The sequence below is a fragment of the Lycium ferocissimum genome, chromosome 2 (assembly GCF_029784015.1).
Source record: "Lycium ferocissimum isolate CSIRO_LF1 chromosome 2, AGI_CSIRO_Lferr_CH_V1, whole genome shotgun sequence".
Lineage (NCBI taxonomy): Eukaryota > Viridiplantae > Streptophyta > Magnoliopsida > Solanales > Solanaceae > Lycium > Lycium ferocissimum.
The window spans coordinates 1,103,848-1,175,936 of NC_081343.1; the positions used below are offsets into that span (position 1 = coordinate 1,103,848).

The 72,089-nt window shown below is 37.0% G+C and overlaps 4 protein-coding genes and 1 pseudogene across 4 annotated transcripts in view; 1 reads left to right on the forward strand and 4 right to left on the reverse strand.

Moving 5' to 3' along the window:
• The first annotated feature begins 21,237 nt into the window (after positions 1-21,237).
• LOC132032321 (uncharacterized) lies at positions 21,238-22,714 on the forward strand. Its single transcript, XM_059421972.1, has 2 exons — positions 21,238-21,896; positions 22,042-22,714. The coding sequence occupies exons 1-2, from the start codon at positions 21,238-21,240 to the stop codon at positions 22,712-22,714; spliced, it is 1,332 nt and encodes a 443-aa protein (XP_059277955.1).
• A 7,265-nt stretch (positions 22,715-29,979) lies between these two features.
• Positions 29,980-33,730, reverse strand: LOC132032572 (putative receptor-like protein kinase At5g39000). The gene is given in 2 exon segments (XM_059422205.1): positions 29,980-32,624; positions 32,626-33,730. Coding segments are annotated over 2 exon segments (3,579 nt in total). The 5' UTR covers positions 33,696-33,730; the 3' UTR covers positions 29,980-30,115.
• Positions 33,731-45,512: 11,782 nt separating this feature from the next.
• Positions 45,513-48,387, reverse strand: LOC132032337 (probable serine/threonine-protein kinase PIX13; annotated as a pseudogene).
• A 21,475-nt stretch (positions 48,388-69,862) lies between these two features.
• Positions 69,863-71,101, reverse strand: LOC132032367 (putative receptor-like protein kinase At5g39000). Its single transcript, XM_059421979.1, has 2 exons — positions 69,999-71,101; positions 69,863-69,901 (listed from the first exon to the last, which is right to left on the reverse strand). The coding sequence occupies exons 1-2, from the start codon at positions 70,734-70,736 to the stop codon at positions 69,863-69,865; spliced, it is 777 nt and encodes a 258-aa protein (XP_059277962.1). The 5' UTR covers positions 70,737-71,101.
• Positions 70,738-72,089, reverse strand: part of LOC132032376 (receptor-like protein kinase FERONIA) — a 1,383-nt gene continuing 31 nt past the window's right edge. Inside the window, exon 1 of the mRNA XM_059421989.1 lies at positions 70,738-72,089. This exon is cut by the window's right edge and continues 31 nt beyond it. Within this exon, the coding sequence (XP_059277972.1) occupies positions 70,738-72,089 (1,352 nt within the window).

Consider the following 72,089-nt stretch of genomic DNA (forward strand, 5'->3'; position numbering starts at 1 on the left):
AGTGCAAGAAAGGGAATTAAGGCAATCAGAGGATCAAGCAAAGGAAAATGATAAGGAAATAGTAACTCAATTGGTTTCTCAAACAATGCAGTAACAAGGGCCGCTAGTTACTATTATATCCCATATTTTGTACGTCGGGATATTCCGAGCCAAGTGTGAAAAGTTAAGAATAAGACTATTTTCCGATTTTGTTTTAGGGCAAAGTCGCTTATGATTTCATTGGATGGAAATATTAAGGAAAATTTGGGGTTAAAAGTGGAATTATGGAAACTAATATTTCATGAAATATGGGACCAAAAATGAACTATGGAAAGTTGACCATTTCATGAAAATTTGGGGCTAAAATGTGAGTTTTGGAAACTAGAAATTTCATGAAAAATATGCCATGTGGCCGGCCACATGGGTGTGGGCCAAGGGCCACATGGATGGCTACCATATGTAATTAAAAAGATGACTAAGTTATTATATTAGTCATCTTCAACACTTAGAAGTTAGAAGAAAAATCAAGAAGCTTGGAGAAAAGGAGACCAAGGCATTCGGCCATGGTGGAGAGAAAATGAAGTCCAAAAATTTTCATGAAAAAAATAATTCCTCCAAGTAATTCAACCAAGTAGAAGGTCCTCTTTAACGTGGAGTAGTTGTTGGAAAAAGAAAACCGCTCGTTGTCGCAATTCACCAACCTTGGCCGTGTGAAGAACATGAATGGAGAAGGTAAGATTTAACCTTCCTTACATGTTTTATGGATGATTTGTGCATGTTGTGATATGTATAAATGAATGAGATGCATGGAAATGATGTTGAAGTTGTAGCCGTGTATGTGTTGTGGCCGTGTGTGTGTGTTGTTGTGTAGGAGTGATGAACTAATTGTGTTTAGCATGTTTGGGTGTTGTTGTAATGTGTAGAAATGAATGAAAATCATGGAATGTGGGTGTTGTGGTGTTGGCCGAAAAATGGGTTGTTTTGGATGTTAGGGAATGAACTAATTTTACGTGGTATTTTAGTTGTCGTCGATGTGAATTCTTTGATGTAAAACGAAGTGTTAATGATTCAAGTTAAGGTTATAATTGTGTGGGCTGAATTGGAAGATAATGTGATCTTGATATGGTTTCTTGAATTTATGAAAATGAAGTTGTAAACGCATGTATTGTTGACATAATTTATGAATGTGAAAGAAAGAAAGGTGTTGGTAATGTTCTTGTTGAATTGGAATAGGTTCGGGAGTAGTACATTGTTTGAAGTATTTTGAATATTTTGCGGATTGTTTAAAGCGCTCTTGAATCTTGTGTGAATGGTTTGGATTGGTATTTGAGCATGCGATCGTTGATATTAGTTTGAATATATGAAGTTGAATTGAATATAAATAAATGTCGCCGAATTATATAGAGAGGAGTTATTAATGTTAAGATGCATTTGGAATTGCTTATTGATGTTGCTAGTGTGTTGTTGGTATGGTTGTTGATGAATTTGGCCGAGTCGAATTCTCGGGGTTGATGAATTTATAGGGGAGATGCTGCCGAAATTTCTGTAGGAAAAGTAATGGATTGGAATTTTCTTCGATGTTTATGACTAATATTCGATATCTATTGACGTTGTGTAGACATTGGAGAGTCGGGACTTGAGTTGGATTAGCTTAGGAGGCGATCGAGGTATGTAAGCTTAACCCTTCTTTGTTTGGCATGTCTTAGTAAAAAGTAAGTTATGACACGTATCCCGAGGTAATTCTACTCTTGCGATCCGAGCATGTTTGTGATCCTTATTTGTTTCTTGATATTCATATTCCTAATGTAGTCAAATTATGGTCTTTATGTTTTTCACATGAATGGATTTCAAAGATTGCATAAAAGTTTGTTTTCAAAAGAGTTTGTTTCCTAAACGATTCCGAAACTACGAACGTCCGTAACTTTCGCAGAAAGGCTCGGATCGCTTCGATTTGTTCGTGGAATGTTCTAAAGTGAATAAAGTTTGTAACTTTCCGAGGCGAACTCGGATTGGTTTGACGTATGACTATGATCCCTATGGTTTGAATATGACTATGACCCTTATGGATTTGTAAATACGTATGATGTATATTATGTTTCCGAAAGGTATTTGATATAACTATTGTCCGATTTTCAAATGACATTCCGCTTAGACTACTTCATTGAGTCTACGATGATGTTTTATATGCATATGGTTTGTCACTACTCTGCTCGTGCCAGCCTCAATATGTCCTTCACTGCGTCCCGGGCCAGGGCATGTATTCGTGCAATTCCATTGCATTATTCACCGCGTCCCTCACTAGAGGGCCGGGGCACGTTATATATATATATATGATATGATGATGATATGATGATATGGAGATGGTGGCCAGGATGGCATACCGAGTCCCTTGCTAGCGGGGCCGGGACACGCTATTCACCGAGTCCCTCACTAGAGGGCTGGGTACGGTATGTATATATGTATATGCATGCATGATGATGACATGATTTTACTTACCGCGTCCCTCACTAGAGGGCCGGGGCACGTTATATGTATATGAGTATGATGATTTTACCTACCGAGTCCCTCATTAGAAGGCCGGGACACGCTATATGTTTACATGATGATTATATGATTTGCTATGCATGACAAACGTTTTCAAAGGCAAGTTTTATGATTTTCTGTACTCATTACTTCAGTATGATCCCGCTTATTGTATTTCATGGTTTACATACTCAGTACATATTTCATACTGACCCCTTTTCTTCGGAGGCTACGTTTCATGCCGCGCAGGTACACCCACGAGTTGAAGATATTAGCATGATGTTCCAGCGAGATTGGCGGTGCTCCATTTTCTCCGAGTGCTTTAGTCCGAGCACTATGATATGGATTCATGTTCCATGATAGAGACTTTGCGCAGACAAGGTCGCGTATGTAGTATGTCGGTTTGTAAGCGGCTCCATAAGCCGATGTATTGTGATGTATTATTTTACGGGTTTTATATGATTACGGGTGTTTTATTTGATTTGAAAAAGATGAAAAGCAAGTTTGTTTCTGAAAATCTTCCATTATGTATTTATGCTACGCTATGAGGGCCCAATATGATTATGAGTGTCACGAGAGTCAGCGGGTTCGCTCGGCCCTAGGTAAGGGTCGGGTGCCCATCACACCCTATTGGATTGAGGGTGTGACAAATTGGTATCAGAGCGGTTCATCCTAGGGGTTGTCTGCAAAGTCGTGTCCGGTAGAGTCCTGTTTATGGTGTGAAGCGCGCCACATTTATAAACAGGAGGCTACGGGGCATCTAGGATGGTTACTCTTCTTTGACATCTTAGATCGTGCCGTAGAGCCAAGTTATAAGAAATGAGATTCCTCGTACTAACTTTCGATTTCAGCAGGAGAAAGGCAACGATAGAAGAAAGCGAGTAGGCGGAAGGCAAGGGAATTAAAAATGTCGGGATAGAAGTACCGCTTAATTGAGATTGGAAATACGGATTTAGGGCAAAGTAGAATTGAGTGATAGTATAAGTACACCCCTAAAGGGGGGAAGCGAGGGAGAGAAATACAGGTATAAGACGAAGACAATCGACGCTACCATGTCCTGGGTACGAATGCTTGGGCCGCAGGTAAAGCTCTTTGCGGAGACAAGCTAGGGAGATCGAAAAGCCAGCAGTAAAGGGATAGAAGTCAGGGTAACAATAGGGATGGCGCTGAGAATTAATTGTAAGTATCTGGAATAACGTGATATTAAGAAATGGAGACTTAAAGAGAGGATACGACAAAGGAAAGTGACGAGTAGTTTACGGAGACATTGTGAAAGGTGGTATGGCTATACGGGATCAAAGAGTAAAATGTAGGCAATAAAGTGGTTGTTAGCAGTAGAAAATTTCCTATGGTAGAAAGTAAGAAAAGCGGGGAAAAGAAGTATGATAAGGTAGACTCCTAGCAAATGCGAGCACGGGAATAAGATGTGGAATAATACGAACCAGGAGAAGAAACGATCGTGACTAAGATTAAATATGCAGGTGGTGCAAGGGCGGTCATGTTACCTATGAAAATTTATACACTGGAGGTGAAACCAAGTAAATGCTTAACGAGAAAAGTTTAAGGTCGGTAGCAACAATACGGTAATAATACTTTAGGTGCATTAAGGAAAGATGAAAAGATGGTTAACCTAAGTTACCGAGAGGGAGTAATACTGAGGAAAAACAAAACATGGCTATGGTTAAGTCAAAGATCTACTCTGATGCCGGTTGTAAGATAAGAGAAGAGAGGTGAAGACAAAGTACAACGTAAGAATCTGGGAAGCCACACTAAGATATTTTTGGGACTAATTTGAGTACCTTCGCATGTTCTTGTAAAGGTTGTAACATAATGTGTGACCGAAAAGTTGACAACAAGATCTGAGCAAAGGGACGATAGAAGAGTTCGGATTAAAGATAAGGTAATGACATGAGACAATGTGCTGAAAATCTTACAAGACGGGTGAAGAAAGATTGTAAGACGATTTAATCAAAGTGATCAGAACTAGTTGGTCACTAAAAGGAGGGTAAGTTTACATGCCGAATTCTTTTAGACTTATACAAGCAGATGACAGTCGAAGCCGGGAGCGGCTAGGGAAGGTTATTATATGAGGGGACTTCATCACTACTTGACAACTGACTCCAAAGACGGAAACTAAGAGCAAAAGGTAAAGTGACAATTAAAGTCTTTCAAAGGAATCGAGAAAAAGTTGAACCCGAGATATATTAGACTTTGCTACATAGTACATAAGGCAAGGAGGTTGCGTGCTAAAGACGTAGCTTCCGGTAAGGCACCGTGGCGGAATGATAACAGAAAGGAAATGATTTGCGAACCTGAGAAGGGGATGAAAGGGAAATATGATTGGTAGATGAAATCGCATGCTATGGTAGTAAAGGAAAACCCCAAGATCCTTAAGACCCTATGCGGCTAGTTGAACATTCGAGGACGAATGTATTAAAGGGGGGAAGGATGTTATATCCCATATTTTGTACGTCGGGATATTCTGAGCCAAGTGTGAAAAGTTAAGAATAAGACTATTTTTCGATTTTGTTTTAGGGCAAAGTCGCTTATGATTTCATTGGATGGAAATATTAAGGAAAATTTGGGGTTAAAAAATGAATTATGGAAACTAATATTTCATGAAATATGGGACAAAAATGAACTATGGAAAGTTGACATTTCAAAAATTTGGGGGCTAAAATGAGTTTTGGAAACTAAAATTTCATGAAAAAAAAAAAAGGGGGCCATGTGGCCATGCACATGACTTGTGGGCCATGGGCCACATGGATTTATATATGTAATTAAAAAGATGACTAAGTTATTATATTCATCACAATTATCCCTTAAGAAAAATCAAGAAGCTTGAGAAAGAAATTCGAGGGGAAGAAATGAAGTCCAAAATTTTCAAAAAATGGCACCATGGAGTTGATCAAGGAAAATTATTTTTTAACGTTCTAGCTGTTGGAAAAAAAAGGTTGTCGCAATTCACCAACCTTGTTGGGAAGAACATGAATGGAGAAAACATTTAACCTTCCTTACATGTTTTATGGATGATTTGTGCATGTTGTGATGTAAAATGAATGAGATGCATGGAAGTATGAGTGAAAAGGTAAGGTTCAATGTGTTTATGTGTGTGTGTTGTTGTGTAGGAGTGATGAACTAATTGTGTTTAGATGTTTGGGTGTTGTTGTAATGTGTAGAAATGAATGAAAATCATGGAATGTGGGTGTTGTGGTGTTGGCCGAAAAATGGGTTGTTTTGGATGTTAGGGAATGAACTAATTTTACGTGGTATTTTAGTTGTCGTCGATGTGAATTCTTTGATGTAAAGCGAAGTGTTAATGGTTCAAGATTAAGGTTATAATTGTGTGGGCTGAATTGGAAGATAATGTGATCTTGATATGGTTTCTTGAATTTATGAAAATGAAGTTGTAAACGTGTATTGTTGACATAATTTATGAATGTGAAAGAAGAAAGGTGTTGGTAATGTTCTTGTTGAATTGGAATAGGTTCGAGGTGAGTAGTATATTTTTGAAGTATTTTGAATATTTTGCGGATTGTTTGGAATGCTCTTGAAATCTTGTGTGAATGGTTTGGATTGGTATTTGAGCATGCGATCGTTGATATTAGTTTGAATATATGAAGTTTAATTGAATATAAATAAATGTCGTCGAATTGTGTAGAGGAATTATTAATGTTAAGATGCATTTGGAATTGCCTATTGATGTTGCTAGTGTGTTGTTGGTATGGTTGTTGATGGATTTGGCCGAGTTGAATTTCTGGTTGATGAATTTATAGGGAGATGCTGCGAAATTTCTATAAAGAAAAGTAATGGATTGGAATTGGATTCTTCGATGTTTATGACTAATATTCGATATCTATTGACGTTGTGTAGACATTGGAAGAGTCGGGACTTGAGTTGGATTAGCTTAGAGGCGATCGAGGTATGTAAGCTTAACCCTTCTTTGTTTTGGCATGTCTTAGTAAAAATAAGTTATGACACGTACCCCGAGGTAATTCTACTCTTGCGATCCGAGCATGTTTATGATCCATATTTGTTTCTTGATATTCATATTCCTAATGTAGTCAAATTATGGTCTTTATGTTTTTCGCATGAATGGATTTCAAAGATTGCATAAAAGTTTATTTTCAAAAAGAGTTTGTTTCCTAAACGATTCCGAAACTACGAACGTCCGTAACTTTCGCAGAAAGGCTCGGATCGCTTCGATTTGTTCGTGGAATGTTCTAAGGTGAATAAAGTTTGTAACTTTCCGAGGCAACTCGGATTGGTTTGCGTATGACTATGATCCCTATGGTTTGAATATGACTATGACCCTTATGGATTTGTAAATACGTATGATGTATATTATGTTTCCGAAAGGTATTTGATATAACTATTGTCCGATTTTCAAATGACATTCCGCTTAGACTACTTCATCGAGTCCATGATTATGTTTTATATGCATATGGTTTGTCACTACTCTGCTCGTGCCAGCCTCAATATGTCCTTCACTGCGTCCCGTGCCAGTGGCATGTATTCGTGCAATTCCATTGCATTATTCACCGCATCCCTCACTGTAGGGCCGGGGCACGTATTTATATATATATATGATATGATGATGATATGATGATACGGAGATGGTGGCCGATGGCATACGTGTCCCTTGCTAGCGGGGAATACGTCCTTCACCGCGTCCCTCACTAGGGCCGGGCATGTATTCGTATATGCATGCATGATGATGACATGATTTACACCGCGTCCCTCACTAGTAGGGTCGGGGGCACGTTATATGTATATTAATATGATGATTTTACCTACCGAGTCCCTCATTGAGGGCCGGGACACGCTATATGTTTACATGATAATTATATGATTTGATATGCATGACAAACGTTTTCAAAGGCAAGTTTTATGATTTTTCTGTACTCATTACTTTAGTATGATCCCGCTTATTGTATTTCATGGTTTACATACTCAGTACATATTCCGTACTGACCCCCTTTCTTCGGGGGCTGCGTTTCATGCCGCTCAGGTACACCCAGACGAGTTGAAGATATTAGCAGATGATGTTCCAGCGGGATTGGCGAGCTCTATTTTCTCCGGAGTGCTGTCGAGTCTGAGCATTATGATATGGATTCATGTTCCATGTTAGAGACTTTGCAGACAGTGTCGCGTATGTAGTATGTCAGTTTTGTAAGCGGCTCCATAAGCCGATGTATTGTGATGTATTATTTTACGGGTTTTATATGATTACAGGTTTTATTTGATTTGAAAAAGATGAAAAGCAAGTTTATTTTCTGAAAATCTTCCATTATGTATTTATGTCCGCGCTTGGCGAGGGCCCAATATGATTATGAAAGTGTCACGAGAGTCAAGGGTTCGCTTGGCCCTAGGTGGTCGGTGCCCATCACACCCTATCGACAAGGGTGTGATGTAAAATGCTCCATAGTTGTAAATTGTATCGTGTTGTAATAATAGTTATTTGTTGGATCTTTATGACATTTTAATGTTATTCTTTCTTAGCATGGTAATTTATATTCTTGGTGATTGTGAACTTGGTTTATATGATATGTTGTTCGTGTTCAAATAACTAATGTGTGTATTCTTGTTAATAAATTGTTGTACAGTTTCCAACAAGTAATGAATTTGTTACAACAGCTCTGTAACATGTTGGGTTTTATCCAACAAGTAACAAGACTTATTGTAGCAACTAGAAACATGTTGCATTTTATCAACCAACTGACAGGGCTTGTTGCAGCAACTAGTAAGTCGTTGAACATATTACAAAAAATGGAGTTTTTAAGCAGTATCAAATCTGTTGCAGCAACTAAGTTATATGTTGGGTTTTTTCCAACAAGTGGAGTGACTCAAGTTTTAATTATTGAGTAGAGGGAATCAGCCATATTTAGTGATAAACAATGGAAATCAACCATATTTAGTGATAAACAATGGAAATCAAACAAGTGGAGTGACTTGTTACAGAAAATGGGTAACTTCTTGTGTTTTATCCAATAAGAGTAAGGACTTGTTCAACAACTTACTCACTTTTTACGCAATGTGATACTACACTTGCCGCAAATGTATACTACATTTAGCCTATTGCAACAGATACTACTTGGTTCACCCATATTTAGTGATCAATAAAGGGAATCAGCCATATTTAGTGATAAACAATGGAAGTCAGCCATATTTAGTGATAAACAATGAAAATCAACCATATTTAGTGATAAACAATGGAAATTAAACAAGTGGACTGACTTGTTACAGAAAATGGGTAACTTGTCATGCTTTATCCAACAAGAGTATATACTTGTTCAACAACTTACTCAACTTGTCGGGAATATGATCAATTACACTCACGCAACAAATACTACAATGGAGTGATATACTACTGTTCACCCATATTTAGTGATCAATTAAGGGAATCATCCATATTTAGTGATAAACAATGGAAATCAACCATATTTATTGATCAATATATATACTTAAGCAAGTTGATGGTATTTTGGGTATGGATAGATGATCAACTAAGTCCAATACGCACTAAATGGAGTGATCATTGGAGTGAATTGATGTGAACTTCTTGATTCACACATATTTAGTAATAAACAATGGAAATCAACCATATTTAGTGATCAATATATATACTTAAGCAATTTGATGGTGTTTTGGGTCAAGATAAATGATCAATTAAGTCCAATACGCACTAAATGGAGTGATCATTAGAGTGAATTGATGTGAACTTCTTGATTCACCCATATTTAGTGATAAACAATGGAAATCAACCATATTTAGTGATTAATATATATACTTAAGCAATTTGATGGTGTTTTGGGTCAGTATAGATGATCAACTAAGTCCAATACGCACTAAATGGAGTGATCATTAGAGTGAATTGGTGTGAACTACTTGATTCACCCATATTTACTGATAAACAATGGAAATCAACCACATATAGTGATCAATATATATATCTACTAAAATCATCCTTGTAATTTGTTGCAATTTCTTCCACAACCGTATGATCTGTTGAACAGATTAAATTTGTTGTAAAATGCATTAGTAACTTGTTTAAACAAATTAATTACTTTTTTGAACGGATTAGTAACTTGTTGAAGCATTAGTAATTTGTTGCAACTTCTTCCACAATCGTATGATCTGTTGCAACATTAGTAACTTATTTAAACAAATTAGTTATTAGTTACTTGTTGGAACGAATTAATAACTTGTTGAAACAGATTAGTAATTTGTTGCAACTTCTTCAACTGTATGATCTGTTGCAATCATTTAGGCAACTTGTCTAAACATAGTAGTAGATTAGTAATTTTTTGCAACTTTTTCAACAATCGTACTATAAATTGCATATAAAGGATTCATAAACAATAACAAGGACAAAAAAAAAATTGTTCAAGTAGTAATTTGTTAAACAAATGTTGTGGCTCCAAAACTTTATCTATCACACCCACTGCCCACCGCCACTGCATCCTCGCCACTGAGTTATCGCACAATAGAGTCTCGGGCTGTATCATATTAGTGTTGGTAAGCAAGTGCTCAATAAAATCAAGTGAATACGATCCACATGCCATTGCAGTTTCATTGCGGGGGAGATTCTCCTTCCGCACAAATTCCCAAGCTTCGTTGAGCAGCTTTTCAGGAAAGTGTTCAAACATGCCACTGTCTTCCGCAGCTTCGCCATAATTCAATGATCACGGACGTGGATGAAGAACTCATCATCTTGGATTTTTGGGAGGTTGCAGTCATAAACATTTATCACCCCCTCCTCAATTATGAATTCGAGGGTGACAAACTATCTGACATTATGTTTATGATAGTAAGCACCCTTTTGGCACCAACCCACTCGCGACCACCTCTAGCTGGTATAGTACCTTTACAATAAGCAATAACATCATCATCCCATATAAAATCATTAAGCATTTTCTTGAATGGAATAGCTTTTCCCAAGTATAAGCTTTCATTCGACAACTCTGTACCGCTTGAGTACGATATTGTAGAAGTTGAGATCCAAGATTATATACTGCATTAAAAGTAAGCATAGTGCTTAGTGAAAGTGTTTTGCCTCACACGCATTAGGAGCATAATTTCATCTACATACTGCATTAAAAGTATAAGAAAGGTCAGTCACCTGAAAAACTAAATGAGTTGTTGCAACAAGTGTTTATTTGTTGCAACAAGTGTTCCACTTATTGCAACTAATACAACCAAAATAAGACTCGTTTCAACCAAAATAAGTGTCGTTTTCAAACTTACACTGGCCAGTCACCAATCTTCCATGCTTGTCATTATCTTGAAGGCATCGGCCTTAAATTCATGCAATGAATACATCGTACCCTTGCTCTTCTTGGCATTGACGAATCTTTCAAGTTTTTTCAGTTTTTGAGCATCTGCATGCTTGTACACATTTACCTTTTTATGATCAACAACATCACTTAAATTTGTGGGTGTAGAAGATTTCCTTGACCTAACATTGGCAAGTGCCTTGGAAATTGCTTTTCCTTCTTACGAATGCGAATAGGAGTATAGGGTAGGTCGGCTTCTTGATGGATTGACACCCTCTTGGATAACAAACTCTGTAAAGCAGAATTTGTGTCGTTTTGTGCCTTCACGAACTCCTCAACATTTTTTATCAAATCATCCATTCGCCGCTTGCAAGAGGTGCATTCACAAGCACATTTCGATGTGCCGGCACTAACAAAGGAAAATCTACCACCAAATCCACCACAACTAACATCTCCACCAATTGGAGTTTGTCCACCAACATCACTACCAATTGGAGTTTGTCCACCAACAACACCACCAATTGGAGTTCGTCTACCAACATCAAAATCATCATCTATTATTTTTTCACCGGTAATTTCTGCCGCAACATCATCAACACCAGGTTGACCACCAGTAACAACACCACCACCACCATCACCAACATCGACCACAGTTGATTCCCTTTTGATGGCTATCACTCCAGCCAATTCTAATTTCAACCCCTCAATCATTTTATCAGGAATAGATTGTAAGGGCACAAAGGTAGCAAAGAATGGCATCTCCAACTCTCGTAGTGTCGGGACAAGCCACGGGTGCACAACCTACAACAAAAAAGTAGATATATTAAAATGGTCCTAAATCATGAAATGCAACAGGTGACTAGGTTGTTGCTTGTTGGTGTCATACTTGTTGGACATTGTCCAACAGATTAGTAACTTGTTGCAACAGATGTCATACTTGTTGGACATTATCCAACAGATGACTAAGTTTATTCTATATACATGTGTTAAGGCTTACCTCTTCCAAAGGGGGGTTAAAAAGATCAACACTCAATCTTGTGTTGCTCTTGGCAGTCAGCCATCTAAGCATTCTTGGAAAAGACACTTCTGAAGGGTAGTCCTTCACTTGTTACCGGATGTGAGGAATGGCTTCAAATGCCCAAGCCTAGAAAACAAGATACCAGCAAAATAAAAATGATGATAGAAATACAAAAAATACAAGAAATTGACATTGCAAATGCTTTACCATGAAAGCCCAAGGGAAGCCATATAGATTGATTGTCTTCACTGTTGGCTTAACCTCTCTCGATAAATAGTCAACTTAAAGCTTTCTCGGCCTCATCCATGGTTGTTGAATGCCTCATAGTCCTCCGCAAGTTTAAGCAAACCAAGTGGTATGTTGAGACTTGTATCTTTTGCCATAAGAACACAGTGCACAAACCAAACTAAACACAAGGACTGCTTATGCTTTTTTAACATGGTTTTGATCGCAAATCTACAAGCGACTTATCTCCTTTGTAGCTTTTTCCAACTAACTCCACCAAACCAAGCTTTCACTTTATCTTTTCTACCCTTTCCTACTTTCTTGGCTTCTTTGGTTGTCTTGCTTAGTCCAAATAAAACGGCTTATTCAATACAAAACGCAAGTTAGGAAGCTCACAAGGATGACATCTAAGGCCAGTAACTATGTCAAACTCTTTCAAGCCAAAACGAACCGGCATGCCACTACCATAATTAATCCAAAGCTTATCCTTTGCACCCGAAAGAATCCTACGCTTTATAAGCCCATATACCATTGTCATTTGAAACCGTACACCGGTCTCTTCAATACACCCCAAAATAGCTTTTCCTAAAGAAATCCTCCAACCCCTACTTTTTAAGAATTAACCTAAACTTATCAAAGTTCTTGCCTATGCCTGATTTGACCACAAGATCAACGGTCAAATCGTTATTTTCATTCAATGACATCCTCACGGCGTACTTGTCAATACTGAAAACCTTGACGACCTCATCAATGGAAGGTCTGTTACGATCTATGTCCAATCTACTAGAAGATTCTGCAATTAAATTGGCATTCACACTATTTCTCTTCTTTGTTCTTAATTCAGCTATGAACATCGACAAGTGAACTATATTTTCAAAAGCACTATCTGTCACACCCCGACTTTACTAGGGTGTGATGGGCACCCGACCCTACGCTTGGAGCCGAGCGAACCCGCTAACTCTTATTACATATCAAAACTCTTCAAAAATTTGTACGTCGACAAGTAATAGAAGTCGTAGTTAAAACTCCAGGTTTTTTTTTTTTTGAAACATAATACAACAAGACCCGTTGGCTGGTGAAGCCGCTATCGATCCGACATACTAAACTCATGACTCTATCTCGCAAAGTCTCTAACTTCGAACAAAACATCATGGCATAGCACGCCGACTCGGCCGACACTCGCAACAAGTGGAGATTGCCAACTTCGCCGGAACATCTTCTATCCCGGCTTCTATCCGTCCGGGTGTACCGCGCGCACGAAACGCACCCCCGGAGAAGAGGGGTCGAATACGAGCATTGACCGAGTGTGTAAGGCATGAACGAATCAACATAGTAAGAGCTTAGAGCATATCATGTAAAGAGAGTGTTAACGTACTATAGACATATCATGGGTAAACCGTAACTTTTGTATAGTAATAACCGTATGGAAACATAGACCGTACCATAGGATAGAGGAGTAACCCACGTATGTGTGTGCCACTCGGGCGGATGCCATGCATGCTAAGTTATAGTCTTTGATAAACATTTCGTTCTCATGTATATAGAAAATATATCATGTAACATCTTTTATTGCCGAGGCGTTTTTATACCGATCCATTTAACCATGAATACTGATGTATGTGTCCCGCGTTCGGGCATCCCGCGTCTGGGATGATATCATGATAGATACGGCTACATGTACCGTGTATAACCCAGCGTCTATAATTACCCGCTCGCTCCCATCTTCCCCATATACATATATATATACATATACCATAGCATGCAAGGGAATCCAAAGAAAAGCTATAACGCTATCGGAGTGACGTAAGGTCGGTAACCTCCGATTTTATTATGGAATAACCTCGGGCACTTTATCTCACCTTGAAAGAACTAATAATAAGGCGAGACTATCAATGGAGGATAACTTCATGAGAAATCATAGGACAGGATCATAAGGCATCATTTCGTTTACTTTAAAACCTTTGAAAATAGTCATTATTCAAAAATAGCTTAACAGTTCATATCGTCATATTCGTAGTAAGAACATATCCTTGGCATTCTCATCATAGACTTCTTCTCATATCTGACATCATTATTATCATCATATCATCATAGAACCATGGTCAACACATTTTAGTCATTAAGACTTTCAATATTATAAAACTTGATTTTTGGAGAAAAATGAATATTTTGAAAAACACTTGTAAACTTTTAGGAAGGAAAATCATACCTTGGGGTCAAGGGTTTAGTTAAAATAACTATTGTTTGGCACTTCGGGATGATAACCAAGAACTTTCATTGACTATAGTACCCAAACAAGCCTAATGGAACAATAAGAGGGAATTCGGGAATAAATGGGCCCACCTCGGATCAAATGAGGTGGTGTACATGCTTTACGTATAATACATTTCGTGACATTACTTATGAGGGTTTTAAGGTAGCCGGGTGTCATCCATGCAAGTTCTAGGTGTTTAGGTAACTTTTTCAACATTTCACACAATTTCTAGTTCAATTCTACTGAATGAATAGCAACTAATTTCAATTTCAGATTTCTAGGAAAGGAATTATCCCGGAGGCCCATGTCCAAACCTACTACGTCTAAGACATGCCAAGAAAGAAGGGTGAAACCTTACATACCTCTTTCCGCTCCTTCCGCTACTCCAAATCCAAGTTGCAAATCCGCCAAAATCTCTCTTTGGTCATGTTTTCACGAACATTGATTAGAAGCCTTTAAAGGTTGAATCTTAAAATAACACTTGGCTCACCGGAATTTCTAAGCAAGATTTCCCCCGTAAATATGCCATCCCACCAAGTTCAACTTGGCCAATTTCCATCAACAACAATCCCGGGAATGCAACCCGGCCACATTATCATCAACAACACCAACAATTATTCTAACAACACCACAATGTTCACAATGACCCAACCAATTGTACAATGCTACCCGAAATCTTCCAACTCCCATAAAAACATTAACAACACATTTCTCTTATTCTAGATTCATAAGCTAGATCGCGACCATACATTAGAAACACTATTCATGCAATGTAGGAATTCAAACCAATATTGCATCAACTTCTTCAACATTCCGATACGATTACAACTTCATTTTAAGTCATTACACCTTCATTTTCTTCATGGAATCCACAACAACAACAACTAAACTATCAAATAAATCAATTCATCATAACTTGCCAACCATCCTCACTTTCGGCCACCATAACTATAATGCATATTTTTATAAATTTTCCCCTATTCCTATACATTACAACAACAACTATGATGTTAAATAAAATTAGTTCATCATCTTTACATACAACAACACATACACCATGCACACGGCCAACACCCACAACTTCCATATTTTCATGAATTCCATTCATTTCCACATACTACAACATGTACCAAACATCCATAACACATAAAGGAAGATTGGTTCTTACCTTTTTCCACTTGCTTTCTTCAACTCGGCTAGGTTATGGATTTGTGCCAACGAATGATTTTCTTGTTCCAATGACTCTTCCACGTTGTAGAGGACCCTCCAATCACTTGGAATGCAAGAAGAAAATAATTCTTCATTGACCTCCCTTCCATACCCTATGGTGGCCGAACCACCTCCTATCTCCTTTTTTTCTTCTTTTCTTTTTTTCTCTTTCTTTCTTTCTTTCTCTCTTTCTCCCTTGAAATTTCATGATTTTTGTGTGGAGAAATATGACTAATAAGTCATATATATAGTTTCCTCAAGAATGTGAGGCACATGCCCTCCTTCTTTATTGTTTATTATTTATTTATTTTTCTAGAGCTTTCATCCTTTTTCTTGAATTTTCTTGAATAAAAGATGATTTGCTTGTTTCATTCTAGCCACAACTTCTTTATATTTATATCTAAGTCCCGCATTAACAACAAGTATGGACACATGACCCTCCTTTCTTTCTCTAGAATATTTCCTCCATTTTCTTGAAATTTTCTTAAATAAAAGATGACCACTTAGCTTATCTCATAAGCTTTGTCCATATATTCTTATTATTATATATAATTAGCTCCCTTCACCATTTTCTAGAATTTTCTTAAATAAGCAAGTATGACCATTTGTCTTATTATTATTTAAACTTTGGTCCATTCAAGAATTTTCTTGAACTTTTGTGAAATTACCATTTTGCCCCTTGACTTTCACATTATTTCAATGGGCCATTTTGCGAATTTTTTCTTTTTATCCTTAACCTTTCTCAACATTTCCATACTACCATTGTTCACCAATAATATTCCTAACAACCCGCACATTAAATTTTTTTTTGAACATAATCTTATCCTTAACTTCTCACAACGTCCGAATGTACGAAGTACGGGCTATAACACTATCCTTTTCATCATCTTCATCCACTCCATCTACTCCATCAAAGAGTTTCTTAGACTTCTAGTTCTTCTTCACTTTGTTCATTTGTATCTACTGCTTCTTGGCTCTGTACTTCCTCTCTTTCCGAGGATTGATTGTCGGTTTGGTTGCTCTTTCCACTATATTTGCTGATTCAACAATAGATTTTGCTAAATCAGCAAGGTTCTCTAATGATGATTGCACTCTAGCTTTTTTATTATCTCTATGACCCTCAGTTGATTTCTCAACTTTTCTTTTGGCTGGAGACATTTTATCTACACACAGGAGAAAAAAGAAGAAGCTTAAACTGATTAGTGCATCATTCAAAGTAAACAGACAATAAGAAGTGCAACATTTGATCAAACAAAATACAACAAGTAACAGAATTCCCCAACAACTGAAGAATTTGTTGCAACAAATGATGTAACTGTTGCAACAAGTGAATAGGTTGTTGCAACAGATTCTTCAGTTGTTGAATAAGTGATTAAGTTGTTGGATATCTTCTACAAACACAACCAAATAACTGAAGCAATGTCCAACAGATTTGTAGTTGTTGCAACATATTGTATACTTGTTGCAACAAGTGTATAACTTGTTGCAACAACTAAAAATCTGTTGGATATCTTCTACAAACAGAACCAAAAAATTGAAGCAATGTCCAACAGATTTGTAGTTGTTGCAATAGATTGTATACTTGTTGCAACAAGTGTATAACTTGTTATAACAATTACAAATCTGTTGGATATATTCTACAAACAGAACCAAATAACTGAAGCTATGTCCAATAGATTTGTAGTTGTTGCAACAGATTGTATACTTGTCGCAACAAGTGTAGAACTTGTTGCAACAACTACAAATCTGTTGGATATCTTCTACAAATAGAACCAAATAACTGAAGCTATGTCCAACAGATTTGTAGTTGTTGCAACATATTATCTACTTGTTGCCACAAGTGTAGAAATTGTTGCAACAACTAAAAATCTGTTGGACATAGCTTCTATAAACAGAACCAGATAAATACTAGGACAAGAACAAAAAAACCATCTGTTGGATATCTACTCCTAAACCCTGAACCATACCAGGACAACAACATAAAAAACCATCTATTTCACTACAAACACACAACAACAACAACAACAACAACAACAACAACAACAACAACAACAACAACAACAATAATAGCAACAAGCTGGCTTTTATCCAAGCTTTTCCTAAACACTGAACCAAACTAAAACAACAAGCATCTACTTCCAAGACAACAGCAATACCATCTACTACAAACACACAACAACAACAACAACCTGGATTTTATTCAAGCTTTTCCTAAACCCTGAACCAAACCAAAACAACAAGCATCTACTTCCATGACAACAACAAAACCATCTACTATAGACACACAACCATACAAGTTAAACAAAATACACCAAATGTATGTGCAATAATTGTTTATCCTTTCTTTTCCTAAACCATACCATACAGACAACACCAACATAACAGACAACACCAACACCAACAACAAAATTTCACTACAAAATACACCAAATAGAGGATTTAAAGCAAGCAACCACAAGAAATGTTTGCAATCACAAACAAGTCAAGTTGCAGCAAAGAACTTACTCAGCTATTGGAAAAAGTCAACAAGATTGCAAGCCATTTTTTCAAAATCCTAAGGAGAACAAGAACAAAAACATCACAAAAAACCATAATTTGAAAACAACGTACACTATTTACGAACGCAAAAACCCCAACAAGTCAAACAAATACCCCAAATAAGGGTTTCTCAAACATGGAACAACAAAATAAACAACATTGAAGACAAATCCATATTCTTCTTCTTCTTTTTCTACAACCAAAATCATCAATTTCTACCAAATAACTTTTGAAACAAGTGAAACAAAAACTTTACCTTGATATTGAAGAAGAAGAAGCAGCAGCGGCACCAACAAACGAGAGAGACGTCGAAGTGGAGAAGAAGATGACAAGAAAAGAGGAGAGATGAGAGATGTCGAAGTGAAGAAGAAGATGAACAGTTTGCTTGGGAGTTTTGATTTTAAAATATGGAAGAAGTGCGAGGGAGTTTTGGGGAGGGAAAGGTTTGGATGTTTTGAATAATGGGTGGGTGTTTTAGTATAATGGGTGGATGTTTTGGGTTTTTTGTATTTTGTAAAAGATTAAGAAGTTTGAAAAATTACATTTTGAACCCCAATCTTCTTAATCTCAAATTTAATAGGGTTTTGATGTGGGGTGAGCCCCACACGTCACCTTTGGTAATTTGAATACTTTTTCGTCACCATCAGTTAATTCTTCGCACTCTCTTGACCATTATATGTTGAAGAACTATAAAACAGAAAATAGCCAAATGAGAAGATTGAAAAAGAAAACACCATACTAGTTAATACTCCTAAAATTAGTCTACTAGGCGTACAAAACAAATACAAATGGAACAAACTTGAAAACATACCTTGCCAAGAAGAAGAAAAAAAGTATCAATTCTGTATTTGTAGCTCGGGCCTTTTAATTATAGGTGACAAATAGGTTTTAAAATTGAGTTAGGGTAACTCTAGTTTTTTTAATTGAGTAGGGGTGATAAACTTTGGATTAGTGATTAGGGAGTTTTGACTCACCCCAAAGTTATATTTTTAACACTTTGACCCCAAGCTTTGTTTTTTACACTTTGCCCCCAAGTTTTATTTTTAACCAACCCATATAAACCCTACAGAGCCAAAAAAAAAAAAAAAAAAAGGCCAAATTTTATGTTTGCTTGCGCCGTTTCCACCATTTTTGGCTCTTCTTTTTTGCTTCGTTTTTTTTCTTTCTTGCTTCTTCTTCTTATTTTGCTGCTCGTTTCTTCTTCTTCTTCTTCTTCTTCTTATTCTTCTTGACTGGATTTTGCTCAAGAAAGAAAAAAACAAGACCACCTGATTTTGCAATTTTTTGACTGGATTTCATTCGTGTAGCACTGGGAATTACTTCATAACTCATTCCATTGTTCTGCTTTCTTCTTCTTCTTCGTCCGCCATTGTTGTTCAAGAAAGAAAAAAACGTGACCACCTGATTTTATAATTTTTTGACTGGATTTTGTTGGTGTAGCACTGGCAATTACTTCATAAGTGTTTTTCGCTCATTTCGTAAGTGCAACAATGCTGTTTTATTTCAATTTTTCACCTGGGTATAAATCTATTGATTTTCCAACAACTTACGAGAGTTGTAGTTGTTGCAACATATAATGTGGTTGTTGCAACTTCTACAAATGATTATGAAGTTGTCAGTAATTGTTAAATAAATAACCCGCAAATAACGAGTGAGTTGTTGCAACAGTATTCCACTTGTTGCAACAACTCAATGATGCGTTAGAGTCGCCTTCGCTTTTATCGAAACGTAACCCAAAAAACTGAAGCTGCTTCCAACAGATTATAGACTTGCTGCAACAAGTTGTATAGTTGTTGCAACAGGTGTTCCACTTGTTGCAACAACTCAACTATCTCGTTGGAGTCGCCTTCAATTTTTATGCGAAACGTAACCCAAAAAATCGAAGTGCTTCTCCGATTATTGACTTGTACGCAACAAGTTGTATAGTTGTTGCAACAGTGTTCCACTTGTTGCAACAACTCAACTATCTGGTTGAATCAACTTCCCGCTTTTGTTTGAAATGTGAACCCAAAAATCGAAGTTCTTCCAATAGATTATTGACTTGCCGCAACAAGTAATACACTTGTCGCAACAACTCAATAATTGTTGACATCTTCAACGATCCGAAACATTACCCTAAAAAAGCGAAGTCAATCCAACAGATTAGTGACTTGTTGCAACAATTTTATTACCTGTTGCAACAAGTAGTCCACTTGTTCCAACAAGTCAATAATCTATTGGAACAACTGCTGCAGCTGTTTCATTTTGTTATAAATTGGCATGTACTTTCATGACCAATTTTTTGTTAAACAAAATATCTTCAAGTACTTCGAACACCATTAATGGGGACCAATAACAATGTGGGTTGATTGCCATGGTGAATGGATCGAGAAGAACAATCGATATATTTGGCGATGGAAGGGTAGTGACACGTTAGAGATGATAGCGATGACTGTCCAAAGAGATGTTATGTTCGATGATTTTGTGAACCTAATCATCACCTATTGTGAATTAACTTGTGAACCAAAAGATCTTGCCATCACTTACATGCATGCCTCTTTGAAAATCGTAGGTCTTGCCATTTAAGATAATTGATCAAGGTTCGTTTGCGTGCTTATTTGAATGATGTAGCTAGGCCCATTTTAAGGGTATACGTTGTTGGAAGCCCGGTAGAGAACCACAATTTATCTCAAGACCAACAAGATGTGTTAAATGATGAATTAGATGGGGTGGATGTGGATATTCCAGATAATGAAAGTGGGGCTGACCCGATTCCTATACCCAAAGTTGCGAGCAATACAGTGGGCACTACACAATCAATAAAGTCTAGCCATGTTCAAGATGATGAAACAGATTTTTATAAAGGAATGTCATTCAAGAACAAGGAAGAACTAGCCACTTGGTTGAAACTTGCTTGCTTGAAGAAAGATTTTAGAATCAAGAAGGTGATTAATTCGCATCGCGTATTGCTTCGTATGTGTACATCCGAGTGCAAGTGGTGGTTGAGGGTCGTGAAGCTTTTAAATTCGACGCATTTTGTATCGTAACCTACATAAAGCATCACACATGTGGTTCGAGTACATTACGAGCCATAATCCACACACTACTTTGCGAAAGTCATTGGTGAATACTAAAGATAAGTTTCTTACGGTAAAAGCCCATCTACAAAAGATATGAGTCAATCAATCCGTACAGATTTGGGTTGTAAGGTAAGTTATTGGAAGGTCTGGAAGGGCATGGAGATTGCAAAGACTTTGACAAGGGGGACACATGAGCACAGGTATGCGGTGCTTGATGCGAACCGTTATATGCTTCGTTCTGCAAATCCAGGAAGTAAGACGGCATTGAGGGTTGATGAAAATGGGAAGTTCAAGTACTTTTTTGTAGCCTATAAGGCTTGGATGCTTGGTTTTGCTCAAATGAAAAAAGTCATAGCTGTCGATGGGACATTCTTAAGGAGCAAGTACGAAGGAGTGTTGTTGTCAGCAATCGCACAAGATATGAAGAATCATATTTTTCCAGTGGCATTTTGTGTAGTGGACAAGGAGTGTGATGCTTCGTACAAATATTTTTTTGAACAAATGAGAAGCTATATAGAGGATACCCCTGAGTTGTGCATAATTTCTGATATACATCCAAGTATCAAAAAGGCGATTTCAATTGTCTTCCCTACATGTCATTATGGTTTTTGCATGAGGCACCTAGGGGAAAATCTGAGAACCACCTTTCATAATGGGGCAGTTGTATCTCAATTTTATAAAGCAGCAAAAGCGTACAATATTGATGTCTTCAATGACCATTTCAATCAAATCAGAGATTTGGTTCCTAGGGTCGCCGAACATCTTAAACGTGCTGGATTCCACAGATGGAGCAGGGCATTCTGCCTCGGAAATAGGTATTTGCACATTTCTGTTTCCAACAAGTAACGTATCTGCTGCAACTAATAGGTAACTTATTGCAAGTATATTGTACTTGTTGTGATTTTTGACACAGCTGAGCCTCAGCCACATGTTCCAACACTAATATGTTTATTTTGTCAGGTATAATTTTATGACGACAAACGCTGCTGAGTCGGTGAACTCAATGTTCAATGTTGAAAGAGAATTTCCCATTACTGCTCTATTTGATTCCATAAACAGGAGGTTTACTGAGAAATTTCATGAGAGGCGTATGGAGTTCATCGACTCACCAACCATCTTTGTTCCCTTAATGGAAAAAAAATATCAAAATTTGTCAACTTGGGTAATAAGTTATTGGCCCATCAAATTGCCAACTACAAGTTCGAAGCTCATCGGCCACGATTCGGGCTACGCAACCGCCGATTCGTTAAGAAGATCTTGTACTTGTAGAGTTTTTGACACGGACAAAATACCTTGCCCACATGCTATGGCGCGCTTTCGAGTCCAATATAGTGAAGACTTTGGAAGGCGAATTTATGACTACTCATCTCCATATTATAGGGTGGAGAATTATATAATTGCATACTGTGAGGAAATGAATCCCGTGCCTTCTGAAGAATCTTGGGAAGTTCCTATAGAGATTTTAAAGAGAGAAATACCTCCTTCACATGTTAATCCGAGCAAACCGGGAAGAAAACGGACAAAGAGGAGGCATGGAATCGGGGAATCACTTGCAACGAGGAAAAACAAATGCTCCATATGCAAAACAGCTGGCCATAAAAAAACTACATGCCCAAACCGAATTATTCTCTAGTTGTTAAATTTGCAATGTCTTGTAATAATTACTATTGTTTGTGTTCGTGAAATTGGATTTTATGACATTTTTATGTTGTTTCTGTTAGTAAAATTGGTTTAAATGATATGTTGATCTTAATCAAATCACTAATGTATGTTATGTGGTTTTGCAATTTCTGAACAGTTTCCACTAAGTAAAAATTATATTGCAACAACTGTGTAACTTGTTGGGATTTTGCCGACCAAAGAATCGAACTTGTCATAAAGACCTAACTTAACTTGGTTTTCCAACAAGTGACATGACTTGTTACAAAGAAGTTCCTATAGTGTTTTGAGTTTTTACAACAAATGGAATGAGTTGTTGCAGAAAAGTCCTTAACTTGTTTCATCCAACAAACGGAATGAGTTGTTTATCCAATAAGTGATATGACTTGTTCAACAAGCCTATGTTACTCACAGAGATATATGTACTTATTGCTGTGAAAGTTATGCAATCGTCGCAACAGATTATGCAATTCTTTGCCGCAATTATGTACTTGTTGCAACATGTTATCTAGAATCTGCGTAACAGATTATGCAATTGTTTAAAATAGATATGTAATTGTTGCAACGTATCATGAAATTGTTTTTAACAACTAGATATAAGTCACATATGTTTGGTTATTAACAGAGGGAACCAATGATATTTAGTGTTAAACAAAGGGAATCAATGATATTTAGTGATCAATATATTTATCTACTAACATCCTTAATGGATTAGATGGTAATTTCATTGATTTGATGGGAAATTCTACTCGTATACTTCCCAAATCGAGCGATCGTTAGTGTAATTTGATGAGAACTACTTGACTCACCCATATTTAGGTTTAAACAACGAAAACCAATGATATTTATTGTTTACTAATGTTCCTAACCAATTTGATGGTATTCTGAGTCAGGACATACTTCCCAAATCGAGCGATCGTTGGTGTAATTTGATGAGAACTACTTGATTCACCCATATTTAGGTGTAAACAATGAAAACCAATGATACTTATTGTTTACTAAATGTTCCTAACCAATTTGATGGTATTCTGAGTCAGGACATATGATCAACTACGCGTATACTTCCCAAATCGAACGATCGTTGGTGTAATTTGATGAGAACTACTTGATTCACCCATATTTAGGTGTAAACAACGAAAACCAATGATATTTATTGTTTACTAAATGTTCCTAACCAATTTGATGGTATTCTGAGTCAGGACATACGATCAACTAAGCGTATACATCCCAAATCGAGTGATCATTGGTGTAATTTGATGAGAACTACTTGATTCACTCATATTTAGGTGTAAACAACGAAAACCAATGATATTTATTGTTTACTAAATGTGAAGCTTTTAAACAGGTTACTCATCCGTTATAGCGTGATAATGCACTTGTTGCAACATATTATGAACTTGTTGCAACAACTCACTCATCTATTCTTCGGTACAGATTACAAACTTGTTGCAACGATGGGTTAGTTGTTGCAATTTCTTCAACAATTGAAAGATTTGTTGCAACAACCGACTCATCCGTCGCAAATGTATCACAAACTTGTTGCAACATTATCAACTTGTTGCAACTTCTAAAACAACGTTAGATTTATCACAACAACTAACCCATATGTTGCAACAACTGAACCATCTGTTACAACAAATTTACATCTTGTTGCAACAACTGATTCATCTGTTGCAACAGATGGGTTAGTCGTTGCAACTTCTTCAACAACAGTTAGATTTGTCGCAACAACTGACCCATATGTTGCAACAACTGAACCATCTGTTGCAACAGATTACCAACTTGTTGCAACAACTTACTCATCCGTTGCAACATATTAAAAACTTGTTGCAACAGATGGGTCAGTTGTTGCAACTTCTTCAACAGCTATTAGATTTTGTGACTTATTTAAAACTACTGAAACCACTGAACATAATGTATTGAACACAACTTAAATAATGAACACCTAATATATACTTAACAAAATGTCTTCGAAAAGTACTGAACACCTAATATATACTTAAATTACATAATGTCATAAAAAAAACTCCTAATATATACTTAAATTGTTCAATGTGCCACATTTTGGCTCCAAAAAACGCAAAATCAATGAACTGTTTATCAACCCATCTTAGGGCTCCAACACCTTTTCAATGACACCTAATGCCCATCTCCATTACATCCTCCCTACAAAGTTGTCGCTGATTAGACTTTCGGATTTTGTCACAGTTGTGCCGGTAAGCAAAGCCTCCATAAAAGCAATTGACCACGAACCACATGCCCTACTAGTGACATTGCGGGGGAGATTCTGTAGCCTATTGAATTCCCACGATTTGGAGTAACTTTGGCAGAAAGCGTGCGAACATTCCACTCAAGGTAATAATCACCACAATTCCATTACCGGCTCCGAAACAAAAGAAATCGATTCTTCGGGAGACAGAACGTTGCAAATATACACATTTACCACTCCCTCTTCAATCATGAACTCGAGAGTGACAAAATATGTGACATTAATATTCATCATCACACTAGCCCACCCCCTTGAACCCATCAATCAATCATGTCGGTACGCATTCTTTGGGCACAAAGGTGACAAGGCATGGCATCTCCAACTCTCTTATTGTTGGGACAAGCCATGGGTTCACAAACTACAATAAGAAAGTAGATATATCATAATGGTGCTAAATCATAAAAAACAAAACCAATTTAAATAAGTTATCAGGTTGTTGCAAAAGGTTACACATCTATTGGACAATGTCCAACAAATAGGTAACTTGTTGCAACAGGCATCTCATATGTTGGAAATTTTCCAACAGATGGGTAACTTGTTCCAAAGAGGGTTTGCTCATCTCAGATATTGTACAATGCATTAGTAATTTGTTGTAAATGTAGACATTGTACTTGTTGTAAAACTTTATCAGAATGAGTCAAGTTATCAAATTAGCAAATAAATTGATATGTTGCAATGTACTGTGTACTTGTTTGAAATCGTCCACTAGATTGTCAACTTGTTGCAAAGAAGGTTTATCATCTCATTGACATTTTCCAACGTATAGGTAACTTGTCAGTAAAGAAGTTACTCATCCGTTGTAAAAAACTAGTTGCATATTATAATGCATTCATCTGTTGGGTAACTTGTTGCAACAAAGTTAATTATCATTGACATTGTCCAACAAACATGCATAACTTGTTGCAAATGTTACGTGTTGTTGCGCATTATAAAAGTTGTTGCAACACCTAGTCATCTCATTGTGGTTCTAATGCTTACATGCTTCTTGTGGGTTGAAAAGGTCAACACTCAATTTTGTGTTGTTCCTGGCAAACGAGCCATCTAAGAATTCTTTGATAGGTAACTTCTTCGGAGTATTCCTTAACTTGATGTCTGAGGTGAGGAATGGCTTCAAATGCCCAAGCCTAGAAAAAAAAATGCCATCAAAAATCAAAATAGTGATTGAAATAATAATAATAAAAAAAAGGTAAAACGTTGAAGAAAATTTACCATGAAAGCCTAAGGAAGCCATATAGGTTTTGGTCTTCCCCCGTTGGCTTCAAATCCTTCATCAAATATTCAACAGTCAAGCTAAAGCTTTGAAAACCCCAGGCATAGTTGTTGAAAGCATCAAAGTCCTCAGCAAGTTTAATCAATCCAAGCGGTATATTGTAGTTTACCTCTCTTGCCCAAAGAACACTGTGCACAAACCAAACTAAGCACAAGGCTCTCCTTGTGCTTTTTTGATAAAGTTTTGGACTCCAAATCTTGCAACAATTTCTTTTGAGCGTAGCTCTTTCCCACTAAGTTTACCAAAGAGACATCATTCTTAGCTTGGAACCCTTTGCTTTCTGGTCGCTCGGGCATCCGGGCTGGATTGGTTAATACAACAGTAGGAAGAGGCTCACAAGGATAACATCTCAATTCGGTAACTATGGCAAACTCCTTCATGCCAAAGCAAACCGGTATGCCACAAAGAATTGATCCAAATCTCATCCTTTCTATCACAAATAATCTTACGCTTCAAAAGCTCTCAAACCATTGTCATTTGAAATCGGGCACCCGCATCTTCAGCAAATCTAACAGCCCAAAAGCAGCCTAGCCCTAAATAACTTCTCCAACCCCCGTCGGCCGAGAATGCCCCGGCGTGTCAAAGTTCCTTGCCCATGGTTGATCTAACCACAAAATCACCGGACAAATCCTTATTTCCATTCGGCATCGTCACGCCGTACTTTTCAATGCCTCGAAACTCGACGACCTCCTCAATCGAAGGTCTATCGGGATCCGTGGCAATACTAGAAGACTTAACAACATTGGTTATCCACATTATGTTTCCTTTTTCTTCTTAACTCGGCCAAGGTCTGATCTGTTGATTCTTCTTCTTCTTCATTACCATTTTCAGTTTCTGCATCTTCTTCACCTCCTTCATCCCCTTCATCTCCTTCTTCTTCATCTCCTTCAACATTTTCTTCATCTCCTTCAGCAGATTTTTCATTATCTTTTTCACTTTCTTCTCTAGTTTCTTTACTTTGTTCATTTTTATCACTTTCTTCTTCATGCCCACCGCAGGTTTCGTGGGTTTCCTCTCTTTCTCGAAGCCCCGCTTCACTAACTCTTTCCTCATTTGTTGATTGACAACAGCGCTCACAAGTTTATCTAATGGTGTTTGCACCTTAGCTCTTTTTTACTACTTTCTCCTCGCCTGGTTTCTCTTTTTAACCGGAGCCATTTTATCTACACACAGGAGATAGAAAAACAAGCTTTTTTAATTGGTTAGTGCAACATTCAAAGTAAAAGGAAAAGGAATACGTTGCAACAAAGAATCGCCAGCTTGTTGCATGCAACGCATTAAGAATATGTCGCAACAAAATATTTAAGCTATTGCACCAACTTATTACTTGTTGCGCCAATCTTAATTTGTCGGAAATAGAAAACAAGAAAGCAAAAACTTTTTAGCAACTATTTTGATTTTTTACAATGTTGTTAATATGCTACAACAATTGCTTCAAATACGCAAAACCTCAACAATTGTTTTGACTTTATCCAGCAGCTGTTGGATAAAATCAAAACTTTTCCTAAACCATAGCATGATAGCAACAAAAACATCTAAATTTAACTACAAAACATCTATATTTCACTACAAACACACAACCATCACAACTTAAACAAAATACACCAAATAGGATTTTTTTTTAACCATGCAACCTCAGCAGATGTTTGCAAATCACAAACAAGTATCGAATTTGTCAGAATAAAGAATAACAACAACAAAAACATTTAAATTTAACTACAAAACATCTATATTTCACTACAAACACACAAACATCACAAATCTCACTCACAACTTAAACAAAATACACCAAACCATGCAACCTCGCCACATGTTTGCAACTCACAAACAAGTGCCGAATTTGCCGCAACAGTAACCTCGCCTGTTGGAAAACATCAACAAAATTGCAAGCCTTTTTTTCGAAACAACAAGGAGAAAAAGAACAAACAAAGACAAAAAACCATAATTTCACAACCACAACCACTATTTACAAACTCACAAACCCCAACAAGTGCAACAAATACACGAAACTACAATAAAACAAACAACATTCAAGAAAAACCCATGCTCTTTTTCATCTTCTCTAACCAAAATCATCATTTTCACACTCCGATTTCAAAACCCTAACTTTTGAACCAAGTGAAAAAAAAAAAAAAAAAAAGGTTTACCTGAGAATGAATAGAGAAGCAACAGCAATGGAGAGAGAGAAATGAGCAAAGAATGTAAGAAAGAATGGAGAGAGGAACGAGCAAAGAACAATTATGGGTCGCTTTGGCGCTTTTTGGTGCAAAAGAAGAACGGAGAGAGACGAGACGAACCGCTTTTTTTTTTGAAATAAAATGAACAAGTAGTTGGGGTCACAAAGGGGGTTGGAAGTAGTTTTTGTATAACGCGCGTCGTACGTGCTTTGTAGATAATGCGTACGGGCTTTCATTTTGTAAAAGATTATGTTTTTAAAATTATAATTCAACCCCAATTTTAGTTAATCACATTTTTAAGCATAGTTAACACTATGGCCACAACTCATACCATTTCTAATTATAAGACTTTTTTGTGACCATAAGTTAAATCTTCCTTGTAGCTTCACGTCTTCCTTGTGTTGAGGGCTTTCTATGTTTTTTCTTTTGGTAAAAGGCCAAATATACCCCTGTATTTTGTATTATTAGCAACTTTATTCTGATTGTGAATTTGGATGGAAAACCCAAATCAAATTAAAAAAAATCACCCAATTGCTTCTCTGACCCACACCTGATTTCATATTCTTCTCCCACTTGGCTTAAACCCAAAGCCAATGGAGATCATGTTGGGGACTTTTTATTAGTAAGAGGGAAATCGGGGGAGATGAGTTTTTGTAGTACTGATCAGCTCGTTATTATGTGGGAAGAAAAGAAGGGTCCTTGGAATTGAAGGAAGCAATCCACTTGAAATTGAGCTATATTCCAAATCACACAATTTCACTTAGCCATTTCATCAAACACCTTCTTCACTTAATTAGCATACATGTTAAACCGAGGCAGTTTGCACATAAATGTGGGATCAAATCCAGCTTTGAAGCTCAAAGCAACAACAAAGGTATTTACAGAGAGTATAATCCTCTCACACATCCACGTGAATGCAAAGGTATTTACAGAGAGTATAATCCTCTCACACATCCACGTGAATGCAAAGACTATGTAATTGATATTGCTAATTAACTGTAAATCATAGCAATAACTAGTAATTGGTTTATTCACATGTTCATGCTCTACTTCATGCATAACAAAATCGAGTTAGACGTTCATTAGAAAATTCCAAGCTGGCACTTTTTAAGGTTGGCTCCGTATAACTGCTTCGAAAAAAATAATTTCGATAGCTTTACCTACCAATAAAGATCGTTTCTTTTGGATGTTGGAGGAACAAGGGGCTAGTCTCCTCTTCTCCTCTCTTTGTAGTAGTATTACCATTTAGGACTTGCATAGCGTCTTTTTACTTTGTTTTTTATTTGTTACATGTTGCTCTATTGGGTGTGTATCTTGCCACTCTATTGCCGATATATTTTCGTTTAACCTGTTTTTGGTACTGCATCGTTGATCCGAGGGTCACAAAGGTAGGGGTAACATTTGCGTACATCCTACCCTCCCCGGACCCCACTTGTGGCATTGTAACAACATGACGGATAAGCAAACATAATAGTGATTCTTCTGATCGGGCTTGTAAAGTTCAACAAGCAGTATGTGTTGGCTTTTGGAAAGATAAATATACATTATGCAACATTATTTCTCAATTGGTACAGATCCTTGCAGAACTTCACACAATTCTCCTTTCAGCTTGACTTGGTAGAAAAATCTGAAAAAACATTAGCGCTAAAACAACAGTTCCTAAGTAATCTTAGCCGCCTCTTGCAGCTTGAGTGCTTCCTTGAGACTTGTGATTATATCGCTCATTGATGGACGTTTGTTACCCTCGTCGTGCAGGCAGTTAATTGCAGTATTTACAAAAAGCTCAAAGCAGTCAGGTGATATTCTTCCAACCAAGCATGGGTGAATATAATTAGAAGTCAGAGTCATAGAACATGTTTTAATCCATTGGGCTAGACTGACCTGTCCCTGATCCTGCCATTGATCCAATGCTTCATTGGCACATAGCATTTCAAACAACACCAAGCCAAATGAGTATACGTATGATTTTTCTGTCAATCTTTCATCTCGTAAGTAGTCTGAATCCAAATATCCCATGCCATGAATTGCCCCCGCCTTATTGATCCCTTTTGTTTTTGACCAGCTAACTTCTGAAACTTTGGCTACCCAATTCTCGTCCAATAAAATATAGGAGGAGTCGAAAATGCAATGAAGAACTGTTATCTTCAGAATGGACCGAAGATAGTTCAAACCCTCTGCAGCGCCAATGCAGATCTCAAGCCTCTGCTTCCATGGGAGAGGATTCTTATCAAGGTCACGGAGATAATCATGTAGGGTCCCTCTAGCTGCATAATCATAGACAAGGATCATCTCCGCAGCATTTCTGCAAAACCCAATCACAGACACCATGTTGACATGGCTAGGCAAGGGACTCATTTCTGTTTTAGCTTGCAACTCACTAGCCATGTGAAGTCTTGACTCTGCAGTATGTGACCGTCTGATGGCAACACTTCGACCATTTATGAAGCCTACATATGCACTGTCAGCTCCTAGAAAACCTATTTTCAAACTCTCATGGAAATCTTTTGTAGCCTTTAGCATCTCATGGAGGGAGAAGCGGCGAAGTCCTTGTGGCTGTGTTGGTGAGGCTTTTGGCTTTGGTGGTGCTTTTGGAAAAAGGCCAAGAAAATCCCACCACCTTAGTGAAGCAATAGAAAGACTTTTCTCCTTAGATTTTACCTTTGTCCTTGAACTGGCACTCCTTTTTGCTATATCAACGCCATTACGACCCTCTTTGATGGATGCCCTATCTGCTTCAAGCTTTGACTGAGATGTTGATGTGTCATCAAATGAAATGATGCCATCAGCTGCACTCTGCTGAAAAACTAATGCTAATTCCAGGCTTTTCACCACTTTAGACATTGGAGGCCGTTCATGTGGATGATCATCCAAGCATTTCGCCGCAATTCCTACAAATGCCTTCAAACAAGTTGATGAGATAGGCCTTGCCAGATTCTGGTCAATAAGCTTATTAACTTCTCCTTCCTTGATGCATTGCTTGGCCCATCCTACAAGTCCGTGTTGTTCCTCAGGAAGTCTCATATCGACTGCCGGCCTTCCTGAGAGAACTTCAAAAAGTACTACTCCAAAAGCATACACATCAGTTTTCCATGTCAGTCTATTAGTCAGGTAGTACTCCGGATCGAGGTATCCAAATGTGCCTTTGACTTGTGTACTAACATGAGTAGCTGATTCATTTCCTCCCATTTTGGACAACCCAAAATCTGAAATCTTACTCCCCCAGTTTTCATCCAACAGAATGTTTGAGCTTTTGACATCGCGATGTATAACCCTATTTTGAGATGTATGAAGGAAATCCAATCCACGTGCAGCACCTATAGCAATTTTGAGCCGCTGTTCCCAAGACAGATAGGAGTCATCGTGACCCCTTCTGTCCATTTTGTATAGGTGGTCAGAAAGTGATCCTCGAGGCATGTAATCATAAACTAATGACATCTCATGACCTTCATTGCAGTAACCAATTAGGGATAGAAGGTGCTCATGGCGGAGCGTAGATAGCATTTTGATTTCGGTCCAAAACTCAATCTCCCCCTGGCTAGATCCTGATTTTAATCGCTTAACTGCTACAGTGGTATCTCCACCATCAATATTCCCTTTGTATACTGTGCCATATCCACCGCGTCCAATGACAAGCTGAGGATCAAAATTGTTGGTTGCTCTTACCATCTCATCCAGCGAGAACTGACGACACTGATGGTCTCTAGAAGATTGTCTATTGTTCATCTTTCCAGAGTTCATCTCTGAAAGACACCTAATGTAATAAACAGAGACATTGATCAAAGTGACTATCAATGTCAGTACAGTTGCAATTTTATTCTTTGTAGAAAACGGCACAGATTGCTCTGATTTCTCTGGTGTTGAACTGGTAACAGGATGCGCAGGGCTCACACTGCCAAGATTATTGTCAGGGTTGCTTATCTTGAATACTTCTAGCCCATTCAAGATGGCGCTACTATGGTTACTGATTGTAGCAAACTTTGGCTGCAAAACTATAGAAAGTTTATGCTTACCTTCCCTTCTATCACCCTCCATAATGGCAACATAGTCTCTGTATACAGAAATTCCATGTCCCCCACTCCATTTGATCACATCAGCTTCATCTTCAGCATTCTGATTGTTTATGACAATAGTGAAATTCCTTTCACCTTCATTTATCATCGCAGGTTCACTCACAAAAAGTGGAGCCAACAAGGTATCTGAATCCCAAATCAAGTGGAATGTTCCATGTGAGATTACAGACATTCGAATGGCAGTATGCACCCACTGACCTGGCCGTTTGGTAAACTTCTTTTGGTGCGATGTGAGTTGCTGAGGATGAATATCTGATTGCGATGGCTCTGTTGATCAAAAAGGCACCAACTTCTATCAGGTAAGTAGAGTCATCTTCCCAGTCCCGGAACATGGTTGCATCTTCCAAGGATGAAATAGAGTTTCCACCAACATTTACTCGCTGAATTGTCTCCAGTGCTGTGGTGTTGTCAATGTAGAATCTGTGCTTTTGTCCAACAACACGGACTCCCTGATCGCCATCTGGTGTGAAATACAGACCAGCAGGCATGGAAACAATCTCGATTGCATTGACAAAAGCATAAGTGTCTTCCAAAAAGCTTGGATTTCGAGATGGTACGAATGTTATGCTTAATGCTTCACTTTCATGTACATTGATGCAAAATTCCTTTTTGAAATAGTTTATGCCCAGAGCATCAGCAGCAAGTGTAGGGATGAAGTCACTGAGCAGGGTATGTTGATCGGTTTTTACTGTAAAAATGGCTTTGGACTTCTTGAAACCTTTGTATGAAGCTGGCTTGAAGTGCAGGCGTATGAACTTCTGCCCCGGTTTCACTGAAAACTGGTAGGTAAACTCATGGCGAGACGTTCGAGCTGACTTATAAGGAACTGGATCCATGCCAGCTGGGTGGGGGACTCTTGACTTTATAGATTTCCCCCTTAACTGTAGCAATGAAGAACTGAAACTTGCATCTCCAACCCATACTTGTCCATCAGGTGCAGGGGAATTGCCAGAAGCACCACATGAAATGGCAATGTTTTCATGAATGTTAGTGGCAGAGATGATCACTTGACGGATAAACATAAAGATTGAGAGAATGAATAGCTGAGAGAGCAACATGTTCAGTTGTGGCTGAAAGATGCACTGATTGTTCGAATGAGAAGTGGCACAATTAGACAACTTTGACATAGAATAGTTTCCGATCCAAGAAGTTGCCGCGTAGCTGGACATCAAAAGCCCATTATTACTCGGTCTAAAGTCAAAGCTCTTCACTTGAAGTCTTGGAGTAGGCCATGTGAAGTTATTTTTGTCACTTTGTTCTCTAAGAGAATAGTCAAAAAGCATCAGAAACTTCTTTAGTCCATCATTTCCTTTTCTAATTAATCATATCCTTCCGAGTAAAGGCTTACTGTTACAAGTGCTACCTAACTACCCTCCTATTCTAAAAGACCTCAGATGCAAATAATTTGAGCTAGTAATTTATATTAAACTCCATCAACGGGCCAGGAATATCCAAAGAAAAGTGGAGTCTGATGACCATTCAATCTTGCGCTCGTCGATGCTAATAGGAGCTTCACAACTGAGTTAACAATCAATCCTTTGCAAAAGTCTGCATGTAACTGCCATATATCATGTGACTTTCATTAGCCTAGTTGGCGATGTAACTATGGTGGCTTGAACTATATTGAATTCGACATTCCTGTTAGCATTTTTTGACATGTTCTGAAATTCACCTTTCCTAAGCTCTATTATAACTCCTTCATTGTTTCAACATATACAATGCAGATGCGGTTTAAGTCAGTTTTGTGTATGAACCAAATCAACTAAGTTGGTTTCCTTAGCGTATAAATATGAACATAAAACAAAAAAAAATGCTACAAGTTTTACCATATTGGATCCTTAAGCACGGAAGGGACTGAACTCTAACCTCTTGTAAGTTTACTAATAATTAGGTATGTTCATGGTTTGGTTAAAACCGAAACAAACTGTTTAAATAATTGACACTTTTTTGGGTTTGATTTTAAATTTTTAGATTGATAATATTTGGTTTGGTTTTATTAAAATAAAATAAAAAAGAAAACCGAATCAAAGCGACAAATTATATACATGATTTTATAATTATAAATACATAATATATTAAATTAGATCGAAATTACCATGAAATTCACGATGTTTAATCACATCTTTTTCTTCCATAAGGATTAGCCAATCTTTTTTATGTCATAGGAAGATAAAGGGGGAAATAACCTATATATACAGCCTATACATCTAGTTTGGAGCTGATGTAGCTCATTGTATCATTGGTGTATGATAATGTATATATTCTGTATAGCTATATATAAACATTAAATATACACTATTATACATTATATATACAGTGTATCATGATGTATATGTTCTGTATAACCAAGTATATAAATATGTATAAACAATGTATCCACACTGTTATACACAAAATCAAAGGTGAACTATGTTCTCTTCATCGATTTTTCAGTTGCTCTAATCGTGTTTGAACCAGTTCCAATTGCCACCAATTTATTTCGCTAATAGCTTTTCAGATGTGGAATAGCCCAAAGCTTCGAGACCCCCAACAATGGTGGCTTTAGATTTCTGAATTTTCATCCTCAATACTTGACCAAACCCAGCTCGATCGAGTTGCAATCGAACCCACACTTTATAATCGGCTTTGTTGAGCTATTTCCAACGAAATAAGAGAAAACTCATTCGATATTTGTTTTGGATCTGAGCAAACTCAAATTTTTCGAGGGATGCAAAAATGAGCTACACTTAAAAAGAAAAAGAAAGATAACCTCAAATTAGAGTTACTTTGAGTACCCATTGATATAACGGAAAAGGCTCAAATATGTCATCGAATTATCAAAAAAGGCTCATTACGCCGGATACGTGAATAGTTGATTAAAAAATCGCCACCATATCGCTACTATTTTGGTGATATATGACATTACTCACTAATAGAACTCTTCTACTACCTGATTTTGCCATGTGACATTATCTGAACCCTTCATTGTACGAGTAGCATATATGAGTCATTTCGTAGTTCAGTGGCATATTTGAGCATTTTCCCAATTCCTATATAAACCTCAATCTTTTCTAATTTTACGTAACAAGCTTATAAGGACAAGTTTGTCCTTTATATTAATAACGTTATTATTTTACACGGAAAAATTATGTTCTCTTATTTAATTAGATTATGAATCTAATCTTATTCTACATCCTTCACAATTTTTACGTACTTTATGGCTCTTTAAAAAAATTAAAGAACACATAAAATTTATTTAAGAAAAAAAGAGACAGATTTGAAAGAGAGTACACTAATGATGTGTATGGAAAGTTACATATGTAAAATTTGGAGTGTTAATAGTGATCGGGAGAATGCTCAAATATATCACACTCATATGTACTTTTCTTACTTATCTACACCTCATTAAGATATATTTTTAATTGCTTTTTTTTTTCTTAAACAAATTTTATGTATTTTTTAAATCTTTTTAAAGAGTCATAAAGTATGTAAAAATTGTGAAGAATGTAGAATAAGATTAGATTCATAATTCAATTAAATAAGAGAGTATAGTTTTTCCATGAAAAGTAATAATGTTATTAATATAAGGGACAAACTTCTCCTTATAAGCTTGTTACATAAAACTAGAAAAGATTGGGGTTTATATAGGAATTGGGAAAAGACTCAAATATGCCACTGAACTACGAAATGACTCATATATACCACTCGTAAAATGAAGGGTTTATATAACGTCAAGTGGCAAAATCTGATAGTAGTAGAGTGTTAATGAAGAATTATTATATGGTACGACCAAATAACGTACGACAATTTTTTGAGCTCAATTATTAACAAGTGGCGTAATGAAATTTTCTTTCGATGGCGATATTTGAAAGATTTTCTCAATTCCAATATAAACCTCAATCTTTTCTAATTTTTTGTAACAAGCTTATAATCAAATGAGTTTCAATCAAACCCACACTTTATAATCGACTTTGTTGAGCTATTTCCAACGAAATAAGAGAAAACTCATTCGATAGTTGTTTTGGATCTGAGCAAACTCAAATTTTTGGAGGGATGCAAAAATGAGCTACACTTAAAAAGACAAGGAAAGATAACCCCAAATTAGAATTACTTTGACTACCCATTGATATAATATAGCTGCCAGAAAGTCCGTTTTGAACTAAGAATCATCAGTAAACTGTAGCCAATGAATAATATATTACTAGGGATTGTATGTTTTACTTGGCTGTATTGATTGCCATGGGAACAAGCCCCTGAAGGGTGTAAGAAGAGTAACTCCACTGGCTCCTCCTCTAAGCGGTGGAAGTTACGTGACTTTCTTCACCGGAGTAACAACGAAGGTAAAGAGACTTTCGTGTTTTAATTTTGACGACTCCGTTCAAAAAGAGATAAGAGAAAGCAGAGAAGAGAGGACTGACTCTGTTATGATCGTCCGGAAAGTTACTGGAGTTCCCGTCGGTGAAGATTTTTCGGCAGTGCGTTGTTCGAAGAACGAGGCTACACTGGTAATAAACTAATAATTGGGCTAAAAATGGTGAACAAGATACCTGAATAGTATTTGTGAGTAAGTATCTCAAGGTAAAGTTTCAAGAATCTTACTCTGTTTGGAAGGTTGTTTCCCGTGTTCATTAAAGTATTTTATGGTATGATCTGTGATGATGTTGTATTTATTGTATTCAGATTGTATTAATGGTAACACAATGCTTGAATAAACTGATCGTTTGTTGTAGTTAATAACATTATTGTTTGATTGGATCGACAGATGGCAAAGATCATAACTTGTATGTTTACTAAAATACCCTTAACTCTTAATTAGAAATAGTTTATATATGTTAATAAAACTCAAGTAAAGAATAAAATAGGAACTTTAAAAAATTAGTAGGTGGTGGGTGGGGGTGGTCATTGGGTGGGTGGTGAAGGGGTGGGTGGTGTGAGGTGGGTGGTTGTGGGATGAGGGTGGGTAGTGGGAGTGGAGAGAGCGATGGTCAGGAATGAGGGAGGGGGTGGTGGGTGGTGGTTGGGGTAGGTGGCAGAGAGTGGGGTAGTTGGGAGTGGGGGTAGGCTGGGTATGAGTGGTAGAGTGGGTGGGGTGGGTGGTAGGTGGGGGTAAGGTGGGGTGGGTGGTGGAGGGTGGGGGTATAATGAAGAAATGAAATACATAATCACGCAAAACCATCAAATTTGTGGTTATAAAAATTGAACTTTTTCATGGTTAGAATAATCCCGGAATTACAACGGGTTTACAACACCATACAACATAATTTTAAAACAATAGATACAAATATGGTTTCGTAGAAAATCATACATTAATGAACCACGGGAAACAACCATCCGAATAAGCTTTTGAGTATCCTAGCTTACATTGAATATATCACAAGACATTGTACAGTTAAATATATTTCACTTGTTCTGAGTATATTTTAACGAAATGATGTTACTTTTTCGTACAAAAATTTTGTCACTTTATTTGTTTGTTTAATGTGAAGAAATAATAGTATGAAAAGAAGGAAAGAGTATATATTTGTGTATGGTTAAAAACCAAACAACCGATAACAACCAAACCGATAAATGTATATTATATCTTATTTTGTTTGATTTTAATATTTAAAAAACTGACTAAATTGATGTGGTTTTGATTTTAACCAAAAACTGATACAAATCAAACTGTGAACACCCTAGTTACTAAACCACTAAGTCAAGAGTTCTATTGGTGCCCAATACAAACAAAAAGTTAAATATAAAACACATTTGTTTCGCCCGTTATACATACATTTCAAAAAGTGAAAAATTCACTAAGGCAAGTTGCGATAATGTATTTGAATTAAGTTTTGTTAATATAATCTGAATTTTACTATAAATATGATGTCATTACAATAATTTAATTTGTTCATTTGTTCACCTTTTTAAATGTTAGCAACATTTTCAAAAAAAATTACATACACTATTGTTTTCTGCTTGTGTTTGGTACGAGACAAGTGATTTTCACGGATTTTTTAAAAATATTTTTCAGTGTTTGATTGGTGAGTGAAACATATTATTTGAAAAAATATATCATAAATTTTAATAGTAGTATTAGCAAATTGAAGAGGGTGTTTTGATAAAAGAAATAATAAGTGCTAAAAATTAAATAGTGTCTAGTGCCAGTTAGATCAAGTAATAGGAGTTAAAAATTAAGATTATTGTAAGGAAATTGATTTATGTCCAGGAGAAAAGTCGCTCTGGAAAATATTTTCCGGCAATCAAATACTAAAACGATTTATTTAAAGAATTTCTTTCTAAAAATAACTTTCAAAAGCATTAAATCGGAAAAAAGCCAAATACGCCATCGAATCTGATTTAAACCACTCATTTATGTCACTTGTCAATATTTATCATTTACGCCATCGAACCATAGTGAAATGACGTTTATCTTGCATCACGAATTGACCTATTTACGCCATTCTTTACATAAAATGATTATCCATGCCATTTTTCATTAACGCATTTTCTAATACAAGATATGACACGTAATTCCAATTAGAGGTTTATCGTTTAATTAAACCAAATTGTCCAATTTAAATATCAAATTAAAAAATTCGACCCATACACCCCCGACCATCCACAACCATAATCTAATGGAGTACGTGTCATATATGGTATTGTAAAATCACTTTAATGAAATATGGCATGGATGAGTATTTTTAAGAACGATGATGGCGTAAATGAGTCAAATTATCGATGAAATAAGATAAACGAGCCCATTTCTATAAGCTCGATGGCATAAATGAGCCATTTCTATAAATTTTTTCAAGATAAATAGTAAACTATCGACAGTGACTATAATAAATATTTTCGATAGTTAATTAAGATATTCAGCCTTTTTTCCGTACTAAATATACGAATTGCTTGGGAAGCAACATGTCAGTTGATGAAACTTGGCAAGGAGGAATTTTTGACCTAAATATTCCAGTATTTTAGCCAATCAACCAAAGTAATAAAAGTTTTTGAAAAATTTTCGAAGTAGAATAAACGTATTTGTCAGTAACGTTTTAGCTATTATTTAATTTTAAAATTTAACGGATAAGAAGTAACGGAATGGAATAAATAAAGTTTAACATGTTATTCAAAGTATTGTTTTATATGTAAAACGATACTGTGGATACCGACACTTCGTGGCCTGTGCTTTGTTCAGCTAATGTGTTACAGTGTCGATAATGAAAAGTACCGTTTTTGATGTTACTGTCAGTAACTATTGTTAGAGGTCCCCTTGACTTGGTTCATTTATCCACGCGTCATTTTAAGCTCAAGATGTGATTTCTAATACACTATAGGATACGGGATTTGCAGAATAGATGTTTTCTTTTGGCAAACCATGTCGGTAAAAGGTTTCTGACGATCTTCCATCCCTTGTTTTCTCAAATTCCAACAAAGATACTTTGAAAAAGTTTGGTTTGGGTGAGGGATTGCTGTCAATAGAGTGAAAAACTTGGAGATTCAAACACGACTTGTTGCTATTTTGGTTTTTTTTTTTTTTTAAAAAAAAAAAAGTCAAAATCATCTTCTTTCCGTGTATTAATCATACATATATACATACTACTCCTATTAGTTAGTGCTTTTGGTAGATTTTTGTTCAATATTTTGGGGGTTATCAAACTGTTGTTGCCGTTGCTGCGAACTTCTATTTAAACTAGCCATATATGCAGGTGACGCATCGCGAATCGAATACGTTTATTCACTTTAATTAATTGCCTTTTAAAGGTTTGATTTTGAATAATTTTTAAAAAAATTTCATAGTCATGACAATGAAAGTTGTTCATCAATGTGAAAAAAAATTAGTAAGAAGTAGGGAAAATTAATATTTTGATTTTAAATTTTTTTCTTTTAAATTGTTTAATATCTTATATGTATACAATTGCAAAATCGATATCCATCTCAATCAATTAACTGTTCAAATCCAAACATAAGAACCATTGTTGTATGTATTGATTTTTTAAAAAGCAAAACTAATAAAATATTTTTATTAAATTAATTAAAAATATGAGGAATTAAATGTGTCGGATAATTAAAATTGAAGTGCATACGTCTATGGAATAAATATTAAATATTATGACATATTAGAAATGTGATATGTTATATCGTAAATCACCCAATTTTAATTCCCAAATGAAAATATAAAGTAATACATTTTATAAATATAAAGAAATAATAATCAGAGAATGCAAAGAAGAGTAAGATAAGAAATGTATTGACAAAGAAGGAAAACGGGTCTTCCTTTTTTCTTAATACTTTAAATGTGAAAAGAGGACGAACAATAGCAAAGCAAATTTGTACCAAATGTTATATAAATTACACGCTTTAACCAACTACCTTTTTATCCCACTTAGAATATTTATTAGAAAGGGTTAATTTTATTTTGGTTAAAGGGTTAATTTTATTTTGGTTTTATAAATGAACAAGTAATTTGGACACACACATTTTATATTTTTCAAGAACGCGAAAAGTCAAGAGTGAACAAGTAAAAGTGCACGGAGGAAATAAATGTGTCGGAGAATTAAAATAGAAGTGCACACGTATATACATGAGAAGAGAATAAATATTCAGTACTATGGCATATATCCACGTGGGATTTATTAATTCTTAAAGAATGTGAAAAGTCAAAAGTGAACATATTAAAGTGCACGGACGAAATAAATTTGTATAGGAGAATTAAAATTTGAAGTGCATACATCTATATATGAGAAGGGAATAAATATTAAGTACTATGACATATGTCTACGTATGATATAAAAATAGTTGGATAAAGTATACAAGTTATATAGCCCATGGTACAAACATTCATTGCGTGTACAATTTGTGAAGCTCATTATACAAGGGGGCCAGCTGTGTTCGTACCCCCACCGCACTTATATATAATGAAAATATCGATATATGATTGAAAGATTATGCTTTTTCTGTTTTTTTTTTTTTTTTGTTCGGGGGGCGGGGGTGGATTTTAGTTTTGATGCTCAGAGATTCTTGAGCTTCATTTTCTGCGCTTGCGGGATTCATATTCCGTTGGTCTTTGAAGTTTTTGTGTTAAGGAATCAGCTATTGTTAAGAGATAGATTAGTACTCTCTCTGTTTCAAAATGTTTGTCTGGTTTTGACTTGATACGAAGTTTACAAAATAAAAAAGACTTTTTAAATCTTTTCTTTATTAAATTAAAGATATGTAGAGTGTACTAACAGTGGCGGAATCAGGATTATTAATAAGGAGATTCAAAAATATAAAGAAGTAAACACACGAAGAACCTGAGGGATTTCAATATCTATTATATGTACATAAAATTTAATTTTAATCTAGTATATACAGTGTAATTTTTCGTCGTCCGAACCCCCTGGCTCCGCCCTTGTGTACTAAATGTCCTTTAATCTCATGGTCTCAAACATACCATGTGAAAAGTTAAAATTAATAAGTTACCAAAAAGAAAAAATATTTTTTTAACAGACTAAAAAAGAAATTAAGACAAATATTTTAAAACAGAAAATGTATTACGTAATCAAATAGGCCACCTCAGGAAAATTGAAGAAAGAGATGGAACGAATGAGGGGCATATCCTTCACTCAAGTTGGACAAATAGAAAACTTTGACTGAAATAGCCTACCGTCCCGGTTGACTGACTGTCAGCTCATTTTTCTTTGCATTATTTTGGAGTCATGCAACAGCAGCCAAGTTAGAAAGAAAGGTGGGAAGATGTCGCAGTGCTAGTTTTTACTAACACTTCTTTATTTAACTTTTATTTTTAAATGATTTCTTTATTCTCTTATTTAGATTGGAAGAAAGAAAAAAATTTCCCTTTTTCTCTCTTCTTTATTTTTATTTTATCCCCCTTTTTTCCTTCGGTAGACTCGTCAATCATTCCATGACATCACATGCATAACTGAGGACTACCTAAAATCCTCCAGGCCTGTCGAAAAGTTGTGCTAGTTGATTCCATTTCAATAAAGGTTGACTTTTCTATTTCGGTCAATGTTCGATTCGCTTTACTCGACTTGATTGAAGATTAAAATTCGATTCGGTCAAACTCAAACTTGATTGAACAAGCTCGGTTCGCTCCGATTAAGTCATCTAATAATTACTTTAAAATTTATTCAAGCTTAACTAAAAGTAAATAGTAAATCAATTTAATAGTTTATAATTATAGAACATTTGTAGTTTTCTGCTTCTTTATTTGATGCAATTACATTTTTATTCACAATGTACCTAAATCTTGTTTCAGGGATCATGTAAAATGTTAGTAAAACTCTTAATTCAAGAATTTAAAACAAATGATTTAATTGCTTTGATTATTATTTGGAAAGTGAACAAATAACAACAATCACAAACCCAGTGTAATCCAAATGGGACCTTTGAGCATTTTTCTTAATTGCTTTTATTCCAATTATCTGACACCTTATTAGTCCATTCCAATTTATTACACTTTTCTTTCTTTGAAAACAATTAATTTTAAGCTTCTCATTTCAATTTTAATGAGAAGCTCTAATGCCTTAAAAACGTTATGCTACGTTTAATCACAAGTTTTAAAAGTCTTCATTTCTTTCTTAAAATTCATGCCAAGTCAAACTACGGACAACAAATTGTAACTGAGGGAGCAAAATGCATTCGCTTCGTTCACATGTTAATCAAAACGCTGTCTAAGATTCTTCTAATCTGATTTTCTATATCAACATCTTCCCCTAGAGAGATCACAACAACAACATTTTTGGAATCAACAAAGAAACGACTCAGAAATATTGTGCTCCCTCCATCTCAATCAACAAAGAAAGGACCCAATTTAACTTTGCAACCTCTGTTCTTTGAGGATGATAAGTTGCAAAGTTCGATGAAGCACATGAATATGGTTGTACCTTCAAACCACAATTTTTCTAGTTCAAATCTAAAAGTCGACAATCCACGCTGCGAACTGAGTATCTCGATCTCATCCACAAATTGATTCCACCATAATACCTTGCTCCTAGCATTTCTTCAAGATAATTTAGTGGCGAAATTAGAAGTATACAAGGATATTCAAGGTTCAACTTGCATGTATTCAGCGTAACATTTGACTTATATATACAGTAATAGCATCATTCTATTTGAGATAAGGGTGGACAACTTTTCCTCTGAAACTTTGCTGACCAATTGTAGCTTAGTTTGAGCTCCATCTTACCGCCCTCCGTTGATTAGCCCTTGCACTAGCACCATTTGTAGTTTAGGCTCTTTACCTAATCCAGTGATAACGGTGAGAGTCTTTCACACAATAGGGTGGGTTCGATTCACACTGTCCCCTTTACCCGTTCTCTCATCAATTAATTAAAAAAAATTCAAATAAATACATTCATTAGCAACAAGTTCAATTTTACAAACATGGCATATAAACTGCTGGGCAGTGAATCACAACATTAAAGCCTATAAATATGCCAAGCAGCTTTCCAGCGCACGCAAAAGTTCTTTTATCTAAAGCAGCATTAAATGACATATCGCCCTCCGTTGATTAGCCCTTGCACTAGCACCCCTTGTAATTTAGGCTCTTTACCTAATAATCTAGTGATAACGATGAGAGTCTTTCACACAATAAGGGTGGGTTTCATTTACACTGCTCCTTTTTCCCGTTCTCATCAATTAATTTTTTTAAAAAAATCAGATAAATACATTCATAAGCAGGGGCGGATCTACTAAGGCCCGAGGGGATGCCACGCCACCCGCAAGCTTCGGTGAAAACGCGATGTATATATGTATATATACATATGAAATCGTATAAATAAATAGATTGCCACCTCGAGTAACAAGTGGCCTCATGGTGCCAGTGGCAAAGGGGGACAATTGCCCCCTAGTGACGAGGGTTCGAGCCTTGTTTACAACATTTAGTTGCATTTTTGGCTTCTTGCATTATAGACAGCACATCAAAACGCAGTAAATTCTACAAATTGACTCCACAAATTTAGGAACCCATCCATTTATATCAGTTGCCTCTTTCCTTTTTGTTTTCCTTTTTTCATTTTCTTAATTCCTCTTGACTTGCTTTTAGTAATTAATATTTATTAATTCTTGACTTTTTCCATTTCTTATTTACTACTCCCTCCATCCCAAAAAGATAGTCCTGTTTTGACTTGGCAGGGAGTTTAATTTTTGGTAGAAGACTTTTGCCATATCATACAAATATAAACAAAGTTTCAATTATACCCTCAAGGGCCCACTGATCAGCTTTGAATGGAAAACACGTTAAAATAAAAGCATAATAAAAAAGGTCTGACAATTCCATCTTCTCTCTCCGCTTACTCACTCCCATCTGAGGGCTTTTCCATATCAATAGTAAAGTTTTCACCGTAAGCCTTTGACCAAGTCAAAATAAAAACTCTTCCTTTCAACTCTCTCTTTTTGCGGACGAAGTGAATTGCAGAACAACATTTCGATGGATTTCTCACAACCCAGGTTTGTCAAAAAAACTCTTATGTGAATTTTTATTCTAGAGCTGGTGCATATTTTCAAATTCCAATTTTTATTCTAGAGTTGGTGCATATTTTCAAATTTCAATTTTTATTTAAATCAGTCATATTGATGGGATGGAAAAGGGCTGACACGTTGTAGCTTGCTTTTTAAATGACTTTTTAACCTGATATAATAATCCCACATTGTTTACTTTATGCTTTTGTGGGGTCCTGTCAGTTTTTAAAAGGAAAGGGTAGCAAGGGTAGTAATGGAACTCAAAAGTAAGAGAATTACCAAATTTAGAAAGTGGCCAATCTTTTTGGAATACGTACCCAAAAAAACGAGAGGAGACAATCTTTTGGAACGGACGGAGGAGATTTGTTTAAATATAAAAAGTAAAATTATCATAAGTTTTTCCAAAGGTCTACTCTTTAGGCCAAGTTGTTGTAATTATCATGTATTTTCGTTCTATCGTTTTATCTAATATGAATGGAAAAAACTTATAACCCAAACCGAACGCCAACATAATCGACCAAAATTTTTCTATTTGGATTAAAAAAATGGTACTCGGAGCCTCCAAATCCTGAATCCGCCTCTGTTCATAAGCAACAAGTTCAATTTTACAAACATAGCATAAAAACAGCTGGGCAGTGCATCACGGCATTAAAGTCTATAAATATGCCAAGCAGCTTTCCAGTACACACAAAAGTTCTTCTAAAGCCATATCGGCCTAGTAGAAGAAAAATTTATTAGGAGCAGCTGCAAAGAACATCTTTGACATTGAGATCAAAATGAGAAAGCTAAATCAGGAATTTTAGTGCAACAATTCTTCCTCACTTCTACATGTAAAAATGAACAATGATTTACATTGCTGAAAATTATTCGTATCACTACTTCAAGAAAGGTCGTGGCCCAAAACAAAACTAGTGCAGGTGTATTATCTGCTCCAATTTCTAAGTTTTGATCGATCACCATCACGACATCTCCATATTCAATGATATCCATAACATAAGATATTAACACGTTACTGACTCAAAATCTGAATCTCCTTCAATGTTCAAAACAATGAACTCTTTACGTGTCACTAAAACATTCCCAACCCGACGCCATACAGAGCCTTACCACTTCAGCTCACAAGCTCAGACTACACGACTAACTAGACATACAATTGTCTGTATTTGGACAACTAAGCTATCGTAGCTTCTTCATATTGTTATATAAATAGAAAGTATCATATTCATTCTATACTCTTCTAGGGAGTGGATAGGCTCGGTTTACATCGTACCTTGGATTAAGTGGAGAAGGATGGTGCGAAGGCTGCTGACCATAACTTTAAGCATTCTGATGTTTGGAACTTATTCTACGCTCCTTGGGTCTTTCATTGGCAGCCTCAATCTGTTCTAGTTTCTCCACTACTTCCTTCATCGATGGTCTGGTTTTGGGTTCAGGTCCAAGACATGACAGTGCCAGTTGTGCTAATTGTACTGCAGCTCTGGATGGATATTTTCCTTCCAGCCGCGAATCTATCTTGTCCTTCAACTTCCTTCTATCAGATAAATGCAGCTTAGTCCATTCAATCAGATTATGCTGGTTGTTTGGGCGGTTTATGTCGAGTGCCCATAGACCTGTTAGCATTTCCACTAAAACAACACCAAAACCATAGACATCGCTTTTTACGTACAAGTGTCCTGTTGAAAAATGACAATAGAAGTATGAACAAACATTTATTCAGATTTGACTATATGTTTAAACCTGTAAGCACAAGATGTGATTCAAGAGAAGCAGAATTGCCAAGTGCAGAAGTCGAACAGACTCCAAGTTTACCAGTTGCAATATACTCAGGAGTAGCATAACCATATGTTCCCATGACCTGTGTTGACACATGTGATTGACTAGCCGAAGGACCTTGTTTTGCTAAGCCACAACCTGATATCTTCGCATTGTAAGACTGAAACAAAAAGGAATTAAAGAATGTCATGAAACAGTTTTATTAATAACAAACTTTTCTCTAATGTGCTCACTGTTATAGGTCAGCTAGTCAGGTTTTGTCACTCTGTGATCAAGAGCTCCATACCCTTAGGCAAAACAGTGTGTGTAAACCAGAGAGTTGCCTAGTAAGAAAAGGGTTCGTATTAAATGAAAAAATCAACTGGCATCAATTTGTGATCTCTATATTACTTGTGCCAAGATAGTATATGACAATAGTCCGAGGGAGAAGAAAAAGAAACATACGCCATCAAGTAATACATTTGAGGCTCTGAAGTCTCTGTAAATGACTTGCTTCTCCGATGCATGTAGGAATGCCAAGCCTCGATATGCGCCAATCACAATGTTAAGCCTTACATTCCATGGAAGTGAAAAAGCAGCAGAGTGCCCTAAGCAAACCGAAGAGAACAAATATGTTTAGGTGGAGCATGAAGTAGGCATATTCCTTGCTGCTTTAATCTTATATATTATTGAGAACAAATAGACCATCTCTTACTTCCAAAAAAGATGGTTCTCCAAGCTGCCCTTTTGCATAATCTCATAGACAAGCAGTAGTTGTTTATCTTCCCGGCAGTATCCCAGGAGTTTGACCAGGTTAGGATGAGAAAGTCTTCCAAGAAAGCTCACCTCTGACTGCATAAACAAATGAACTGAAATTCACAAGAGAACGTTGGAATTTTTTTAGCATATACCAACACCGGTGGAACTAGGATTTTCACTAAGGGGGTTCAAAATTTGTAAAAGTGAACACACGAAGAAGTCGAAAGGGGTTCAACATCTACTAAATATACATAAAAATAATTTTAACCATGTATAAACACTGTAATTTTTTGGCCAAGGGGGTTCGAATGAACCCTCTTGGCTATGCCTGGCTCCGCCCCTGTACAGCAACAAAAACTCACCGTCTCTGAGCAATGGAAGTTTTTTCGCATTTAAATTTTTAGAATAAATTCCAGATCTAGTCAATGACCAATTAAAGTTGAGTTACTTAGAAGAAAGCAAAACCTGTGCCAAAAGATGTTGGTAATAATGATTGTAATCAATCTACTAAAGTTAGAAGAAGACATAACATCACAAGTTTCAATTAAAATTGGATGATATACGAATTAAAAAAGTAAAAGGCACAATGAAATGCAATGGGATAGATGCTAGCGGGCTGCCTACGTCCAAAATTGATTATTCACTGAGCCTGCCAAAACTGAGCAAGTAGAAAGGTGCTTTATAAAACATATAACACGCTGCACAACAAAACCAAAACTCCAAACGAAGATCCTAGACCATTCACCCAACTGAATATGAGCATAATCATACCGGTCACTGTTCTATTTCTGGAGAATGACATTAAGCGTCAGATAGTTCAAGGAATTGCTCTTTGCCAAAGATTAGAGCAAACAATATCTTACTCTCTTAATTCTCACTTTCTCACCGAAAGTAGTCAAAGAAATTCAACTCAATGGGACAATAAAAACCTCAGACTGATAGATTATGTAAATATTTTGTAATGTTTTGTAATCTCTTATTTAGGTTAGAATATTTGGTAATATTTTGTACTCTCCTATTTTGAGTAGGATATTTTTGTATATTAACCAATTCAACGAATGAAAGGAAACTACGGAAAATATTCTTTCATTGTATCAGAAGTCTAGGGTTTTCTTCTTTTTCCTCTCCTCTCTCCTCTCCGCTGCCCTAGCTCCGTCAGCTGACACCTCTCTCCTTTTTTTTTTTCTGCCACCATGTCCACCTCTAAATCATCCTTCCACCCCGCTTTCGCCGTCTCCAACATCCGTAATCACATTCCTGTGGTTCTTGAAATGGAGAATGCACAATACGGCACATGGGCGGAATTGTTTAGGATCCACGCCATATCCCATAGGGTCATACACCATATCATCGCACCAGAGAAAGGGAAGCAGGCGGCCCCTCCCTCCGATGACGACAAAGAACTTTGGTCGACCCTTGATGCGACTGTGCTCCAGTGAATTTATTCCACGATTTCGAATGACCTCCTCACAACTATTCTTGAACCTGGAGCAACGGCCATGAAGTTCGGGATCGCTTGCGTGATATCTTCCAGACCATCAAAACTCCCGTGCCGTTATGCTCGAACAAGAGTTCTCTACAACTAGGATGGAAGACTTCCCGAACGCGTCTGCGTATTGTTAGAGGCTCAAGAGCATCTCCGATAAGTTAAAAAATGTGGGGGCTCTGGTTTCCAATTCCCGCCTTGTTCTTCAGCTTGTCTCGGGTCTCACCGATACATTCAAGGGTGTGGGAACGCAGATTCGTCACAGCAAACCATTGCCTCCTTTCACTGAGGCGCGCTCCTCACTCGTTCTGGAGGAACGAGAACAAAGGGGCGGGCGGCCCACTCTGCTCCTTCGGCGATGGTGGGCCGCCACGTGTGTGAGGTTCGACTAATTTTTTTGATAATACTCATTTGTCTGGTAATGCTGTGAATACCAGGGGCAAAAATAACAACAACAAAGGCCGCAATTCTGGCCGTCGGAACGACGCTGGCCGTGGCAACGCTGGCGGCAAAGCTGGCCGTGGCGGCAGCCGTGGACACACCGGCGGAAATCACCAGCCACCGCCAGGCAGCTGGCCGCGTCAGCCTTCTCCTCAGCCGTGGCAGCTTCCCAATTATGCTTGGGGATGGATGCCATAATGGGCCGTGCCACCGTGCCCGTATCCGTCCACTTGGCCGACGTCTTCGCAAGGGCCCTCGGCAAAACAGCCGGGCATTCTCGGCCCTGCTCCCCAGCCTCCGCAGCAGGCGTATGCTGCTGCCCCGGTTCAGCAGATGTATGCCCCGTCTTATGCTCCCACGGACATTGAATCGGCCATGCATACGATGACTTTGAATCCTTCGGACCAGAAGTGGTACATGGACACCGGTGCCACATCTCACATGACATCCACGAATGGTAATCTCTCGTCTTATTCTAATTTGAGCAATAATCATCATGGTATTGTTGTTGGTAATGGTCATTCAATTCCAATTCGCGGTTGTGGTCATACTCATTTGCCTCCCCCAAACCCTCCTTTCTCGTTGAAAAATGTCCTCCACGCCCCAAAACTCATTAAAAACTTAATCTCTGTTAGAAAGTTCACTACTGATAACTCTGTGTCTGTTAATTTTGATCCATATGGGTTTTCTGTGAAGGATTTTCAGACGGGGATGCCACTAATGAGATGTGAGAGTTAGGGCGATCTATATCCCATCACCACCACCATCACAAACCAAGCCAATTCTCCATCAACCTTTGTCGCTTTGTCTTCTTCTTTGGCATGATCGTTTGGGTCACCCGGGAGCGTCGATTTTGAATTCTCTTAGGATAAATAGAAGCATTGAATGTAATAATTCTAGTTGCTCTAGTATTTGTCGTTCTTGCGTGCTTGGAAAACATATTAAGTTGCCTTTTGTTCCATCTAATTCGAACACTTGTATGCCTTTTGATATTATTCATAGTGATTTTTGGACTTCTCCTATCTTAAGTTCCATGGGTCATCGATATTATGTTCTTTTCTTGGATGATTTCTCGAAATATTTGTGGACTTTTCCCTTAGCTAGGAAATCTGATGTCTTTGCTAAGTTTTTAGAATTTCGGGCCCATGTCCGAACACATTTTGAACGAGAAATAAAAAATGTCCAAGGTGATAATGGGAAAGAATATGAAAATAATGATTTTTGGCGTCTTTGTGAGTCGAATGGGATGTCTTTTCGTCTTTCTTGTCCTCATACGTCCTCACAAAATGGGAAGGCCAAAAGAAAATTCGGTTATCAATAATGTCGTGCGCACTCTTCTTGCCCACGCTTCTCTCCCGCCTTCCTTTTGGCATCATGCATTGCAAATGGCAACTTACCTACTCAATATTTTACCAAACAAGTTATTGAACCATAAATCTCCCCTCCATGCTTTATATCATAAGGAACCGACGTACTCGCACCTTCGGGTCTTTGGGTGTTTGTGCTACCCTCTTTTCCCGTCAACTACGATTCATAAGTTGCGAGTCTTGGCCTACACCTTGTGTATTTTTGGGGTACCCATCGAACCATAGAGGCTACAAATGGTATGACTTATCATCACATAAGATCATCCTTAGTCGTCATTGTTGACACCCAATTTTGTCCCGCCTCTCTTTCAAAATATCTGTTTACGCTTATCATTATTATTGTTATTGTTGTTATTATTATTATTATTATTATTATTATTATTATTATTATTATTATTATTATTATTATTATTATTATTATTATTATTATTATTATTATTATTATTATTATTATTATTATTATTATTATTATTATTATTATTATTATTATTATTATTATTATTATTATTATTATTATTATTATTATTATTATTATTATTATTATTATTATTATTATTATTATTATTATTATTATTATTATTATTATTATTATTATTATTATTATTATTATTATTATTATTATTATTATTATTATTATTATTATTATTATTATTATTATTATTATTATTATTATTATTATTATTATTATTATTATTATTATTATTATTATTATTATTATTATTATTATTATTATTATTATTATTATTATTATTATTATTATTATTATTATTATTATTATTATTATTATTATTATTATTATTATTATTATTATTATTATTATTATTATTATTATTATTATTATTATTATTATTATTATTATTATTATTATTATTATTATTATTATTATTATTATTATTATTATTATTATTATTATTATTATTATTATTATTATTATTATTATTATTATTATTATTATTATTATTATTATTATTATTATTATTATTATTATTATTATTATTATCCGCATTTTATCATTTCAAGTATTTTTACGTACACAAGCATCTTCGCATAATTCAATGATAGCGTTTATTTATCGTTGACTTTCAAAATGTTATTGCACTGGCCAACGACATCATATAATTTTATTTTTTTATCTGAGCACTAATTATTGCATATTTTATATTAATGCAGTCCGTATTTAAGCCCTAAAACCATTTGGGCTAAAAGCCAATTCGTTGAAACCAGCCCAATTCATTTACCCAATAAACCGACTCAGCCCATATCTTATTCAGCCCCCCTACCTTAGTCCACTAAATCAGTGACCCGACCCGGCCCATGCAATATAAACATTTTGTCATTTTTTTCACCTAAACCCTAGCCGATCCTCTTTCTTGACGCCTCCTCTCTCTCTCTTTCATCTCTTTCCCCTTTCCACACAAGGTCCATACCTTCAACAACAATGGCGGTGTTGACCCTCCTTTTCGTGCAATTCCTTCTGCCTCCCCTTGTCGTCTCCTTCACGTCCTCATCTCTCTTCGCCCCATTTAGCAAAAACCAAAGCCCCTTTAACCGATCTCAGTAGTGTCACACCATTTTCACACAAAACCGTCCTTTCCTTCTGCTTTACTTGCTTATTCTGCCATTGAAAGGGAAAAGCCTTCCCATTTTTCACTTAAAACACGACAGATTCACAAAAGAACAAAAAATCGATCCACCTCGGGTAACACCCGAATCAACTCACGTGAACAATGCTCAGATTTCAACGGTCACTTTTGACTTGTGTTTCAAAAATCAAGTTCAAAATCCCGCCCAAATGGAAACCCCTCGATTTTGATTTTTACACCTATAAATACTATCTTATATCCTCAGCCGAAAGGGGGGGTAGACTACGGATACTTTAGTACACCCAACATTTTCTATTACTACTCTAAATCTTGGATTTGTTTCAAATTTCGTTCTGTTTCGGGCATAGTCATTACCTGCGTTTTGAAACTATTCGAAAAATCAAATCAAATTTCTTTTTTTTTAAAAAAAAGAGTATTCTGCTCTATCGGGATTTTAATTCGAAAAGATTTTCGAGTTTAGGATTCATCGTGTTCGAGTGTAGATCGGAGACCCGACGCCCCCTTCACTGCACTCAAAACAGGTCGGCACTGTCTCTCTTTTACTCTATTTGTTCAAATAAGATACCCTGTCATGAATGTAATCTGTTTGAGTAGATACGATGAAATGATCGTATGACACGTCGATGTTGGTTGTTGATTTAATTTGGTCTCAAATCTGTGTTCTATGCTTAGTTCTATTAGCAATCATATTGTTCTAGGTAATGTACCCTGTGACGAGTGTAATATGCTTAGATTTAAATATGATAAAATGATTATACAACATGTCGATGTTGGTTCTTTGAATTCCGTATGGTCCCGTTCGTTTCATCATTTTCCAGCTTCGTTGTTAGTGTACGTGTTTAGTTCGATTGTTACTTGAGTTAAGGATTAGTTTGCTCCTCCTTCGTATTTTAGAAAATGGGGCTTGTATGGAAATTTATGATTCTCCGTTTTAGTTGCGTAAGAATTAAATTCGGATGATGTTGTGCTTGTTTCCTATTGGTTTCGCTTATCCGCTTAAGTTCTGATGAAGTATCAGGGTATAAGCTTAGATGTTTATTTTCAGCATTTCCTTTCTTATTCGAGACTCCATTTATGCCATCATAGTTAGTTAGTCTAAGTAATCAATTTGCTTTCCAAAGCTGCAACTCTTTGTTTGTAAAACGAGAATGACCGTTTAAGTATCCTCTTCCCCGTTTGGTTGTTGTGCTAAAAGAATCTAGTCGGTTTGTTGGTTTGAGGCTTCATTTTCTCCGACACAGTAGAAATAACTATTAATATTGCAAAAGCTTTAGTTTATATTAGTGCGGGTTTGGGGTCGTTTTCTCCTGTTCTTGTCCTTGTAGCGTCCATTTCTGTTTTGAGCCTCAAGTTGCTTTTTACTTTCTTCATACTCACGTACGCAATCTTGAAACTGATTGGATGCTATATCCCGCATCATCTCCATCTCGTCATTGTAGCATTCGATCATCTTCTCTTTTTGATTCATCATATAATAAAACTTTTGTTCTGCTTACTTTCTTCTTCATCTCTTCACATCCCTTATTCTTCATCTTTAACGCATTTGTTAAGTCGCATAGCAGACTTGAATCTTTCCTCTTGTTCTCTTCTTGTATTTCAGAAACTGACTTCAGATTCCCACGTTTGCGGTGATGTTACCAACAGGACCATTAGAGTAGTAATCTTCATTATTTGTCACCTCGGTTTTCAATCTTGATGCTGCTCAATATTTCATTTATTCTATAATTTTTGTTTTTTGTTCCTTTAGGTTCAGGCATGAAATAATTAATTTCTCGGGATTGTTCTTTCTTTTAGCTTGTCTCGTTTGGTAGTTTATTTGTGGAAGATAATGTGTGATATAGTTATTTATTTCCTTGCCTCTTATGGGAGCCACAAGACTGTTTGGGTTAGATTCGTTATTCAATCACTGTGGTTAAGGTTGTTAGTTCATTTCCATCTACAAGATGTTCTATTTATGCCTAGCTAAAAGGAAATTCTGTGGAAATAGATTAAGTATAAAAACCTAGCATCTTCTATAACTCTCTTTCGGCCTTTGTGGCAGCAATTTAATAGGAGCAACCTCTGATTTCTGTTTAGATCTTACCTTGCGCTTTTATGTAATCCATTCAACAACTGGAGGTTAAATGAATGTATATACGAAGTATATTTTAATATATACAGTATATACACAACTTACTGATTCGTTTTGGAGTTTATGTTCTACATGTTTAACCTTATTTATTGATTAGATACTAATCCTTTTTCTTTTGTTTTTTTTTATGCATGACTATCGCATGCGAGTCCGAGGGACTCATTTTCTTCCACATTCGGTGTTGGGCTAAAGCCCAACATGATTTCTCTTTCGAGTCATTACTGTCAGCTGAATAAAAAGGGCTCCTGGACCGAGGCCCATAACAGCAGCCACAGCCCGCAGCAACCAAAAAAAAAAAAAGAGACTTTCTGGGCCAAAGCCCAATAGCAAACAGACTGCAGCAGTAGTCTTAAAAAAGGGGCTGGTCCATTTGCTCTTCTTTCCTTCTATTTCATTTTTTGTTGTGTATTTTTTATTTGTATTGCATGACTAACACTTTTATTTCTTAATTTAGAGTGAACCTTAGCGAATTTAGTGGGTTAGCTTTAGTATAATGGGTAGTAAATTTAAGGGAGAAAATCAATTAATACCATAAGTGTCATTTTCTTCTTTTCACATTACAGTTATTTATAGTATCTTAATATTTGCTTTCAGAACAGTTGATTTTAAAAAAAAAATGTATTTTGAATCAAAGGAATTATGTTTTATTTATTACTATCTTAGAAAATTAAAACGTCACTAACATACAAATATTAATCCAAGTATATTTTATAAACATTTTAGATTAATCCGATTATAGATATTTTGAGCCGAACATAGTTAAATAAAGTTAAAGGAAGAGATAAAGAAAATTCATGCCATTTTCACCACATTTTAAGGAAAATAAGCCTAGGTATTTCCACATCACCCCATTGATATGATGTACATTTTATATAAAGTTCACACTTGCTAGAAAGCCATTATTATAGGCAAATTATTATATATTTTTCAAATCTTATTTCGATAGCATTATTTCGGATAGCATTATTATATGTTTCATTTAAGGCTTTAGCAATATCTTTAAGTTCTATTTAGCATTTAAAACCTACTTTACGCAAATTATTATAGTTTTCTACAAGTTAGCTTAAATAGCATTATAATATTTTCCTTTAAAATCTTAATAATATTTACAAGTTATTTTCTTAAGATTTAAGCGCTATATTTAACTTTAATTAATTAACCTAAGTTTGACCGGATAACCGTAAGTTAACGGATCCTAAAGGATGCCTAACCCCTTCCCTTTAGGATAATATAGAACCCTTATCTAGAATCGCACTGGTTAAGCAGACTATTAACGGAGGTTAGTTTTACCTTTAGTTAATAATTAGGTGTCCTAATTCACCTTAAAATCAATTAGGTGGCGACTCCTTAAAATCAATCAATAGGAATCACCAATACGTTATACTCTAATTTTGACTCCGGTTAAAATGAGGTATAACAGCTTGGCGACTCCGCTGGGGAATATTAGGTTCTAACCATAACGGACTTAGGTTAATAAATAATTTGTAGGAGATTTTGTTTGTTTGCTGTATTTTGCCTTTATTATTGTTTTCCTTATATACTTTAAGTGTTTTGTTGTTTTATTCATTATGTGATTTTTCTATGTAATTTATCGCTTTCAACTGGCATTCCGTTCATATCTCTTCCACTCCTGGAAAATTCACACATATTCACACACTTAAAGCGGTTTCGCGGTTCGCGGCCGTGCACTACTAAATTACCCCTTTAGTTGGATTGATCTGGTGGATTTAGTCGATCGGCGGTGCAGTCGACAGCCACGGACTTTCCACTCCCAAGTTGTCCACTTGGGGGAACCTTGCGTCGTAGGAAACCAACTCTTAGTCAACCTAGCGTAGAGCGAAACCAAAACCTTGTAAGGACATGCATCATTTTAAACCTAGGAGGCTTAATACCCTTGGTGTATTAAGTTCATTAGTCAACCTTACCAAATGTCCAATTGAGTCCATGACTCTAAGTGACACTATTCACTATCTATGTGCATTATTTGAAGGACAAATGTGTGGAATATGTGGACTCTGGTACTCTATAGATAAATATTTCAGAAAAACTGACATTTTGTTGCAGGATTGTCGTGGAGCATCCAATTAATGCCGGAGGTTTGAAGACAACCAAAGGAAATTAGTGGAGATCAAGTAGTAGATATCTTAGATTAACTTTGAATTGTATTATTATTAACTGGCATGTAATAAATTTTTATTATTCTTGTAAATTAGTTTTAGGAAGAGTTATGGAATGATACATAAAAGACATGTTTGTATTCAAATGTTCGTTAGGCCTACCTCGGCATAAAGAGGTCCCTTGCATTATAGAACGCGATGTATTATGTGCAATAATGTGTTTATATGCGATAATATGTCCTTACCGTATACTGACTCGTTTTCTTTTTTTCTTATTTTTATCTTTTTCTTTTAAACTTATTTTCAAAACGAAGAAGGTTGACTTGTGCTAAAGGGGAACTGGCGGAGCATTCATATTTCACACGGTCTAAAGCCAAGAAATCAGACTCTGACTCATCATTAATCACCTGGTTGACCAAAAAGACTCGTTCTAAAATGGAGCAAAGTTTGATCAATGCAACCACTTCATCTGAGCCATCTCTTAGCTTACCGATCACAAGTGATCCCACATCATCTAATGAACCAGAAACACAGTTGGAGGTCATTGCTCGTCTGGAGCAACGAGTGGCTGAACTAAGTCACATGGTATTACAAAATCGGTCATTTTCTCGAACTCCGCCACATATGACTCCATCTCAGGGGTTCGTCAGACTTTGCCCATGCCACCTCCATTCCCAAACTTAGACGAACTTAACCAAGTGAACTATTTTACCAACTTCTCAACCACTATTTCGAACCTCTTACCACCCTAGTCACTCAAAATGCCCCTCTGTTTACGAACTACTTCTTCAAAGACTCGGTACGTACCACCGGCACCTCATCAAGTTCCGCGGTATATACTTATGCCACGCCCCGCCATTGACACAAACCCGGGGACTATGTCACGCGGATGTTGATCATTATGTCGAAGTCGAAAAGGAGACAAGGGCGGTTAATGATGAAATGATAAATAGAAAGCTCAAAAGTTTGGAGGAGGCTATGAGAAGTTTGCGTGGACTCGGTAGTAACCAAAGCGTGAGATATGAAGAATTGTGCATTTCCTGAGGTAGAATTGCCACCAGGTTACAAGATTCCAAAATTTGAGAAGTTTGATGGGTCGGGAAATCCTTTCTTCCATTTGAAAGTCTATTGCGAAAAGTTGATTGGCGTAGGGAAAAATGAAGGGATAAGAGTCAAACTATTTAATCAAAGTTTAAGTGGAAAGCTTTGGAATGGTTTTCCAAACAAGATACACCAAATGGCGTACTTGGGATGACTTGCAAATGCTTTTGTGGATCATTACAAGTTTCATGTTGAGATCGCTCTGACGAATTTCAATTACAAAATTAAAGAAGAAGTTAAACGCGAATCATTTTGAGAATATGCTATACGGTGGAGGGAAGAAGCATCTAGGGTACACCCACCCATGGAGGAAACAGAAATGGTTACTTTCTTCATTCAGGCGCTAGAGCCAGAGTATTATGAACGTTTGGTGACAATGGGTGGAAAAACTTTTGCAGAAGTGATCAAAGCTGGGGACATGATCGAAGATGGCATTAAGACAAGGAAGAATAACAAGTCTAGCGGCATTGCGGTCTACTTAGTAAGGCCATACAAACTGGCGCTCTCGGAAATGGAAAGAAAAGAGAAAAAGAAAAGGACGGCGTAATGGCTCTGGGAAACACCTCATACCACCATCAACAACCTCCACGATACCAGTCTAACGCTCTTACCCACAATATTTTCAATATTCATCGCATCCCTACAACCAAGCTTTGTCATCTTACCAACCTCAATCACCACAAATTTCCTACCCCGTCTACCACACACAACCAACATACCGACCTCCCGACCGCAACATGCCAAGCTCCACCATCACAATCTCATCATCCAAACAATGCATCCGCGCCTCGCCCAAATAGACCTTTTCGTAATTTTACACCGCTAGGAGAGCCGTTAAGCGTTGTTTTTGAAAGATGCAAGCTTCGGAGCTTATTATATCTGTGGAAGGTAGAATTCCGGATCACGGCCCGGAAGTTTTGATCTGTACTAAAACGTGTGCATATCATTCGGGGGTAAAAGGCCATGCTACCGATCGTTGTTACGCATTGAAACATAAGGTTGAAGATCTTATAGAAGCAAAACAGATCATGGTCAAACAGCCAACACCAAACGTGGATAATAACCCACTCCCGACACATGATGAGGCTTCGATAAACATGATTGGAACAGATGGAAATGATGAGGATCCGGCCAAATTTATAGTGCACGAATAGCGTGGAAGATCACGATCTTATAGCCGTTGCTTCTCCGGCTATAGTGGTAAGAGGTTGTGTGCACATCGAGATATTAGGAGCTTCGTCAACACGTGGAGATAGCTCAAGCGCCAAATCGGTTGCCGGTGCTCGATACCAAGCCGTACCATGGAATTATCAACAAGCTTGTGATGGAATGTCGAGGGAAAGAAACGATCAACGACAAGATTAAGACGTCGGGAATGACAAGGTCCGGAAGGTGTTATACCCCGGAAGAGCTATCTAGGTTGAGGCAAACCAAAGAAAGTGATGCGCCTCCAAAAGGGTTGTGACGGAAGCGAGGCCGAAGAATTTTGAGGAAGATTAAGGCCGGTGAATACTCGGTTGTGGATCGGTTGAAAAGACTAATGCCCGAGATTCCTATCCTTTCTTTGCTTTTGAGTTCGGATGTACACGAAATGCACTCTTGAAGATTTTAAGTGAAGCATGTGTTCCAACGAAACAACTAGTGAGACATTAGCTGGAATGATTGGGCACGTGCTTGACAGTCATCGAATCAGCTTCGATAATGATGAACTGCCTCCAGAGGGATGTAGTCACAACAAAGCGCTCCATATAACTGTCAAATGTCGTAACATGTTTGTGTCTAAAGTGTTGATTGACGGAGGCTCTGGGCTTAACATTTGCCCGCTAGCGAGTCTGAAGAAGATCGGATATAATATTAGCGAGCTTAAAACAAGTGATATGAATATTCGAGCATTTGATGGGGCTCAAAGGCGTCCTATTGGAGAAATAGAATTAAACGTGTTGATTGGACCAGTTGAGTTCATTATGGATTTTCAAGTACTTGATATCCCCACGACATACAACATGTTGTTAGGAAGGCCGTGGATCCATCTGGCTGGAGCTGTGCCATCTACTTTGCATCAAACTGTCAAATTTGAGTGGAATCAACAGCAAATATGTGTACAAGGAGAATGTGACACGTCCATCTATCGAGAGCAATCTATCCCATTCATTGAGGCAACAGGAGGGTTTGATGGAACAACTTACCATGCGTGGGAGGTTGTGAATGTTACTAGAGTGGGTGACGGGAGTCAAATTCAAGAATCGAAAATGTCATGCGCCGCAATCATGGTTGCAAAGGAAATGCTAAAAATGGGTACCAACTTTGGATTTGGGTTAGGGAAGACATTAAATGGGCGGGTTGAGCCTATGTCCCTCCACTGCACAACGAGTTTACATTTGGTTTGGGATATGAACCAACCGAGGAAGAAGTGAAGAAGGCACGAAAGAATAAAGGAAAGGAGATTTTCTTGCCGAAACCCATTCCTGATATTGATCAAACTTTCTCAAAACTTGTCATCTCCAAAACTCCAGATTTGGCTGTTGAAGTTGCCTATGATGATATTGTGGAAGGGATCAAGAATTTGTTCGTGGAAGATGAAGATGATCATACTGTGGTAATTGAAGACATTGCTGAAACACCGACCTTACGGGCTGCCGAACCAGGACCTGAGTTGAAGAATTGGATTTGCATCTCAGCCCCGGTTCGCCGGGAGTTTCAGTAGTTTAAGTTTAAATTTTCTTTTGTAATAGGCCGGAGGCATAATTTGGAACTTTTTTGTTTTTGTCGCGTCGCCTCTATGTTTTGTAACGGCCTTTCTAAATTAAGATTTTGTCATTTGTTGTAATGAACTACGTTTGACCTGACTTCCTTTTTGGATACGTAGGCGACCCATATCGGGTTCGGTCACTCTTTTCAAAATATTTCCGTGTCTTTGTTTTGTAGGTTTGAACTACGTGTGGCCTGATTTCCTTGTGGATACGTAGGCAACCCACATCGGGTTCGGCCCTCCTTTTATTAAAATCTCAAAGTTCTTATTTTACTCACGAACTACGTACGGCACAGCCTTTGGGATACGTAGGCAACCCAAGGCGGGTTCGGCCCTTCTATTTTTAAAATTTCAAAGTCTTGGTTTCATCCGATAATTTTCGTCCCTATGAGATACATAAGGATTTTGTGTAAAGTTTTGGTCTTCCCATTGTTTAAATTTATGTGTCGTAGTATCTTGAAACTGGGACAAATTTTCGAAATCGATCAAATCATTTTCAAAAATTTTCATTATAACTTCTCACTTTTTAACTGTTTAGAACAAAGCACCTCCAGGACTGAAAACTGGGGCATTTTTAGAAGTAGCACAAAAGTGGTCTTAAATGTTCGACAACTTCAAATAAAGTTTATCCATGTCTTTCTAAAGTGTTGATAAGTTTGAATTCGAGTCTTCATAATCATTTTATCTATTAGAGCCGTTAAGTATTCCCTTTCGAAGTCATCCAAATCTCATTACTCTTAATTTCAAAAGACGTTCTTTATTCCTTATTACTGAAACTCCTTGGCAAAGCAAAATATCTGTTGGGGCATCGAAGAATGTGGACGCGATCGAGACAAGAATCAATTCAAGGACCAAGTTCCCCGATATGCGCAAGTCAACCAATTTTCTTTTAAAACTCACAATTTTTCTTTGATAAGACAGGTTTCAATTAACATGAATGTGGGGCATATTTGAATTCCCTTCAAATTTTAATTATGGACGTGGACAAAGAGTTAGCTTTCTACAAAAGGCAAATATTCTTCAATGTGGATGTAAATTTGGCTTGCGCTAAACGGTGGATGTTGTTCTACTCTTCATGGAATTTTGATCACAACAGTGGACACGAATCTATCTTCTCAACCAAGGACTGTGAGCATAAATTCTTTCAAACCCAGCTATTTTCATATTCTTACCACTAATAGTTGTTTTAGCTTGTGGCATTCCTTGATGGATTAAGGGCACATAATCGCGAGTTTAATCTTCTTCAAAGTGGATACGGATATGGTCACCTATTATCGGTTTAAATTTCTCGATTTCATCATCACTTCATACATATTTATTTATTTCAAGTCGCTAACAAGTTTTTTTTAGAATGCGGTATTTAATGAGATGACAGGATCGAAATCTTGCATCATATGTTAAATCGTGGGGACAATTGTAGATTTAACTTCCATCACAACGGGACATGAATTAAGATGTGGAATTATATCTCTCCACAAATGGTTTTGTGGATGTAGACATAAATGTGGATATATATTTCTACATTACAACTTGTGAAAGCGGACGTGGATTCATATTTTAATATCGTGGATTGTGTGGACGGGGATGTATTTTCTGCATTATGGATATTGTGGACATGGACGTGGACTTATCTTTTTGCATTATAAATTCTGTGAAAGTGGACGTGGATTTACATTTTCACATGAATGACTTCATGGATGTGGACGTGGAAGTGGAATTATCTTTTGCATTATGAACATGGTGGACGTGAAAGTGGATTTATTTTTCTTACATTATACAATTTTTGAAAGTGGACGTGGATTTATATTTTCACATTGTGGATTTTGTGGATGTGGATGTGGAAGTGGATTTATCTTTTTGCATTATGAACATTGTGGACGTAGACGTAGATTTTTATATCATGGATTATGTGGACGTGGATTTATATTTCTACATTAATGATCTTGTGGACGTGGAAGTAGATTTATCTTTTTGCACTTAAAGTCTGTGGAAGTGGATGTGGATTTATATTTTTGTACCGTGGAAGTGGATGTGGATTTATATTTTTGTACCGTGGAAGTGGATGTGGATTTATATTTTGTACCGTGGAAGTGGATGTGGATTTATATTTTTGTACCGTGTAATGCGGACGTGGAAGTGGATTTATCTTTTCGCCCTTAAGTTTGTGGAAGTGGATGTGGATTTATATTTTCATACCATGGAATGTGGATGTGGACGTGGATTTATATTTCTACATTATAAAGTTCATGGAAGTGGACGTGGATTTATATTTTGCATTGTGGATTTTGGGGTATAGACGTGGATTTAAATTTCAGTACGGTGAATTTCGTGGATGTGGATTTTTTTTTTTTTACATTATAGATCTTGTGGATGTGGAAATAGATTTATCTCTTTGCACTTAAAGTTTGTGGAAGTGGATGTGGATTTACATTTTATACCGTGGAATGTGGACGTGGACATGGATTTATATTTGTGCATAGTGGATTTTTGTGGGTATGGATATGAATTCATTTTTCTACATCATGAGTTTTGTGATGTGGGCATGGATTTCGTGGATAAGGACGTGAATTTATATTTACGCACAGCGGATTTCATACATAAAGGCTTGAATATGGTCATAAATTAGCTCCCCTTAAAATGTGGTGTCATCATGGTTTTAGCTTTCCTCAAAAATAGACGTGGATGTGGATTTAGCTTTTGTTAATGTAAATGTGGATGTCGACTTAATTTCTTTTTCAAGTGGAAGCCATAAGTTCAATACATCTCCAAAGTATATCGTGGATTCAACTGCCGAAACATGGGTTATAAGTATAAACTTCCTCAACCCTATTTATTTACATATATTTCTTTATCACTAACAAATGTTTTTAGCTTGTGGCTTTGAAAATGGCAAGATTAAAATGGCTCTGCACATCAACTCGTGGAACTTTATCTTACGCAGTGAACTGGAGCAAATTTGCTGAAGAGGAATATCAAACTCATAAGCAAGGGTCACGGATCTACTCTCGAACTCAACTCCACCTATGTCCACAAACACGTGATACATAGGTTAATTTTTCTTTTATACCCACCGCTAAAACTCTACTCAATCAATTCCTTTCACAATCTTATAGCCTTTCTATATCCCAGTCTCACCGTAATTCAACACTGGGGGCAACAAGCGTAGCGTCGGTATCGATTTGCTTCTTTCGAACTACACACGGCCTGATTCTCATGCAGCCCGAGATATGTAGGCAACTCGAAGACCAGAGTTCGGCCATAATCCCCTCAAATTTCTTTACCCTTAAAATCCTCCAAAATCCTTTAGCCGGGACAAAATAGGCTACTGAGTCAACGTCTTTGCCCGAAAATTCTTTCATCATTACCGGGCAAAGAGGGACAAGTTGTTGACACCCAATTTTGTCCCGCCTCTCTTTCAAAATATCTGTTTACGCTTATCATTATTATTGTTATTGTTGTTATTATTATTATTATTATTATTATTATTATTATTATTATTATTATTATTATTATTATTATTATTATTATTATTATTATCACCAGTATTATTATAATCCGCATTTTATCATTTCAGTATTTTTACCAGCCTATACACAAGCATCTTCGCATAATTCAATGATAGCGTTTATTTACTGTTGACTTTCAAAATGTTATTGCACGGCTGTTACGACATCATATAATTTTTTTTCTTTTTCTGAGCACTAATTATTGCATATTTTATATTAATGCAGTCCGTATTTAAGCCCTAAAACCATTTGGGCTAAAAGCCAATTCGTTGAAACCAGCCCAATTCATTTACCCAATAAACCGACCAGCCCATATCTTATTCAGCCCCTACCCAGTCCACTAAATCAGTGACCCGACCCGGCCCATTCAATATAAACATTTTGACATTTTTTTCACCTAAACCCTAGCCGATCCTCTTTCTTGACGCCTCCTCTCTCTCTTTCATCTCTTTCCCCTTTCCACACAAGGTCCATACCTTCAACAACAATGGCAGGTGTTGACCCTCCCTTTTCGTGCAATTCCTTCTGCCTCCCCTTTGTCGTCTCCTTCACGTCCTCATCTCTCTTCGCCCCATTTAGCAAAAACCAAAGCCCCTTTAACCGATCTCAGTAGTGTCACACCATTTTCACACAAAACCGTCCTTTCCTTCTGCTTTACCTGCTTATTCTGCCATTGAAAGGGAAAAGCCTTCCCATTTTTCACTTAAAACACGACAGATTCACAAAAGAACAAAAAATCGATCCACCTCGGGTAACACCCGAATCAACTCACGTGAACAATGCTCAGATTTCAACGGTCACTTTTGACTTGTGTTTCAAAAATCAAGTTCAAAATCCCGCCCAAATGGAAACCCTCGATTTTGATTTTTACACCTATAAATACTATCTTATATCCTCAGCCGAAAGGGGGGGTAGACTACGGATACTTTAGTACACCCAACATTTTCTATTACTACTCTAAATCTTGGATTTGTTTCAAATTTCGTTCTGTTTCGGGCATAGTCATTACCTGCGTTTTGAAACTATTCGAAAAATCAAATCAAATTTCTTTTTTTTAAAAAAAAAAGAGTATTCTGCTCTATCGGGATTTTAATTCGAAAAGATTTTCGAGTTTAGGATTCGTCGTGTTCGAGTGTAGATCGGAGACCCGATGCCCCCTTTACTGCACTCAAAACAGTCGGCACCATCTTTTACTCTATTTGTTCAAATAAGATACCCCGTCATGAATGTAATGTTTGAGTAGATACGATGAAATGATCGTATGACACGTCGATGTTGGTTGTTGATTTAATTTGGTCTCAAATCTGTGTTCTATGCTTAGTTCTATTAGCAATCATATTGTTCTAGGTAATGTACCCTGTGACGAGTGTAATATGCTTAGATTTAAATATGATAAAATGATTATACAACATGTCGATGTTGGTTGCTGAATTCTGTATGGTCCTGTTCTGTTTCATCATTTTCCAGTTCTGTTGTTAGTGTACGTGTTTAGTTCGATTGTTACTTGAGTTAAGGGATTAGTTTGCTCCTCCTTCGTATTTTAGAAAATGGGGCTTGTATGGAAATTTATGATTCTGTTTTAGTTGCGTAAGGATTAAATTCGGATGATGTTGTGCTTGTTTCCCTGCTGGTTTCGCTATCTGCTTAAGTTGTGATGAAATACAAGGGTGTAAGCTTAGATGTTTATTTTCAGCATTGCCTTTCTTATTCAGACTCCATTTATGCCATCATAGTTAGTTAGTCTAAGTAATCAATTTGCTTTCCAGCCTGCAACTCTTTGTTTGTAAAACGAGAATGACCGTTTAAGTATCCTCTTCCCTGTTTGGTTGTTGTGCTAAAAGAATCTAGTCGGTTTGTTGGTTTGAGGCTTCATTTTCTGACACAGTAGAAATAACTATTAATATTGCAAAAGCTTTAGTTTATATTAGTGCGGGTTTGGGGTCGTTTTCTCCTGTTTTTGTCCTTGTAGCGTCCATTTCTGTTTTGAGCCTCAAGTTGCTTTTTACTTTCTTCATACTCACGTACGCAATCTTGAAACTGATTGGATGCTCTATCCCGCATCATCTCCATCTCGTCATTGTAGCATTCGATCATCTTCTCTTTTTGATTCATCAGATAATAAAACTTTTGTTCTGCTTACTTTCTTCTTCATCTCTTCACATCCCTTATTCTTCATCTTTAACGCATTTGTTAAGTCGCATAGCGTACTTGAATCTTTCCTCTTGTTCTCTTCTTGTATTTCGAACCGACTTCGTATCCCACGTTTGCGGTGATGTTACCAACATGACCATTAGAGTAGTAATCTTCATTATTTGTCGCCTCGGTTTTCAATCTTGATCCGCTCAATATTTCATTTATTCTATAATTTTTGTTTTCTGTTCCTTTAGGTTCGTGCATGAAATAATTAATTTCTCGGGATTGTTCTTTCTTTTAGCTTGTCTCGTTTGGTAGTTTATTTGTGGAAGATAATGTGTGATATAGTTATTTATTTCCTTGCCTCTTATGGGAGCCACAAGACTGTTTGGGTTAGATTCGTTATTCAATCACTGTGGTTAAGGTTGTTAGTTCATTTCCATCTACAAGATGTTCTATTTATGCCTAGCTAAAAGGAAATTCTGTGGAAATAGATTAAGTATAAAAACCTAGCATCTTCTATAACTCTCTTTCGGCCTTTGTGGCAGCAATTTAATAGGAGCAACCTCTGATTTCTGTTTAGATCTTACCTTGCGCTTTTATGTAATCCATTCAACAACTGGAGGTTAAATGAATGTATATACGAAGTATATTTCAATATATACAGTATATACACAACTTACTGATTCATTTTGGAGTTTATGTTCTACATGTTTAACCTTATTTATTGATTAGATACTAATCCTTTTTCTTTTGTTTTTTTTATGCATGACTATCGCATGCGAGTCCGAGGGACTCATTTTCTTCCACATTCGGTGTTGGGCTAAAGCCCAACATGATTTCTCTTTCGAGTCATTACTGTCAGCTGAATAAAAAGGGCTCCTGGACCGAGGCCCATAACAAAAAGTCACAACGAAGCAAAGCAACCAAAAAAAAAAAAAAAAGAGACTTTCTGGGCCAAAGCCCAATAGCAAACAGACTGCAGCAGTAGTCTTAAAAAAGGGGCTGGTCCATTTGCTCTTCTTTCCTTCTATTTCATTTTTTGTTGTGTATTTTTTATTTGTATTGCATGACTAACACTTTTATTTCTTAATTTAGAGTGAACCTTAGCGAATTTAGTGGGTTAGCTTTAGTATAATGGGTAGTAAATTTAAGGGAGAAAATCAATTAATACCATAAGTGTCATTTTCTTCTTTTCACATTACAGTTATTTATAGTATCTTAATATTTGCTTTCAGAACAGTTGATTTAAAAAAAAAAATGTATTTTGAATCAAAGGAATTATGTTTTATTTATTGCTATCTTAGAAAATTAAAACGTCACTAACATACAAATATTAATCCAAGTATATTTTATAAACATTTTAGATTAATCCGATTATAGATATTTTGAGCCGAACATAGTTAAATAAAGTTAAAGGAAGAGATAAAGAAAATTCATGCCATTTTCACCACATTTTAAGGAAAATAAGCCTAGGTATTTCCACATCACCCCATTGATATGATGTACATTTTATATAAAGTTCACACTTGCTAGAAAGCCATTATTATAGGCAAATTATTATATATTTTTCAAATCTTATTTCGATAGCATTATTTCGGATAGCATTATTATATGTTTCATTTAAGGCTTTAGCAATATCTTTAAGTTCTATTTAGCATTTAAAACCTACTTTACGCAAATTATTATAGTTTTCTACAAGTCCAGCCACCTATCCCCACTCCCCGTCCCACCATGGTCACCCGCAGCCAACGGGGCATTGTCAAGCCTAAACGTCTGTTTAACTTACATACCACGGTTGTGAAACCCATTGGCCGCTCTTCGTGACCCGAATTGGAAAATGGCTATGAATGATGAATTTGATGCTCTTGTTAGGAATAAGACGTGGGATTTGGTCCCCCGTCCACCTAATGTTAATGTTATTCGTTCTATGTGGATTTTTACTCATAAAGTAAAGTCTAATGGTGATTTTGAGAGGCATAAAGCCCGACTTGTAGGTGATGGCAAAACTTAGCAGGTTGGCATTGACTGTGGTGAGACGTTCAGTCCGGTGGTGAAACCGGAAACTATCCGCACTATTCTTAGTCTTTCGTTGTCAAAGCATTGGCCCATACATCAACTGGATGTGAAGAATGCTTTTCTTCACGGTGAGCTCAAGGAAACTGTGTATATGCATCAGCCTATGGGTTTTCGGGATCGCACACATCCTGATTATGTTTGCCTATTGCGTAAGTCTCTCTATGGGCTTAAGCAGGCTCCACGTGCTTGGTATGGACGTTTTGCAGATTTTGTGTTTTCGCTTGGCTTCTCTAATAGCAGGTCTGATAATTCGTTGTTCATCTACCATGCGGGGACTGAAATGGCATACATATTGCTCTATGTTGATGATATTATACTCACTGCATCCTCAGACGCTCTCCGTCGTTCCATCATGGATAGACTTGGTTCCGAATTTGCTATGAAGGATTTGGGTCCTTTGAATTATTTTCTTGGCATTGTTGTGACCCGTCACAAGGGGGGATGTTCCTCTCACAACGTAAGTATGCCGAGGAAATCATTGATCGCGCGGGTATGTCATCTTGCAAGCCCTCTCTCACTCCGGCGACACAAAACCGAAGGTCGGTGCTACTTCGGTGCTCCTTATGAAGATCCCACTCATTATCGTAGTCTCGCGGTGTGCTCTTCGATCTCACTTTCACGAGACCGTATATTTCATATGCCGTCCAACAAAGTGTGCTTACATATGCATGACCCGCGGACGATCATATGCTTGCTCTTAAGCGGATTGTGCGGTATGTTCAGGGCACTCTTGATCACGGGTTGCATCTCTACCCATCATCGATCACCGACCTTGTCTCCTACACCGATGCAGATTGGGGTGGTCGTCTCCTGGACACTCGTCGTTCTACGTCGGGGTATTGTGTATTTTTGGGTGACAACTTGATTTCTTGGTCGTCAAAGCGACAACCAACTCTTTCTCGGTCTAGCGGCGAAGCAGTATCGTGGTGTAGCTAATGTTGTCTCGAGTCTTACCGGATTCGCAATCTTTTATTAGAACCGCATTGTCCGGTTCGCAAAGCTATGTTGGTATATTGTGACAATGTGAGTGCCATATATCCGTTCTGTAATCCGTTGAACATCAACGCACCAAACATATTGAGATGGACATTCATTTTGTGCGTGAGAAGGTTGCGCGGGACAAGTTCGGTCCTTCATGTCCCGTCCCGATATCGTATTGCAGATATTTTCACTAAAGGTCTTCCTCAGGTCCTTTTTGAAGATTTTCGTGACAGTCTCAGCGTTCGTAAACCTCCCGTTTCGACTGCGGGGGTGTGATAGATTATGTAAATATTTTGTAATATTTTGTAATCTCTTATTTAGGTTAGAATATTTGGTAATATTTTGTACTCTCCTATTTTGAGTAGGATATTTTTGTATATTAACCAATTCAAGGAATGAAAGGAAACTACGGAAAATATTCTTTCACAGACAGCCAATAGTGCCCAGAAATGAGTTACTGCTAAGTAATAACTCAATGCCAAGCGCTTCTTTGCAAATTGATACGTCGCTCCAATTACAAAACTTAAAGGAGTATACATATTTAGGACAGAGGAATCACCTGCCACCCTTCAAATTCTCCTAAGCTTTGATAATACAATTTCTATTCGCCTTGGTGATGGATGAATTGACGCGACAAATACAAGGTGAGGTGCCTTGGTGTATGTTGTTCGCGGATGACATAGTCCTGATTGACGAGACTCGCAACGGAGTTAACGATAAGCTGGAGAGCTGGAGACAGACATTGGAGTCTAAAGGATTTAAATTGAGTAGGACCAAGACAGAATACTTGGAGTGCAGGTTCAGTGGCGTACCGCGTGAGGTTGATGAGGAAGTGAGGCTTGGTACCCAGGCCAGATTCTGATCAATAAGCTTATTAACTTCTCCTTCCCTGATGCATTGCTTGGCCCATGCTACAAGTCCGTGTTGTTCCTCAGGAAGTCTCATATCGACTGCCGACCTACCTGAGAGAACTTTAAATAGTACTACTCCAAAAGCATACACATCAGTTTTCCATGTCAATCTATTAGTCAGGAAGTACTCTGGATTGAGGTACCCAAATGTACCTTTGACTTGTGTACTAACATGAGTAGCTGATTCATTTCCAGGTCCCACTTTGGACAACCCAAAATCTGAAATCTTACTCACCCAATTTTCATCCAATAGAATATTTGAGCTTTTGACATCACGATGTATAACCCATATTTGAGATCTATGAAGGAAATTCAGTCCATGTGCAGCACCTATAGCAATTCTGAGCCTCTGTTCCAAAGAGAGAGAGGAGCTACTTCTGTCCATGTTGTAGAGGTGGTCAGCAAGTGATCCTCGAGGCATATAATCATAAACTAATAACATCTCATGACCTTTATTGCAGTAACCAATTAGGGATAGAAGGTTCTCATGGTGGTGCGTAGATAGCATTTTGATTTCGGTCCAAAACTCATTCTCCCCCTGGCTGGATCCTGATTTCAATTGTTTAACTGCTACAGTGGTCTCTCCACCATCAATATACCCTTTGTATACTGTGCCATATCCCCCGCTGCCAATGACAAGCTGAGGATCAAAATTGTTGGTTGCTCTTACCATCTCATCCAGCTAGAACTGACGAGTCTCCGGAAGATTGTCTATTGTTCATCTTGCCAAAGTTCATCTCTGAAAGACACCTAGTGTAATAAACAACAACATTGATCAGAGTGACTATCAATGTCAGTACAGTTGCAATTTTATTCTTTGTAGAAAACGGCACAGATTGCTCTGATTTCTCTAGTGTTGAACTGGTAACAGGATGCGCAGGGCTCACACTGCCAAGCTTATTGTCAGGGTTGTTTATCTTGAATACTTCTAGCGCATTCAAGATGGCGCTACTATAGTTACTGATTGTAGCAAACTTTGGCTGCAAAACTGTAGAAAGTTTATGCTTACCTTCCCTTCTATCACCCTCCATAATGGCAACATAGTCTCTCGTATACGAAATTCCATGTCCCCCACTCCATTTGATCACATCGACTTCATCTTCAGCATTCCGATTGTTTATGACAATATTGAAATTCCTTTCACCTTCATTTATCATCGCAGGTTCAACTTCACAAAAGTGGAGCCTAACAATGTATCTGAATCCCAAATCAAGTGGAATGTTCCATGTGAGATTACAGACATTCGAATGGTAGTGTGCACCCACTGACCTGGCAGTTTGGTAAACTTCTTTTGGTGCAATGTGAATAGCTGAGGATGTATATCTGATTGCGATGGCTCTGTTGATCGAAAAGGCACCAACTTCTATTGGGTAAGTAGAGTCATCTTCCCAGTCCCGGAACATGGTTGCATCTTCCAAGGGTGAAATAGAGTTTCCGCCAAAATTTACTTGCTGAATTGTCTCCAGTGCTGTCGTGTTGTCAATGTAGAATCTGTGCTTTTGTCCAACAACACGGACTCCCTGATCGCCATCTGGTATGAAATACAGACCAGCAGGCATGGAAACAATCTCGATTGTGTTGACAAAAGCATAAGTGTCTTCCAAAAAGCTTGGTTTTCGAGATGGTACGAATGTTATGCTTAATGCTTCACTTGCTTGTATATTGATACAAAATTCCTTTTTGAAATAGTTTATGCCCAGAGCATTGGCAGCAAGGGCAGGGATGAAGTCACTGAGCAGGGTATGTTGATCAGTTTTTACTGCAAAAATGGCTTTGGACTTCTTGAAACCTTTGTATGAAGGGCGGCAAGTGCGTGTGCGTATGAACTTCTGCCCCGGTTTCACTGAAAACTGGTAGGTAAACTCATGGCGAGACATTCGAGCTGACTTATAAGGAACTGGATCCAACAAGCCGTCTAGGTGGGAGACTCTTGACTTTATAGATTTTCCCTTTAACTTTAGGAATGAAGAACTGAAACTTGCATCTCCAACCCATACCCGTCCATTTGGTGCAGAGGAGTTACCGT

Coding starts and splice junctions, on each gene's coding strand:
- LOC132032321 (XM_059421972.1), top strand. CDS start 21,238: ATGGAGATTGCAAAGACTTTGACAAGGGGGACACATGAGCACAGGTAT. Junction 21,897..22,041: donor GCATTCTGCCTCGGAAATAG/GTATTTGCACAT, acceptor TTATTTTGTCAG/GTATAATTTTATGACGACAA.
- LOC132032367 (XM_059421979.1), bottom strand. CDS start 70,736: ATGGTAAGAGCAACCAACAATTTTGATCCTCAGCTTGTCATTGGCAGC. Junction 69,902..69,998: donor TTGATCAGAATCTGGCCTGG/GTACCAAGCCTC, acceptor TAAATCCTTTAG/ACTCCAATGTCTGTCTCCAG.